This window comes from Vipera ursinii (assembly GCF_947247035.1).
Source record: "Vipera ursinii genome assembly, chromosome: 1".
NCBI classification, from domain to species: domain Eukaryota; kingdom Metazoa; phylum Chordata; class Lepidosauria; order Squamata; family Viperidae; genus Vipera; species Vipera ursinii.
Genome location: NC_139512.1, coordinates 7,851,573 through 7,912,018, shown reverse-complemented (window position 1 = coordinate 7,912,018; position 60,446 = coordinate 7,851,573). Strand labels below are relative to the sequence as shown.

The 60,446-nt window shown below is 43.3% G+C and overlaps 1 protein-coding gene across 3 annotated transcripts; it reads left to right on the top strand.

Moving 5' to 3' along the window:
* The first annotated feature begins 32,663 nt into the window (after positions 1–32,663).
* On the top strand, positions 32,664–60,110 carry FSTL3 (follistatin like 3). 3 transcript variants are annotated; one of them, XM_083371125.1, is made up of 6 exons: positions 32,664–33,140; positions 33,233–33,315; positions 51,476–51,661; positions 56,229–56,444; positions 57,355–57,582; positions 59,721–60,110. In XM_083371125.1, exons 3-6 carry the CDS (start codon positions 51,520–51,522, stop codon positions 59,771–59,773), a joined length of 639 nt encoding a protein of 212 aa, XP_083227251.1. In that variant the 5' UTR covers positions 32,664–33,140; positions 33,233–33,315; positions 51,476–51,519; the 3' UTR covers positions 59,774–60,110. The 3 variants fall into 3 exon arrangements, with proteins under 3 accessions (XP_083227251.1, XP_083227252.1, XP_083227250.1); XM_083371126.1 differs by having other exon boundaries at positions 33,233–33,335; XM_083371124.1 differs by lacking the exon at positions 33,233–33,315.
* The last annotated feature ends 336 nt before the right edge of the window (positions 60,111–60,446 follow it).

Below are 60,446 nucleotides of genomic sequence, written 5' to 3'. Positions count from 1 at the left end.
TAGACCTCCTGACAGCTGAAAAAGGTGGCTTGTGTCTCTTTTTAGGAGAAGAATGCTGCTTTTATATGAATAAGTCAGGAATGGTCAGAGAGGTAGTGAAGGATCTGCAAGACAGAGCATCCAGAATTAGCCAGAGACTCCAGGGAACTGACCAATGGTTCTCATGGTTGCCAGGAACCGCATGGGTTAAGCAAGTGCTGTTCCTATTGCTCTGTGGAGTCACGGGATTAGCCTTCATCCCGTGTGTAATTCCCTTAATGAGGCAATTGGCTGTGAGATCAATGAAAGAGATACGGATTGAAAAGGAACTGATTATGCTCGAGGGATCTTTGGAAAATGGATACACACCTGGGATTCCAAGGGAAAGAAGGGATCCGGATGGTGGAATATATGTGCGATTTGGACCTTGGGGATTAGAGAGAGTGCCTGAGGAGGATGAAGTCTAACTCATGGAATACGTCTTGCTTTCTTTGCTTGTCACTATCTATCTCTGTCTTAATAAGTGCCAGTTCCAAGTGTTGCTCTGCTATACTGTTTACCTGTCCTAATATATATAATGGTTTTGATCTTTGCTTGCTGGGGAAACGGGAATTGCTTGCTGAAACAAAGGAGTATCATGGAAAGTGAGACTCCTTGTCCAAAATGGAAATTGAGTCTCAACAGGGGGGAACGAGGCAGGCCATAAAGGAAAATATAGACAATACCTATGGACACTGTATGTCATAAGTGTGAGGTAGGACACAACAGTGAGGCATAGAGAGTAATGTGTGTATTAGTTAGAAGAAGAACCAGGAAATGGAAAATGTCAGACCACACATTCACCCCTGGAGGACCTTTGAGACAGGTGTCTCAGAGTTCAGTTACAGCTAACCACATATGTCTCGCTTATACTCAACCACAAAGATAGCACAGGAAACTTAGATGCTAGCAAGGGGCCTGTGACCATTGTCAGAAACAATGGTTGCACGATATTTAGCTAGAATTTTGCACTGCAAAGGGGGGCTAGAGATGAGCTAGAAGGGGGCTTAGAATCCATGTAACCAATCAGAGTTAATAATTTACATTTCCGTGTTCTGTGACTTTTGAAAACTATAAATGTACCTGCTTGTTCGCTGGAAAGTTGTTCAGACATTGCCTTTGCTTTCTAATCTGAACCTTTTGCGCGCAAAATAAAACAAACTTCTTTTGATTCCGAGGTCTGAGTCTCTTAATTCTGCAACAGGGGTGCTCTTAGAAAATACAGCAGTTGGATCATTTTCTTCTTTTGTTTCCTTTGCTTGAGTAGTGGGGTTCTGAATACTCTTTTTATTCTTTTCCTTTGTCTCAGGTGCATATCGAGATTCTCTCTGAGGAGGTAGGCCTTTAGGTTTCAGAGGTGGAACATGAGGTGCACCAGGATTCTTCAATTTTTTGTTCTCCAACTTCTGCTGTTTGAAATTTATTTCTGAAGATGGCCGTAGTATTTCTATAAGCCTGATCCAGCAGGCGAAAAGGTCTAGTTGCTCATGTAGTGGAGGATGCAGCTGAAGGTAGTATGTGCGGCCTGTGACTAGTTCAAGTTGCAGCTGCTTCTTTTCCAAGTTGTGAATTGAGATCTTGACCAAGGACAAAGGTAATATCCTTGTAAGTTCTAAATTCTCCATAGTGTGCTGATGGAATATGGATGTGGATCATAGCCTTGATAAGATAGAAAAATGTGGGTTAGACAGAATCACCACCAGATGGATTCGTAGCTGCCTGACCGGCTGTACTCAGCGTGTGGTCCTCAATGGAACCGTATCTACATGGACAGAAGTATGTAGTGGGGTGCCCCAGGGTTCTGTTCTGGGCCCGGTGCTCTTCAACATTTTCATCAACGATTTGAACGAAGGGATAAATAAGGAACTCATCAAATTTGCAGACGACACCATCCAACCATATTTTGCCAAACGCCTCGAGCTTTCTACCCACTTAGGCTGCATCCTCTGGGGATGCAGAGTGATAGTCCCACCATGCCACAGAACCAAGGTACTCCAAACACTGCATGAGGGCCACCCAGGCATCTCTAAAATGAAGGCTTTGGCACGCAGTTATGTTTGGTGGCCATCTTTAGACAAAGACATCGAACAGCATGTAGCCGGTTGCTATCTCTGCCAGCAAACCAGACCCGCCCCACCCCACGCCCCAGTTCACAAATGGGAAATCACAACCAACCCCTGGTCCCGCATCCACCTCGATTTTGCCGGCCCATTCCAGGGTCAAACCTTTTTGATTATTGTAGATAGCTACTCCAAATGGCTGGAGGTTCTCCCGGTTTCAAGCACCACCTCAAGTGCCACCATACAAGCATTAAGGGGAGTCTTTGCAACCCATGGTCTTCCAGACGTAATAATTACTGACAATGGACCTCAATTTACCTCCCGTGACTTCCAGATCTTCACGAGGAGGAACTGTATTAGGCACTCTACATCGGCCCCGTTCCACCCGTCCAGTAATGGCCTCGCAGAGGTCATGGTGAAGACCACCAAAGACTCTCTGCGCAGATTGGTCGTCGGAAACTGGCACCGTCGTCTCGCCCGCTTCCTCCTCGCACACCACACCACCCCCGTGTCCGCCACCGGAAAATCTCCTGCAGAACTCAGATGGGGGCGCCGGCTGGTAACTCGCCTCGACAGACTGCACCCAGACAGGCCAGCGGCAGAAAAAACAAACAACCCGCCACACAAAACATTCACTCAAGGACAAAATGTCTGGGCCCGAAATTATGGGGGAAGGGATAAATGGACCCAGGGGGTAGTTATCAATCAAACCGGCCCCTTGTCTTACACCATAAATGTTGGCGGGGGACTCACACTACGGAGACATGCTGATCAGCTCTGACCCAGGTCACCTCCCAACACCACCGCGCCAGAAACAGCAACGGAAAATCCCGAACCACCCAGCACCATTTACCCAGAAGAGATCCCTACCCCTGCCGATCTCTCACCCATCGCCCCCGAGGAACCCCCTGCGACGGCAGAGATACCTACACCACGCAGGTCCACGCGACAGAAGAGGCCACCAGCATACCTGACGGACTTTGAATGGGCCGGAAGTTCGCCGACAAGTTCCAACACCAGTTAAAATTTAATTCGAGTTACTTGTTCCGTTCAAGGGGGGGGGAAAGGGGTGCAACATATTAAAACTATAATGACAGCTGTCATAGGCCGCTTTACGCGGCCGCACTGACAGCTGTCAAAAATGGCGCACACGCTCCCGCGGCCTACATAAACACGCGGCCGTTTGACAGCTGTCAAACGCCGCGCATGCGCATTAAGGCATGAACTGTCAAACCGCGGCTAGACCACAGCGGCAGCCGCGAGCTGTCAAAACTGGCGCATGCGCTTTAACGGCGGCTAGCTGTCAAAACGCCGGCCGCCCGCCAAAGCCAGCTGACGGGGTTCCCTCCCGGCTAACACGCGTGCACTATCACTGGGGAGATTCTGAACTACCAGCTGATCCATTGGCCACGGTTTTTGGCGGGAAGAATTCCCACAGCTGATTCGCTGTCCTGTTTGACAGCTGCCTATATAAGGCATGTTTTTCCCTGTTCCGTTGTCCGGGCTGACTAAAATAAACCTGTTGAATGAAGACGCGTCTCCCTCATCCTTCCTGCCTATAAACCACCTGGCGACGAAGGTGGGATCGCGGTACTAGCTGGAGCCACGGCCCTGGAGAGTTCCTGTCCGGTCAATCGCTGAAGTCACTAGCTAAGTCACCGACCGGACAAGCAGACCATCCTGGTGCCCTAAATACCGCAGACCCAGTATGGCAAACCTAGGACACGTGAGGGAGTTCGACGTCCGGCACCCCGAAGGATGGGAGTCACATTGGGGCCAGGTTGAGGGGTACCTTGTCGTGAACAAAATCACGGAGGACCGCCACAAAGCCGCCGCGCTCCTATGCCTTAGCGGGCCAGCAGTATATGACATCGCTGTTGGCCTTTGCAGCCTGGACCCGGTCGCCACCATACCGTATGCCGAGCTCACAGACCGCCTCAGCAAACACTTCATGCCAAGGCGGTCAGAGCTGTATTGGCGACTCTATTTCGCCCGATGGAAGCAGCAACCAGGTGAAACCTCCACTGCTTTCATCGCAGCCGTCAGGCACGCCGCCCGCAAGTGCCATTTCCCCGACCTGGAGGACCGAATTCGCGATCAGGTCATCGCCGGTCTCCAGAACGTGCGCCTGCAGAGGAAGCTTGTGGCAAGGCCCACAATGGACCTCGCAGAGCTCACTCTGGAGATAATGGCGTACGAGGACAGCCATCGCGACGAAACCGAGATGTTCGGCGAAAACCCAGGCACCTCCGTCCATCAAGCCAGGGAGCTCGACCAAGGGCCGCCGGAGCCCGAATCCGGGGTCGATGCAATCCTCTCCCGCTTCAACCGGATGGTCGCCGGCCGGGAGAGGAACCGCAACCAAGACCGACAGACAGCCCCCAACACGAAGAAAATGCAGACCAACACCAGGGCGAAGTGCGCAAGCTGTGGCGGAAGCCATGCTAGAGCTACCTGCAGGTTTAGGAACGCGAAGTGCCACGGCTGTGGCAAGACCGGCCACATCCGATCAGCTTGTCGCAGCCTAAACCGGGAGACCCTCCACGACCTTGAGGAGATCCCTGCAGGTAGGACTGCCCATCCCCGCCCTTCCCCGGGGGTTGTTGGGTCCGTATTTTCCCTAACTAAATCACCCGGGAACAACATCCCCAGAGCCAAAGTGAGAGCATGGGTCAAAATCCAGGGGATTCCCTGTGAAATGGAGGTCGACTCAGGATCCTCCGTTTCCATCCTGTCAGGGGACACCCTCCGGAAAATAGCTAGCAAAACAAATCACCACATCCCCATCCAACCCTCCAAGGTTATGCTGGCAGATTTTCAAGGGGCGCAAATAGACTTAAAGGGACAAGCCATCCTGAAAGTCGATTTTAAAAAATTTTCAGGATACTTAACAGCCCAAATAACAAAACAACCCAGAACCAGCCTCATCAGATTAGACTGGTTCGAGGCATTAGGCATTCGCCTCGAAGGAACAAACCGTATTCACACCAATTCCCTAGAAACTGTCTGCAAAAATTTTGCAGATGTTTTTGATGGCTCGCTGGGTAGATACAACGGAGCCCCCATCGACCTCAAGTTCAAGCCGGAGATAGGACCAATTAGAATAAAAGCTAGGAAAGTCCCTTTCGCCCTAAAACAAAAAATAGACAAAGAGCTTGACCGCTTACTCAAATTAGGAGTTCTAGAACCCACTGACAGCGGAACTTGGGAAACCCCCATCGTGATGCCTGTCAAACCTAATGGGGAGGTGAGAATATGCACGGATTATAAAGCGACCCTGAACCACGCACTCAATCCCCATGCATACCCAGTCCTATCAGTAAGGGATGTTCTCTCGGAAATAGGTTCCGGCTCTATTTTTGCCAAATTGGACTTAGCACATGCTTTCCTGCAACTCCCAGTAACCAGGGAAACAGCAGATGCCCAAACCATAGTGATGCACAGGGGGGCATTCAAAGTGAACTGCCTCCAATTTGGCATTTCCGTGGCACCTGGAATATTCCAGGAAGTCATGGAAAGAACCCTCAAAGGCATCCCCGGAGTCTGCCCGTACTTTGATGACGTTCTCATCGCGGGCGACTCCACCCACTCACTAGCAACCAGGCTGCACGAAGTCCTCACAAGATTCAGGGCAGCAGGGCTTAAACTAAAACGGGAAAAATGCTCAATAGGAGTTCCCTCCACAGACTTTCTGGGGTACAGAATAGACAGCAAAGGCATTCACCCCACCAATGCAAAAATTCAAGCAATCAAAGCTGCACCCCCCCAAAAAAATAAAACAGAGCTCCAGGCATTCCTAGGGCTCCTGAACTTTTATCACTCCTTTTTGCCTGGAAAAGCCACCATAGCGGAGCCACTCCATAGGCTTTTAGATAAAGGAGCCCCCTGGCAGTGGACCTCACTACACAATCACAGTTTTAAACAACTAAAACAACTGCTCTCTAGCGATACAACCATATCGCATTACAACGAAGCTAAACCTTTATGCATCGCCTGCGATGCTTCACCTTATGGCATTGGGGCAGTCCTCAGCCATTCCCTCAATGATGGCACGCAAGCTCCAATTGCATATTACTCAAGGACCCTTTCAAAAACCGAGCGCAACTATGCGCAAATAGATAAGGAAGCCCTGGCCATAGTAGCGGGAATTAAAAAATTCCATGACTACCTCTACGGCAGACCCTTTACAATCTATACAGATCACAAACCTCTCCTGGGCATATTCACATGGGACCGCCTAACCCCACAAATTTTGTCCCCGCGAATGCTTCGCTGGACCACATTTCTATCCGCTTACTCCTATAAATTAGTTTACAAGCCAGGAAAAGAAATGTCCCACGCCGACGGCCTCAGCAGGCTCCCACTACCTCAAATAGACCCAGACCCAGCCCCAGCTGGCCAAGTCCTGGCCATACAAGAACTCACAGAATGCCCAGTAACAGCAAAAGACATCGCGCATGCCACAAGCAGGGACCCCACCCTCAGTAGGCTACTTTCATGGGTCACATCAGGTTGGCAATCATTTTGCCCCTGCCCCCCCATCCAACCATATTTTGCCAAACGCCTCGAGCTTTCTACCCACTTAGGCTGCATCCTCTGGGGATGCAGAGTGATAGTCCCACCATGCCACAGAACCAAGGTACTCCAAACACTGCATGAGGGCCACCCAGGCATCTCTAAAATGAAGGCTTTGGCACGCAGTTATGTTTGGTGGCCATCTTTAGACAAAGACATCGAACAGCATGTAGCCGGTTGCTATCTCTGCCAGCAAACCAGACCCGCCCCACCCCACGCCCCAGTTCACAAATGGGAAATCACAACCAACCCCTGGTCCCGCATCCACCTCGATTTTGCCGGCCCATTCCAGGGTCAAACCTTTTTGATTATTGTAGATAGCTACTCCAAATGGCTGGAGGTTCTCCCGGTTTCAAGCACCACCTCAAGTGCCACCATACAAGCATTAAGGGGAGTCTTTGCAACCCATGGTCTTCCAGACGTAATAATTACTGACAATGGACCTCAATTTACCTCCCGTGACTTCCAGATCTTCACGAGGAGGAACTGTATTAGGCACTCTACATCGGCCCCGTTCCACCCGTCCAGTAATGGCCTCGCAGAGGTCATGGTGAAGACCACCAAAGACTCTCTGCGCAGATTGGTCGTCGGAAACTGGCACCGTCGTCTCGCCCGCTTCCTCCTCGCACACCACACCACCCCCGTGTCCGCCACCGGAAAATCTCCTGCAGAACTCAGATGGGGGCGCCGGCTGGTAACTCGCCTCGACAGACTGCACCCAAACAGGCCAGCGGCAGAAAAAACAAACAACCTGCCACACAAAACATTCACTCAAGGACAAAATGTCTGGGCCCGAAATTATGGGGGAAGGGATAAATGGACCCAGGGGGTAGTTATCAATCAAACCGGCCCCTTGTCTTACACCATAAATGTTGGCGGGGGACTCACACTACGGAGACATGCTGATCAGCTCCGACCCAGGTCAACTCCCAACACCACCGCGCCAGAAACAGCAACGGAAAATCCCGAACCACCCAGCACCATTTACCCAGAAGAGATCCCTACCCCTGCCGATCTCTCACCCATCGCCCCCGAGGAACCCCCTGCGACGGCAGAGATACCTACACCACGCAGGTCCACGCGACAGAAGAGGCCACCAGCATACCTGACGGACTTTGAATGGGCCGGAAGTTCGCCGACAAGTTCCAACACCAGTTAAAATTTAATTCGAGTTACTTGTTCCATTCAAGGGGGGGGAAAGGGGTGCAAGATATTAAAACTATAATGACAGCTGTCATAGGCCGCTTTACGCGGCCGCACTGACAGCTGTCAAAAATGGCGCACACGCTCCCGCGGCCTACATAAACACGCGGCCGTTTGACAGCTGTCAAACGCCGCGCATGCGCATTAAGGCATGAACTGTCAAACCGTGGCTAGCCCACAGCAGCAGCCGCGAGCTGTCAAAACTGGTGCATGCGCTTTAACGGCGGCTAGCTGTCAAAACGCCGGCCGCCCGCCAAAGCCAGCTGACGGGGTTCCCCCCCCGGCTAACACGCATGCACTATCACTGGGGAGATTCTGAACTACCAGCTGATCCATTGGCCACGGTTTTTGGCGGGAAGAATTCCCACAGCTGATTCGCTGTCCTGTTTGACAGCTGCCTATATAAGGCATGTTTTTCCCTGTTCCGTTGTCCGGGCTGACTAAAATAAACCTGTTGAATGAAGACGCGTCTCCCTCGTCCTTCCTGCCTATAAACCACTCTTTTTATTCTTTTCCTTTGTCTCAGGTGCATATCGAGATTCTCTCTGAGGAGGTAGGCCTTTAGGTTTCAGAGGTGGAACTTGAGGTGCACCAGGATTCTTCAATTTTTTGTTCTCCAACTTCTGCTGTTTGAAATTTATTTCTGAAGATGGCCGTAGTATTTCTATAAGCCTGATCCAGCAGGCGAAAAGGTCTAGTTGCTCATGTAGTGGAGGATGCAGCTGAAGGTAGTATGTGCGGCCTGTGACTAGTTCAAGTTGCAGCTGCTTCTTTTCCAAGTTGTGAATTGAGATCTTGACCAAGGACAAAGGTAATATCCTTGTAAGTTCTAAATTCTCCATAGTGTGCTGATGGAATATGGATGTGGATCATAGCCTTGATAAGATAGAAAAATGTGGGTTAGACAGAATCACCACCAGATGGATTCGTAGCTGCCTGACCGGCTGTACTCAGCGTGTGGTCCTCAATGGAACCGTATCTACATGGACAGAAGTATGTAGTGGGGTGCCCCAGGGTTCTGTTCTGGGCCCGGTGCTCTTCAACATTTTCATCAACGATTTGAACGAAGGGATAAATAAGGAACTCATCAAATTTGCAGACGACACCAAGCTGGCAGAAATAGCCAACACTCCAGAAGATAGGCTTAAGATACAGGAGGATCTGGACAGACTCGAACACTGGGCGCTATCTAACAAAATGAAATTCAATGGTGAAAAAAGTAAGGTTCTACATTTAGGTAAGAAAAACCAAATGTACAGGTATAGTATAGGGGGTACCTTGCTCAATAGTAGTAACTGTGAGAGGGATCTCGGAGTCCTAGTGGACAATCACTTAAATATGAGCCAGCAGTGTGCTGCAGCTGCCAAAAAAGCCAACACAGTGCTAGGCTGCATTAACAGAGGAATAGAATCAAGATCACATGAAGTATTAATAAAGGTAAAAGTAAAGGTTCCCCCGCAAGTCATGCGTGCTAGTCATTTCCAACTCTAGGGGCCGGTACTCATCTCCATTTCAAAGCCGAAGAGCCAGCGCTTGTTTGAGGACGTCTCCATGGTCATGTGGCCGGTGTGACTAGAAGCCAAAGGCGCATGGAATGCTGTTACCTTCCCACCGTAGTGGTCCCTATTTTTCTACTTGCATTTTTTACATGCTTTCGAACTGCTAGGTTGGCAGAAGCTGGGACAAGTAACAGGTGCTCACCCTGTTACGCAGCACTCAGGATTCGACCCACCAAACTGCCAACCATCTGATCGACAAGCTCAGCGTCTTAACCCACTGAGCCACCACTTTACAATGCCTTGGTAAGGCCACACTTGGAATACTTCATCCAGTATTGGTCACCACGATGTAAAAAAGATGTTGAGACTCTAGAAAGAGTACAGAGAATAGCAACAAAGATGATTAGGGGACTGGAGACTAAAACATATAAGAAACGGCTGCTGGAATTGGGTAAGTCTAGTTTAATGAAGAGAAGGACGAGGGGGGACATGATAGCAGTCTTCCAATATCTCAGGGGCTGCCACAAAGAAGAGGGAGTCAAGCTATTCTCCAAAGCACCTGAAGGCAGGACAAGAAGCAATGGATGGAAACTAATCAAGGAGAGAAGCAATCTAGAACTAAGGAGAAATTTCCTGATATTAGAACAATTAATCAGCAGAACAACCTGCCTCCAGAAGCTGTGAATGCTCCAATGCTGGAAATTTTTAAGAAGAGATTGGACAACCATTTGTCTGAAATGGTATGGGGTTTCCTGCCTGAGCAGAAGGTTGAACTAGAAGACCTCCAAGGTCCCTTCCAACTCTGTTATTCTGTGTTCTGAATGCAACTCTTACTAAACCAAATGAAAGCTAAACTAAACCAATATATGTGTCCACGGATAATGTTGAAGGACTCTGCTAGAGAGACATTCCCTGAGGACCCAGATTGGATCTTACTAAACCTTTGAAACCTGCAGTGTTGGCTCTTGTTGAGTGAAAAATCCAATAAAACAGCTGATCTAAATTAATGAGCAAGACACGATTGGAAGAAAGAAATAACACTGACAATATTTGAGTGGAAACTTAAAGTTGGAGGATACACAACAACAGCAAAGCTAACAGCATACTGGATATCCATAGCATAGGTTTACTTAAATTCAAGCAAGAATGGATTCCATTATTACAATACCTCATGCCGCAAGGTAAATACAAATATTTTCAGTATGGTTGTCAAGGTTCCAACAGACAGAGACAAATAAAGCAGAACTCCGAGGCTCGCAATTCCTCAAAGAACATGTTTATTGATACAAACTATCGGCACACCAAAAGTGAAACCAAGTCTGAAGAGACGCATAACAATTCCCCTATACAACATTAAGAAATCCCATCCCTAAGGCTATGCAAGCAACTATGTTCCCCCATACAGCTTGTTGGTGGGCTTTTCATGAAACGTCCATGAGCAACCGATGACCTTGATTCCCATGAGAGAAAGTCCAAGAGAGAAAGTCTATTTTATCTAGTGTGGGGGTGTCGAACTGCCAGCCCGCAGGCCGGACGCATCATCCAGAAGCCGCGCCCACCCCATTGCCGGCAATGGTGAAAAGGCTCTGATACATTGCGCGACATCACATGACATCGCGAGTTTGACATGTCTGATCTAGTGCAATACCTGGCAATCCCCCTCCCTCCATGCTACGTGTCAAAGCAAGAACATCTGATGTCACCCAAGTAACTTCGGACAGTGAGTACCCCTTCCATTGTACTAGGTACCGCAATTTCCCTTTAAAAATTCTAGAGTCAAGAATACGTTTCACTTCATAGTGAGTCTAACCCACTACTACGAGGGGCCTGGCTGCCTTCTTAGGGGGAGGTCTTAAGGTGGAGTCCCAAAAAGGTTTCAGCAGGCTGCAATGGAAGACCGGGTAAATTGCATCTGTCGGAACCATGACACTATGTGTCAACTAAAAATGAGAAGGGAAAATGGCTGCAGCCATGCTCATTGACAGTTGGCTCCTCTTCAGAAAGAAAGAGGAAACAGAAATCGACTTAGGCATCCCCTCGGGGCTTGTGAGGGTATTTGTTATAAAACTTTTTTTTAATCAACCTATCTGTTAAGTCGTGGGCTCTTGAGAGCAGGAATGATGACATGAGGCTGAGTACAGGATAACTCATACTTTTATTCTTGCTGGAACTGTACTGGAACTTAGCTGCAACTAGCCACAATATATAGTCTAGCCCCTAGGCGGCAGCCAATAGGTTTGAACCCACTCAAGCCGCCTGGGGCTAGCCAATTGCAGGAGAGGAGACAGCAAGTCTGGAATGCTGGAGAGCCGTTAGATGCTCCAGTAACGCACGTGGTGTATCACCACAAGCCCAGTACATAATACTATCCACCTTCACATTTGTACACTTCACCCATGTAGCCTCTGAAAGGGGGTAACCTTTCCATTGGACAAGGTATTGTAATCTTCCCTTGTGCAGCCTAGAATCCAGAATACGTTTGCTCTCATAATGTGCCTCTCCTTCTAGTAGTACTGGATTAGGTCTTATAGTGGATTTTGACACAGGTTTTTAAAAAAGACTGCAATGAAACACAGGGTGAACTTTCCCCAAACAATCCCAGAAGCTTTAACTCCACTGCCACAGGGTTAATGATCCTGACCATGGGGAAAGGACCAAGGAATTTCAGACCCAATTTTTTGCTGGGCAATTTTAATCGTAGATTTTTCGTTGAAAGATAAACTAATTGTCCAACATAAAAAGGGTTTTGAGAGGAACGTCATTTGTCTGCTTGTAAACCTTTGTAGCTTTGGCCAATGCTTTCTTCACACTCACCCAACCCCCCCGGAACGATGTCACCCATTGGTCCAAGCTCTGGGAAGTAGGTGGCTCCTGTGGGAACTCAGGCATGGGCACAAAATCTCTACCCATCACTACTTTGAATGGGGTGAGACCAGTACTACTGTGCACAGTATTATTATAGGCTACCTCTGCAAAAGGTAAAAGGTCAGCCCAATTTGACTGCTGGCAATTTATGTAATATCTGAGATACTGTTCCACCATTGTGCTAGTTTTCTCAGAAGCTCCATTAGTATTCGGATGAAAAGCAGATGAAAGCCCCTGTGGGAGAACCCAATCAGTTTAACAAACTCCCTCCAGAATTTTGCAGTAAACTGCACCCCTCTGTCTCTGATAAAGTGAAAGACTTTTGTCTTTTAGTACAAGTACAAAAAAATGGAAAGAGGGACACATAACTATGATAAGGCAGAGTGTCAGCAGATAGCCCGAATCTGCAAAGATGATGTCAGGAAAGCAAAGACTCAGAATGAACAAAGACTTGCATCTAAAGTGAAAGTTAATTTAAAAAAAAGTTTCTTTCAATGTATAAATAAGAAGAAAAAGGTCAAGGAAACAGTAAGTCCGCTTAAGAGAGAAGATGGCAAGGAAGTAACAGCAGCAGAGAGAAAGCAGAGCTGCTTAACTCATTCTTTGCATCAGTCTTCACGCAAAAAGTAACTGTAGCCCAACCTACCAAAAAACTAACTGTAAAAGACAGACTAGAAATAAAAATTAAAATAAGCAAGAAAATGGTAAGAGAACATCTGTCTGATCTTGATGAATATAAATAACCAGGACCCGATGGATTACATCCCAGAGCTATGAAGGAGCTGGCAGATGTTATCTCAGAACCATTGTACCATAACTTTTAAAAATCCTGGAACACCAGGGAATTACCTGAGGATTGGAAAAAGAGCTGATATGGTTCCCATTTTTTAAAAAGGGAAAAAAGCAGACCCAAGAAACTACAGACCAATCAGCCTGACATCAATACCTGGGAAGATACTGGAAAAAATAACCAAAAAAATAACTTGCTAGCATACAGTAGCTAGTCCTCGACTTACAAGCACAATTGAGCCCAAAATGTATGTTGCTAAGCGAGATATTTGTGAAGTGAATTTTGCCCCATTTTACAACCTTGACCAGAGCTGTGATGGATGTCAGGATCTATTCACCATGTGGTTACAGAAGATTGTTACTTGGAAGATTGGAGTAATACATGCTAAAAATGATGAAATAAATTACAGGCACTCGTTGATTTACAACTATTCATTTACAACTAACATTTAAAAGTTACAGCACTGAAAAAAAGTAACTTAGGACCAGTCCTTGCACTTATGACTGTCACAGCAACCCCATAGACACATGATCAAAATTTGGGCACTTGGCAACTGGTATGCATTCAGATGGTTGCAGCATCCCAGTGTTGAAGGAAAAATCTTCAGGGTCCAGTTCAAGCTGGGAATAAACAAAATGGAGGCTGTTTGAAAAGAAGGTTCTTGTTTATTGTGGAGCAGAACCACAACAGCATGTGGCTCTGGGAAAACTGAGAAAATGGAGCCGGGAGTGGTGGGTTTTATATCTTCCTGGAGTTTTGTGTTTGGAGTTGTTTCTGTCTGAGATTGTTCCTGTGTTTGACCTGAGTCTGAGTGTGCCTTTTGGTATCCTAATGGTGGTGGGTTAGTCCTATTGTGTCCTAAAGGTCATGTCCTGCTCCTCTGGGTGGGGGGATGTAGATTTTAGGAGTCTTTGTCTTTCTAATCACCTCAGCTCCAGCCTTCCTGCCCCAACCTTCCTGAATGGATTAGAAAATCTGCATTTCTAAAAGTTGGTTTTTGCTTGGGTGCAGGGGGGGAGGGAGGGAGACTGTGAGCTGGTTTCTTTGGGCTGTTTTTTCCCCCTCCATTACTGTATTCCTCTGGGGAAATATGACCTTTTAAAATATCCGCTAAATATTTCCTTCTCCAGGAGGGCGGGTGGGTGCTGACTTCCTACACCAGGGTCACGTGATTGCCATTTGCGACCTTCCCAAGCGGCCTCCAGCAAGCAAAGTCCAAGGGGGGAGCCAGATTTCACATAACAACCGCGTGATTCACTTAACAACAGCAGTGATTCCCAAAACAATTGTGGCGAAAAGGGTTGTAAAATTGGATGCGAATCACTTAACAACGGTAATTCTAAAACCAGTTGTGGTCATAAGTGAAGGGTTACTTGTAAACAAAAATAGATAAATATTGGGTCTGGGGAACTAAGCCAAGGGAGAAGGATATTATAAGCTGCATTGAAGATAGTGCAGCCTTGTGGTGCAGAATTAATGAAAACATGTGGGGAGTCAAGGTGCAATTTGAATTATGACTAAATGGGCTAAAACATATGCTAGGAAGTATAAATTACTATCCTCCACTTTATTCTGGCTGCATTTGAAAGAAGGGACATTAATAATAATAATAATAATAATAATAATAATAATAATAATAATAATAATAATAATAATAATAATATAAAGTTGGAAGGGACCTTGGAGGTCATCTAGGCCAACCCCCTGCTCAGGCAGGAAACCTTATACCATTTCAGGCAAATGGCTGTCCAGTCTCATCTTAAAAACTTCCAGTGTTGGAGCATTCACCACTTCTGGAGGCAGGTTGTTCCACTGGTTAGTTGTTCTAACTGTCAGGAAGTTTCTCCTTAGTTCTAGGTTGCTTCTCTCCTTGACTAGTTTCCATCCATTGTTTCTTGTCTTGCCGTCCAGTGCTTTGGAAGATAGATCGACCTATTTCATGCCGTTGGCATGAAAGCTGGCTGGGCCAGCCATTCTCTCATGCTGCTTGGGGAATTCTGGGAGTTGAAGTCCACAAGTATGAAAGTTGCCAAGTTTGAGAAACAGTAAGGGCATGACCGACTTCCTCCTAGTTCTCTGGGTGTTGAAGTCCACACATCTGAGAATTGCTAAGGTTGTGAAACACTCGTTGAGGATATAAATGGCCTCTCTGACTGTTTCATATATCTATGGATAAATACAAAAGGAATGTTTCGGATAACTGAAACCAATTTGTTCTAGTCTAGTGGTTAAGGTGTTAGCCAAGAAACCAGGAGACCATGAGTTCTAGTCCTGCATTAAGCAGGAAAGTCAGCTGGGTGACTTCAGGCCAGTCCCTTTCTCTCTCAGCCCAACTCACAGGGTTGTTGTAGTGGGGAAAAGAAGAGGAGGAAGGAACATTGTGTATGATTGTTGCATGGAGTTACTTGAGTAATATTTGATTTGCATTGAGTAATAAAGGCAGGATAAAGAAAATCTGATAAGTAAATAAGTAGTGGGTTGCTTGGGGCTGTGAATGTGCATATAGTTTAATATATAGAAAATGCCATATTTTAGGCTAGGAAACCAATGATTTGCAGAGTCTGAGATGCAGCAAGCAAAGGTCCAGAATTTCCTTCCTTTCTAGACCCGTTTGATGCCATTAAAACAGGAAATTCACAAAATAGCATCTTCCTGGTATGGAAGCAGATGTAATTTGTTTAGATTTATTTTTGAAGAGAAGCTTTCTATAGATGCGCCATATATATAAACAGAAAGTTAGTGATATCTGACATTTGGCATTTGAAAGATCTTGCAGCATTAGCTTGCTAATCACAACCCCCACCCCCCAAAAAGAGAGATATAAATATTGCTGCCAAAATGCTGGTCTATTTCACAATATGAAGATTGTAGGGAAAATTCGCTTGCCACGCTTGTACAGTAAGTAAAGAAACATGGATAAATCTGGAAGCGAAATGCAGACCCAAAGACATCTCTCTCACTTTTTTTAGTGTGAACTTTATATTAAAATTTATTCTAAAATAATCCTCCAGTTTGATGGAGCAAACAGTTCCTGTTTGCAAACTGAGAAAGTGAGGGGGGAAATACTTCACTCTTGTTCTCTAGGCAATTTCAAACTGAATACCCATCCTCATCACGGCGTAGTTTTTAAAATGCAGTTCTGAATTGTGATCTCTTTTTAAATGCGTCTGTTCGCTGACCTGGCTCAAGTCCAGACTGCTTTCTTTAAACAACACTCTCCTGCAGCAGTCCATGTGTATTCCAAGCTCTGTAAGAGCTTTAATTAAGCTTCAACAAGGGGTCTGGGAAGATAATGCTCGTTTAGCTGCCCCAGACGTAACCTTTGCAGGAGTAGTTCCTTGTATTTTTCCAACAGCGTTCCACCAAGCACGATCTTTATGGTTTCTACATTTTGTAAATCAACTGAGCTCTGGATAGTTCCTTATTTCTCTAAGTTGTGTGTCCTAAAGATAATGAGCGCATCTATTCTTGCTCCACTATTTTACCATCAATCTGACACGTAGCCCATCTTCCCACGCTGGGCTTTAGCAATTTTCAAATCCTGCATTTTCGGATCTGGCTTTAGCTAAGTGGAGAAATCAGAGGAGAACCTGAAGGTTCTGTCAATGTTCCCCACTGATGTGTGTGTGATCCACACAACTGCTCCTAAACAGTGTTATCAAGTTAAAGTTTCTAATGTGACATTATGACACAGGTTGCTGTAACCCTGGGGTACAATATAGAGATAGTCCTCAACTTACGACCAGAATTTCCATTGCTAAGCAAGGTGATTGTTAAGTGAGTCATTCTTGATTTTACAACCTTTGGGGGGCAGTTGTTAAACAGATCGCTGCTGTTGTTAAGTGAATCATGCAGTCATTAAGCAAATCCAGCTTCTCCATTGACTTTGCTTGTCAGAGGCCGTCTGGGAAGGTTTCAAATGGCGATCACATGAATCTGGGATGCTGCAACTGCTGCAGATACATGTCAGTTGCCAAAACCCCAAATTTTGATTTTGTGTCCATGGCGATGCTGTGACAGTTGTAAGTGTGAGGACCGGTGATAAGTCACTCTTTTCCATGCCATCGCAACTACAAACAGACACTAAACTAATGATTGTAACTCGAGGACTCACTGTCAGTAGTTCAAGTCAAGACACCAATGAGATGCTGAGGTGTTTTCCGAAATATGGCATTTGGATATTTTACAAAGATCTATAGTTTAAAAGAACTTGGAATCAGCAAAAAGAGCAATTTTATATCGATGGCAAGAAATTTAAACTCTTGATATTAAAAAGCAGAAAGAAATTTAATGTCCTGACATTAAAAAGTGGGGGTTTTAATCAGTTTTTGCAATGTTTTAGTTTGCAAAAATGCAGTGGAGCAATAGGTTTCTAGATTTAACACTTTAAAGTATTAAACCAGGGGTGTCAAACTGCTGGCCCATGGGCCAGGTGCGTCATGAGGAAGCCGCGCCCACCCCAGGTCCGGCAAGGGGAAAAAAGTTGCGATATGTCACAACACGTCCTGTGACATGGCGAGTTTGACACCCCTGGACTAGACGATGTTTTAGATTAACATTATATGGATCTTTTTTCTTCATTTCCCCTTCTTATGATTTAGTTCATTTTAATCACTATTATCTGTCATTTTGTTATTGTTGTGTTGTTGCTGCTGTCTTACTTTTTCATTCCCCCCCCACTTTTTTTCCTTATAAAATAGTATAGCAAAAAAATCAGTAGATGGCAAAAAAAAACCTTACTAAAGGAGAAAATGATTAGCTATTTGATATCCAAAGCATTAACTTCATCTACTTTGCTTTTACATTTAATTGAAGTGGAAATAAAAGAGAAACAAAACAGGTTTATATCTCAACTCCTTCTCTGAATTGTGCAGTGTTTGGCATTTAATCAAAAACATTTCATTTCAGCTCCAAGGTCACCCAAAACACTGTTTTTCTTCCAGCTCTGCTCCTTTCGCTAATTATTTTATTGTGGTTCGTTGCACAGTCAGCCAGGTGTTCAGATTGGAATTGGCATTTTTACCTACCTATCAAGTCCTTCTGAAGGACATGGGATAAGTAGATGTTGATGCTTGGTGATTTTAAAAGTATCATCACTATTGTTATTATTATTTAGACTCAGGGTGTCCAACCTTGACAACTTTAAGACCTGTGGACTTCAACTCCCAGAATTCCCCAGCTAGCCTGCCTGGCTGGGGAATTCTGGGAGTTGAAGTCCACAAATTTTAAAATTGCCAAGGTTGGAATGATTTAGAGCAGGGGTAGGCAACCTTGGCTCTTTTATGACTTGTGGACTTCAACTCCAAGAATTCCTGAGTCATAAAAGAGCCAAGGTTGCCTACACCTGATTATGATCCTATCATTCCTTCAGGAGGTGGAGCCACCTAGCCCTCCCTCCCTTAATTTTGTTCCAGAAACTACTACAAGTAGCAGTTTCAACTTAAAACCATAATGAAGTCTGCCCATTCAAGTCATAAGTTTTTCTTGTTGTTAGTTGCGAAGTCGTCTCCGACCCATCGCGACCCTATGGACAACGCTCCTCCAGGCCTTCCTGTCCTCAAGTCATAAGTAGTGACAGTCATAAAATAAGTTGTTCACATGATCATCCTGTTTTTATGACCTTTTTGCAGTGGTCGTTAAATGAATATTATGATTGTTAAGCAAACCAATGCTTCTGTTCTGTTCCAGCCTACGACCGGCCCTGTTTGTGTGTCAGGAACAACCCCTTCTTCCTTTAAACAATCAATAGGCTGGGGAAAAAACCAACCCAAATTTATTTACAGTTCAAACAAAAAGGCAACAGAATATTTCCTTCAATAAATGATTCAAAATATCAAACAAGAGTTAACAAACAAGAGTTAAACAGATTAGCAAGAACAGACCAGGATTCTCTTTGAATGTCTCCAAACGGTTGCCTTCAGCAACCAGCACCGCCCACACCTTCCCCTTTTATTATCTGTCCCAAGGTGTGGCTTCTCACTGCCTTCTCCTCCTCTCACTGAGTTGACTCATTGATTTTCTCTGCTCTGCTGGATTGCCTTCTGCTTCTAGCATCTCTGAAAAGATTCAGCTGTGACTCCTCTGAGTCCTACACCTCGTACTACACAGCTGAGCCTCATGAGGAACATGATTGGAGAGACCAGGCTGAGAATCCTGCAGTGCATCAGAGCCTCCTTTCGACACTGAAGGCTCTCCAAACCCCTCTTCCTCCTCTCCTCCTCAGATTCCTCAGACTCAGCTGCTGGGAGCACAGACTGACACTGAATCACAACAGCTTCATTAGGGATGTGTTTTGTTGAAAACCACAAGTGACTTCTGGTTTTCGGCAAAACTGTTGCAAAACACAGTTGCAGAACCATGGGATGCTGCAAACAGCTGCAAATGTGGCTGGTTGCCAAGGGCCAATAGTTGAGTCATGTGACCATGGGGAGGGGGGGACAAACCTCAAATCTGGGTCATAGGTAACCTCAAAGTAAGTTTTTCATAACTTTGAACAGTCACTAAGCAACTGGTCTTAAATCAAGGATCTATCTGTAGTGCACCTCTATTACACCAATGTGCAAATAACAAAAAAAGTTTAAAAATGTAAAAACTGATGTAACCAAAGCTTACATTTTTATTTGCATGGCGTATACCAGGAGGATAGCTGGCATATTGACCAGAGTGGAAGAACAGATAAAATGTTGGAATGCTTATTATTAAATTTCTTAATTATGGAACAGAGGTGATTTTGTAATGGATAACAATTCTCTAGCACAGAAAAACTTTCTTTGTATTCCATCATACTGAGTACAATATAACCATCACTATAAATCACCGTCAGTGTAAATCTCTTTTCTACTCTTAAAATGATTGGCCAAGAAGGGTTTTCCTTTTAAATATAGGTAGTCCTCGACTTACATTTGTTTAGTGACTATTCAAAGTTACAACAGGACTGAAAAATGTTACCTATGACTGGCTTACACGTTTAGGGCCACTGCTGCCACCCCATGGTCACAGTTGCTTGGCAACTGGCTCATATTTATGACAATTGCAGTCTCCTGGGGTCATGTGATCTCCTTTTGCAACCTTATGACAAGGAAAATCAATGGGGAAGCCAGATTCACTTAATAACTGTGTTACTAACTTAACTTCTGCAGTGATTCACTTAGCAATGTAGCAAGAAAGGTCGTAAAATGGAGCAAAACTCATTTAACAACTGTCTTGCTTAGCAATGGAAATGCTGGGCTCAATTGTTGTGGTACGTTGAGGACTAGTTGTATTAGCCCAGACAAAGATGGAGTTCATCCATAAGAATGTTTAGTTTTGGCCTCAGTAATATATACAGTTTTTTTCAAGAAGAAATCTATTCTTCCCATATGAATCAAATGATTATTTTTCGGCAAGTATTTTGGGAACTAATCTGTAAATCCTGGAGCCAGCAAGAAGTATTAAAATATTTACAGGAGGAGGAGGAAAATTCTGCCAAATCCTCATTGCATGCCGTTTTGCCCTTTGCTAATGTTTTATTTTCTCTGACAGATTACAAAAAAATAAAGTTGGCCATGATTAGAAGACATAAAAACACAATCCAGCATTCATTTATTTATTTATTTTTTAAAAAAGAAATAAAGTCTCCTTGATGTCTAGTCTCTCTCTTTAAATTTTTACTGCAGTTGGACGTTAATAGATCCCAACACCCTTAGGCATTTGCAAATGAAATTCTAAGATGGTGCAAGACAAATGTTTTAACCAACATCCTCTTTATGTTTATGTGGACATTCCGTTCAGGCAATTTTCTTGTTTGTGCAAACTGCTTTTTCTGTTTCAAAGTGCCATTTCACCAGTTCCTGAGAATCCCACTTTGAGGAGTCTCTGATTGTTATGGTAATAGTGGAAAAGGGAATTGATTGACTCACTAGTCATAATCTTGCAGGGAAATGAGAAATGTCCACATTTCTGCAGTTTAAATTCTGCCATTGGTGTGCCACCAAAAGCAGTTGAGTTAGCCAAAGGTTGTCAGGGCTTAAGGAAGGCACCTGGAAAGTGGGACACAGCCTCTTCTTGAAGAGTATTATAGTACTTATCTGATGCCTTCATCCTGGCATTGTTGATTCATGCTCAGAGCATCAGCAGGGAAGAGTAAAAACAAAAAAAAATCAAAATAGTGCCTTTATTTGGGCAGTTGCTTGTCATACACACTGTCTGGTGCAAAACTGAAAAATGTTAATTATTGCAAGGTGGCAGAATTCCTAATACAGGTAAGTCCTCGACTTACAACCATTCATTTAATGACCTAAGTAACAACAGCATTACAAAAAAGTTGACTTATGACTGTTTTTCACACCATTGCAACAACAGAAAGTTTGGGCTCAATCGTGGTTGTAAGTCGAAGACTGCCTGTACTGAAATCAAGATACATCTGGGGATGAAAAAACAATGAGACAAGTTCTTGATGGTAGACTGCTAGGGGCAAGCAATCTTCAAGAATTTGGACAACAACTAGGAACTCTTGAAAAGTTTAAAAATTGATTCTGACTTTGAGAAAGTTGCCTGTTCCAAATGAGGTAGGGAGGAAGGAAGGAAGGAAGGAAGGAAGGAAGGAAGGAAGGAAGGAAGGAAGGAAGGAAGGATTGAAAAAAGAGGGAATGAACAATAGAAAATACTGCATTCTAATCCCTGTAACTTCATGGCTTTTCCTTCCACCAAGGAAGGAAGGAAGGAAGGAAGGAAGGAAGGAAGGAAGGAAGGAAGGAAGGAAGATTGCCCACAAGAAGCATTAGTGTTGGCTGAATACCATCATCCTTATCTGGAAGACGGTTTGTGCTTGGAGCCAGAAGGAAACGAAACTGAGAGAGACCTTGAGGAGTGCGCCAAAGGAGCCAGTTACCAAAACAATATGCAACCTGTGGATTGGCCGAGATTCAAACAGACAGTGCGACTCCCGGGGGGAGGAGTAACAAATGTTGCTTTTAATATACTGCTTGCACGGGTTTCCCCCCCAAGACCTCGCTTTGCTTCCTAGCTGTCACTAAATCCCAATAAAAGTTCCTTTTGATACAATGCCAGTTTCAAGAGTCCTGCTTTCTTAGGAGACCTAGTTGAGGCAGGTCCTTACTCGTACTCAAGAAATTGACATGGCTTTCCTCTGTTTCCCCAAGCTCTGCCCAGCCACAAGAGAGAAAGATGAAGGGCCTAATAATAATGTACCCAACCCTATTAAGCTGATGTGATGCATGTAAAAAGGGCCGGGATTTCAAACAAGCGGTCACAATCCTCTTCTTGACATATAGGGAACGGTTGCTGGGTATGTCCAGTTTAATGAAGAGAAGGTCGAGGGGGGACATGATAGCAGTATTCCAATATCTCAGGGGCTGCCCCAAAGAAGAGGGAGTCAAGCTATTCTCCAAAGCACCTGAAAGCAGGACAAGAAGCAACAGATGGAAACTAATCAAGGAGAGAAGCAACCTAGAACTAAGGAGAAACTTCCTGACAGTTAGAACAATTAACCAGTGGAACTACCTGCCTCTAGAAGCTGTGAATGCTCCAACACCGGAAGTTTTTAAGAAGAGACTGGACAGCCATTTGCCTGAAATGGTATAGGGTTTCCTGCCTGAGCAGGGGGTTATTATTATTATTATTATTATTATTATTATTATTATTATTATTATTATTATTATTATTATTATTATTATTATTATTATTATTATTATTGAGCCTTGGTGGAGCAGTGGGCTAATGCCTCCTTAAGTAACACCAGCTGCCTGCAATTAGTGCAGGTTCGCATCCCACCAGGCTTAAGGTTGACTCAGCCTTCCATCCTTCCGAGGTAGGTAAAATGAGGACCCAGATTGTTGGGGGCAATTAAGCTGACTTTGTAATAATGCCGCTTGGGATGTGTGTGTGAAAGCCCTAATAAGCAGGCATATACATAGAATGAAGGCTACTGCTAAGCTTGTAAGCCGCCCTGAGTCTTCGGAGAAGGGCGGGATATAAATGGAATTAAAATAAAAATAAAATAATAATAATAATAATAATAATAATAATAATAATAATAATAATAATAATAATAATAATAATAATAATAATAATAATAATAATAATAATTATATTATCTTTTTTATTTCTACAGATAGCCCTGAACAATATAAATATTATATCAGTATAAAAACCCCTAAATTCTTCTCCAAAAACAGTCCCAAAGGTTCTTCCTGAAGAAAGCCCCGTTTTTAAATTTTCTGGAAAGCTTTCCCTTTTCATTATGCTTCTAATAGGTAAATGAAAAAGGAATAATTTGTCCCATCCTGGCTTATCTGTGTTACATCAGGATGGAGGAGAGACATATTGAAAAGGGGGTTATCAGGTTTATTCCCAATGGATTTGTTCCTGTAATGACATGGAATGATTTGGAAAACTTTGTTTTTGTTTTGATTCACGATTCCAACTGAGTTCCCAGACCTCTGATGGCTCTGATTCTGATGAGGTCCCAAGTTGCATGCCGAAAGCGTCACAAAACCCAAACCTACGCAAAAGCACAAGAATGCAAAGCGATTCTCTCCTTTTATAGTCTACACAATGAAAACTTCTGATGCAGGGATTAGGGGATTTGCACGCCAGTCTTTTCAACCCTGAAGAAAAACCAGTCTGGATTGCAACAAAGGTTCATCTGATCTTTTGGCCTCACCCGGGAAGTCAGAAATATCCAAAGCACTGTGTGGAAACAGGCCCTTCTCTTTGAGGTAATCCTCAATTTACAACCATTCATTTAGGTGACCATTCAAAGTTACAACAACACTGAACAAGGAGACTCATGACCGGTTTTTAACACAATTGTTGCAGCATCCCCACGGTCACACAATCAAAATTCAGACACTTGACAACTGACTCACATTTATAACCGTTGCAGTGGCCCAGGGTCATATGATCACCTTTTGCAACCTTGTGACAAATGAAATCAATATGGAAGCTAACTTAACAAGTGCAGTGATTCACTTAACAATTATGCCAAGAAAGGTTGTAAAATGGGACCACACTCAGTTAACAACTATCTCGCTTAGCGACAGTAATTTTGGGTTCAATTGTGGTCGTAAGTCGAGAACTACCTCTATTTTGTGATAGACTGCTTCAGAGCAGTGGCGGTTCCATTCGGTTGTCAGTAGCTCCTGCCTTAACCACAATTGCTGGGTAATCTTTATGGGTTGGGAGTTTCTGAAGTTAATTAAATATTATAGAGAAAAACATTTCTAACCACCAATTAATTCTTTAAGCAAATAACTGATCTTGCTTCCATCTACCCAAACATCTAAATTACTCTTCCACTTTCAAAGGTGTTTATGCTGCAATTTATCACTGATTTGCTCCCACTGCTAAAGATGCCTCTAGTAGTTTGTATTTGGAAAGTTGTAATTTTGGTAGAACTGGCAGGTATTTCATAAAGTTTCCATTGGAGAGAAGAATAAATTCTTTCAGCCCTGCTGAATATGCTTTTTCAGAGGGGCATATTATTGCAAGGATGTTTTGGTAGAAGATGTAATTTTGGTGCCACCTCTGCAAATTAACCATTAATTCCTCCCCCCAATGTTCTGGACATCTATTAACTGGAGATGAGGCAAAGTTTTTGGACCAGCAGACACGTTTATTATTTTAAGGTTAGGTAGTGGGTTCACTGATAACATGGCTCCTACCGCAGGACTTGCCTTTTCACACAATGGCAGACATTGTTTGGTTGGTCATTGACAAAATTTCTCCCATTGTATGACTTGCTCATTCACAAAATGGCTGCCATTGCAGGATTGGTCATTTACAATATAGCTGCCATTGCAGGACTTGCCCAATCACAAAATGGCTGCCATAGCAAATGGAGTTGGCGGAGATGGCAAAATTCACTGTTTTAATTAAAGAGCAGTTTCTTGACTTTTTGCTTGAAACTGAAAAAAATGAAACATTGATTATAGGGTTTGATGATTACAATGATTTTGTTCTTACAGAAAAGTCTTGAAATGCTGAGAAACATAAAGCAAAAGATTGAGGTTGTAATTATTTCTTTTGGAGTCTACTGCCTTGAAAAAAGCAGAAGTCACTACTTAATTTTTTCTTTCCATCTCTTTGCACGCTTCTGAGTTCTTTTATTAGCTTCCTAACGTTTCTTTCTTTTTCTACTTTTAATCTTATAATAAAATTCTGAGACATCAGAATGGCTACCATTGCAAGATTGGACATTTGCAACAAGGCTGCCATGTGGTTGCACCATTCATAAAACATTCCTCAGAAGACAAGAAAAACAAGGATTCCCGTTCTAGCTACACAAGATTTTCTCTGATTTTTTTCCTACTTTTTACTGGCAATTGGGCCACAGCCATCAACTATTTGTACATTCTAAGAATGCCTATGAAATCAGTGTGGAAGGCTGATGTGGGTTTTTCCACATCCCTTATACATCCTTTGTTAAAAAAAATTAAAAAAATCAGTTGATTTTCCAGGGCAGTATTTCACAATCTCAACAACTTTAAAACATGTGAACTTCCACCCCCAGAATTCCCCAGGCAGCATGCTGGGTGGGGCAAGGTGTTCCAGGGGGAGTGGCTATGACTGAGAAAGCCCCTATCTGGAACATAATTTCCTTATTAAATTGTGTCTGTCAAACAGGGTCTGCAAGAAGATATATTGTGAAATATAAAATAACTTATCTCATCCCAGTCCTGAAGGACTCTAGATCATACTGGCTGGGGAATTCTGGGAGTTGAACTCCATCTATCTTAAAGTTGCCTAGGTTGAGAAACACTGCTTTACAGTTTGGCAGTCCAGATGTGTTAGCCCTAAGGGACTGCCCCAAAGAAGAGGGAGTCAACCTATTCTCCAAAGCACCTGAAAGCAGGACAAGAAGCAACGGATGGAAACTAGTCAAGGAGAGAAGCAACCTAGAACTAAGGAGAAACTTCCTGACAGTTAGAACAATTAATCAGTGGAACAGCCTGCCTCCAGATGTTGTGAATGCTCCAACACTGGAGGTTTTTAAGAAGAGGTTGAACACCCATTTGTCTGAAATGGTATAGGTTGTATTAGAAGACCTCCAAGGTCCCTTCCAACTCTGTTATTCTGTTAACACTATTTCACAAATAAAAAATTATGCTAGAGAAACATCAGTGTTCATCTCTGGAGACAGTTGAGGCTGCTTGTTCTTTTAGCCTTCAAGTAGACAGAAGAGAAATTTCAGTGGGATGGTGCTCTAAACAAGAGGCCTGGAGGACACAGAGACAGCGACGATGAAGGTTTATCTTTATCGTCTCTCTTTATGTCTCTCTTCTCCCGACCCCCAACTCAAAAAAGTCAGATCACAGCATAGCATCAAAGAAAGCGCAGGAGGGCAAGGAAAAATGTGGTCTGCCTCTGGGGATTGGTCAAGGGGAAACTGAAGCTTCATTTCTGCATGGAGAAAGGGGGAGCAACCTTGCTTTTTATTTAGACAAAAGATCATGCCTGTCCTGTTTTTTGCTCCTTCCCTTCCCTTCACCGGGATCATTTTATAAAATCCGCACCTGGGATTTCCAACATTCAATTCCCACTAGACGTAGTCCTTGACTTATGATCACCTCTGGGACCAGCATTGCTGTTACTAAGCAAGGCAGTTGTTAAGTGAGATGCACCTGATTTTACGACTGTTTTTGCCACAATTGTTAAGTAAATCACTGCAGTTGTTAAATGAATCATGCGGTCATGAACAGAATCCAGCTCCCCCTTTGACTTTGTCAGAAGCTGGCTGGGAAGGTCACAAACGGTGATGCCATGACGCTGGGACACTGCAACCATTGTAAATATATGCCTGTTGTCACGCATGTATTTTGATCATGGGACCATGGGGATTTCGGTGACAGTCGTAAGTGTGAGGACCAGTTGTAAGTCTTTTTTTTCCCCTTTCAGTGATGCCGTAAGTTTGAATGGTTGCTAAATGAATGATTGAAAGTTGAGAACTATAAAATTTTTATCACCTGCCCTTTGGGCTTGCTTCTTTTTATTTATTTATTTTTTAGCTACCTTTCAAGGGGCCAGAAAAGAGCTACACATTTCTTCACCTATCGCTTGAGATACTTTGGAGCAAGGGTTCAGAAGACAGGTAGATCTTTGTCCCACGTAGCCTACCTGACAGCTCAGGCTAGGGGAGGAGGGATGCCAATGAAGAGAGAGGGAACAGATGTTACACCTTCTGTTATCCCGGGCGGGTCCTCTACCTCCCCCCATCCCATCCTTTCAGCTATTGTACATTTGGATGTACAGAATTAACAGAATTAAGACCTCGAGTTACACCCATTTGTTTAATGACCATTCGAAGTTGCCATAGCACTGAAAAAAAGTGACTTAGGACCATTTTTCACACTTATGATCTTTGCAGCATCCCCATGGTCAACATTCGGACATTTGATAGCTAGCATGTATTTATGACGGTTTCAGAGTCCCAGAGACACGAGGTCACTTTTTGTAACCTTCTGACAAGCAAAGACAATGGGAAAGCTAGGTTCACCTAACAACTGTGTTACTAACATGATAACGGCAGTAATTCACTTAACAACTGTGGCAAGAGAAGGTCATAAAATGGGACAAAACTCACTTAACAACTAGCTTGCTTGAATCGATGCCTACAGAATCCAGCCTTTGGGTTTCCTTGCAGTCCAAGTCCAGGCAAGTATGAAGAAGGATGTCTGCTGTCTGGAGGAGAGTGGATCAGCCAGCTTGGCCAGCCAACAGGGGATCCTCAACTGCCAGACCGTCTGTTTCATCAGCAAGATGGTGAATGAACATAGAACAGGGGTCTCCAAACTTGGCAACTTTAAGACTTCTGGACTTCAATTCCCAGAATTCCTCAGCCAGCCATAGAATATAGAATCATAGTGATGAGAGCAAGAAAATTGTTTTGAATTTTTGAACTACTCTTTTCAGTAACAAGGAGCACCTTTGATTAAAGTTTCTATTTCTTTGAAGTAGATAAGATAGGGCTGGATCTTGGAGGCCTTCTAGTCCAGAGGTCCCCAACCTTTTGGGCACCAGGGACCATTTCCACGGAAAGAAGTTTTTTCGCAGACCGGAGGGTGTGTGGTTTTGTGTGCTGCCTGCATCTCGCGAATGAGGCTTTGCTTATTTGTGCAGACCGGTTGCTGGCATGCGGCGGCCCAGTACTGGTCCACAGACTGGAGGTTGGGGACCCCTGTTCTAGTCCAACCTTCCTGGTCAAGGCAGGAGTCTTACACCATTCCACTCAAATGTATGTCCAGTCTATTTTTGAAAACCTCTAGTGCAGGGGTCTTCAAACTTGGCCCTTTTATGACTTGTGGACTTCAACTCCCAGAATTCCTCAGCCAGCGTGCCTGGCTGAGGAATTCTGGGAGTTGAAGTCCACCAGTCATAAAAGGGCCAAGTTTGAAAACCCCTGCTCTAGTGTTTTAGCATGCTCAGCTCTGGGAGGCAAGCTGTTCCATTGATTAGTTGCTCTCACTGTCAGAAAATGTCTCCTTACTTCTAGATCAGATCTCTCTTTGATGAGCTTCCACCCATTGCTTCCTGTCCTGCCCTCTGGTATTTTGGAGAAGTCAATCCCCTCTTCTCTGTGACAGCCCCTCAAGTACTGGAATACATCTATCGTATCTCCCCTAATTCTTCTCTTTCATAAGCTGGACATACCTCTACCTAACACTTTCAACTGTTGATCATAAGGTAACCTCTGAGTCTAAATGGGGCACAGCAAATCATTCAAATGCCTTCTTTGTGGGGAAAGCTGAAAATACAGAACAGCTTGCTAAGAAGGGATTTGGGCTGGAAAGGTTTGCATCCTCCTTGATGCCTTCTTGTGTGGTTTAATAATAATAGTAATAACTTGGAAGGGATCTTGGAGGTCATCTAGTCCAACCCCCTGCTCAGGCAGGAAAACCTATACCATTTCAGGCAAATGGCTGTCCAGTCTCTTCTTAAAAACGTTGACTAGTTTCCATCCATTGCTTCTTGTCCTGCTTTCAGGTGCTTTGGAGAAAAGCTTGACTCCCTCTTCTTTGTGGCAGCCCCTGAGATATTGGAACACTGCTATCATGTCACCCTCACCCTTCTCTTCCTTAAACTACACATACCCAATTCCAGCAACTGTTCCCTATATGTTTTAGCCCCCAGTCCCCCAGTGTTCTTCTCTTTACCCTTTCTAGAGTCTCAACATCTTTTTTACATTGTGGTGACCAAAACTGGATGCAGTATTCCAGGTGTGGCCTTACCAAAGCATTGTAAAGTGGTATTAGTACTTCACTTGATCTTGATTCTATCCCTCTGTTAATGCAGCCTAGCACTGTGTTGGCTTTTTTGGCAGCTGCAGCATACGGCTGGCTCATATTGAGATGATTGTCTACTAGGACTCCGAGATCCCTCTCACAGTTACTACTATTGAGCAAGGTGTCACTTATACTATACCTGTGCATTGGATTTTTCCTGCCTAAATGTAGAACCTTACTTTTTTCACCATTGAATTTCATTTTATTTTATTTATTTATTTATTTATTTATTTATTTATTTATTTTAATTCCATTTATATCCCGCCCTTCTCCGAAGACTCAGGGCGGCTTACAAGCTTAGCAGTAGCCTTCATTCTATGTATATGCCTGCTTATTAGGGCTTTCATACACCCCCCCAAGCGGCATTATTACAAAGTCAGCTTAATTGCCCCCAACAATCTGGGTCCTCATTTTACCTACCTCGGAAGGATGGAAGGCTGAGTCAACCTTGAGCCTGGTGGGATGCGAACCTGCACTAATTGCAGGCAGCTGGTGTTACTTAAGGAGGCATTAGCCCACTGCTCCACCAAGGCGCCCAGTGTTTGAGTTTGTCCAGATCGTCCTGTATTTTAAGCCTGTCTTCTGGAGTATTGGCTATTCCTGTCAGCTTGGTGTCGTCTGCAAATCTGATGAGTTCCCCATCTATCCCCTCATCCAAATCGTTAATGAAGATTTTGAAGAGCACTGGGCCCAGAACAGAGCCCTGGCACAAGACCATCTCTTTGTGCAATTGTTCATTCTGGCCTGTCCACAATTATTCATATTTAAGCTTGGTAAATTTAGCAAGATTTATGTATTTATGGCCTACTTTTTTGTGGTTGGTTTTTAGCATGGCAATAGATTATAGTCCGGCAAGGCTGTATACTGTCGTCCTGCCTATTTAACTTATATTAAATAGGCAGTCCCTTGGGAGAAGGGCGGTATAAAAATTTAATTAAATAATAAAAAAATAAATAATATTGCAGAGCACATCATGAGAAAGACAGGGCTAGAGGAATCAAAAGTTGGAATTAAGATTGCCAGGAGAAATATCAACAACCTAAGATATGCAGATGATACCACTCTAATGGCAGAAAGTGAAGAGGAACTAAAGAGCCTCTTGATGCGGGTGAAGAAGGAGAGTGCAAAAGTGGGCTTGAAACTCAACATTAAGAAAACCAAGATCATGGCATCCGGCCCTCTCAATTCCTGGCAACTAGATGGAGAAGAAATGGAGGTAGTGACAGATTTTATTTTCCTGGGCTCCAAGATCACTGCAGATGGGGACTGTAGCCAAGAAATTAAAAGACACTTGTTCCTGGGGAGAAAAGCTATGGCAAATCTAGACAGCATACTAAAAAGCAGAAACATCACCCTGCCAACAAAAGTGCGTATAGTCAAGGCTATGGTCTTCCCAGTTGCAATGTATGGCTGTGAAAGTTGGACCGTAAGAAAGACTGAACGTCAAAGAATTGAGGCCTTTGAACTATGGTGCTGGAGAAGACTCCTGCGAGTCCCTTGGACTGCAAGGCAATCAAATCGATCAGTCCTAGAGATCAACCCTGTCTGCTCTTTAGAAGGCCAGATCCTGAATTTGAAACTCAAATCCTTTGGCCACCTAATGAGAAGGAAGGACTCACTGGAGAAGAGCCTAATGCTGGGAAAGATTGAGTGCAAGAGAAGAAAGGGACGACAGAGAATGAGGTGGCTGGATGGAGTCACTGAAGCAGTAGGCATGAGCTCAAATGGACTCCAGAAGATGGTAGAGGACAGGAAGGCCTGGAGGAATGTTGTCCATGGGGTTGCAATGGGTCGGACACGACTTCGCAACTAACAACAACAGATCATAGGGGAAAATGGGGAAGCTGGTGACTAGTCTAATGGTTCTCTGTGAGGTAAGAGCAAAGTTTTTCATTGATGCAAATGCTTCCTAAGAAAAGGAAGTGGGGGGAATATTCATCACAGGTAGTCCTTAACTTGCGACAGTTCATTTAGAGACCGTTCAAAGTTACAATGGCAAAGTGACTCATGACCGTTTTTCACACTTAACGACTGTTGCAGCATCCCCACGGTCACATGATTCAAATTCAGAGTCAGCTTGGCAACTGATTCATATTTATGACAGTTGCAGTGTCCCAGAGTCACATCATCACCTTTTGCGACCTTCTGACAACCAAAGGCAACGGGGAAGCCAGATTCACTTAGTAACTGTGTTACTAAATTAACAACTGCAGCGATTCACTCAACAACTGTGTCAAGAAAGGTCGTAAAATGAGGCAAAATGTACTTAATGTCTCGCTTAGTAATGGAAATTTTGAGCTCAGTTGTGGTCGTAAGTTAAATGCAGCGCTACCAATAGTCCTCTAATACAGGTACTCCTTGATGTATGGCCCTAATAGACCTTGTCCATCACGGTTGTAAGTCTTGACATGTCTTGATAAAAAAGGTTGGTCACATGACTGACTGGATTTTATTTTATCTTTTTTGTGGTTATCGTTGAGCGAACACTGCAGTCATTAAGTGAACCAATATTTCACTATGGGCACAGGTTTGCTGAAAACCAGTTGTGAGGACCAGTTTTTTGGGGGGAAAAGGTCATAAAATGCAGTCGTGTGACCATGGGATGCTGCAAACAGCCATAAACCCAGCCATGTTGCTAAGTGCCTGAAATCCAGTCACATGACTACTCTTGTAGTCAGAACTCCAAATCCAGGTTGTAACTAACCTTAAGATAAATCCATCGTAATTTGACGACTACCTATACTCCACCTGAACGCCTCCTCCCTAGGCTATCTTAGCCAATCAGGTGAGCAGGACACTTTAGGGAGAATTCAGATTGCGACAGCGGGGGAAACCTCAGTTTAGTTCTAATCTTTATTAGGATCAAAGACCAGGCTAAGAAAACATCAATAAATAGCATTTTGAAAACTTGGATGCCTCTCTTTAAGGAGATGTATGTGTTAAGAGTAGTTTTGCTATCCAAGGATGAGGGGTGTGTCTTTGGAAATGCACAGAGGAAAATTGGGCCATGCGGTGACAACAAGTTGAATCAGGATTTCCAGAAATGATAGCAGGGGAAAGTAATAGTAACAACAGCAACGAAGAAGAAGAGAATAGGGGGGGAAAGGAAGAAAAGAAGAAAATGAAGGAGAAGAAAATTTCTGGTTAGCCGCTTCTTGTACTTCCTTTGTTCGAATGCATGTTTTTCACATTGAAAAACTAAAGTCCCAAATCCATGGCCCTCCAGAAAAGGATGGTTCCAACAATGTTTTGGCTATAACCACATCCAGGCAGGCCTCAGAGAGACATACTCACAATAACCCTCCCCTCGACACATTGCTGGCTGCTGCCCAACGCCGCCTTCTCTGGAGTTATGATTCAGACCGCGCAGACTTACACGCACACACAGACACACACAACACTTTATATAGAGGGTGAAGCTAAGCCTTTGGGGTGGGGGAAGTCATCCTCTCTTAAGGAGCAGGCGACAAGGAAGCCCACTGGATTATTGCAATGTAGATACAGCTCAGACAACTCTTAACTTACTCTGTCTTTTGCAAACACTGAGCTCCCAGTAAGGTTGCGGAGATAGTAGGGAAAATCTTCTCATACATTTTATTATCACTTTCTTCTTCTTCTTCTTCTTCTTCTTCTTCTTCTTCTTCTTCTTCTTCTTCTTCTTCTTCTTCTTCTTCTTCTTCTTCTTCTTCTTCGTTTTCTACTACTACTACTACTACTACTACTACTACTACTACTACTCTTTCTTCTCCTTCTCCTTCTCTGTTTTTTGTTTTGTTTTAGTGTCGCATCATGAAAATCTATCTTGTGCTCACAAGTTTGCTGTACCTGGCATCAGGAGACACTAACACAGGTAAGAACCGTGGGGACTGACATTTCCCTGCTTCTCTTTCCCTCTGAACAAGGATACTGGGGAATTTCCCAAGACTCCCTGTTTTTCCACAGGTCTTCAAATTATCGGCTCTTGAAAGGGATCAGGGAAAAAGAGGACACACGAGCATGCGCAGAGGGCAGAATCCCCATATCAGGTGAAAATCAGAAGAGCTAGGTAATTCCGACTTGTTGTAGAAGAAGGACGGGTTCCCTTAAATATAGCACTAATAAGTGAAAATTGAAGTAAAGCTTCAACCGTGGGGATTAGAAATATATTTTTAATACTGAAGAGTCTGAAGTTGCCTTAAGTTCTGGCATTGTTAGGCTTGAAGAAGACAATTTGTGTATAATGCCTCTTTCTTATTAGGAATGAGCAGGGCTCTGCACTCTGGGGACTTGTAAAATAGCAGAGTGAGGGGGTCACCATCCCGTACACCTTGAACTTTAATTTTAAGAGATGGTGGGGAAGGAAAAATGTTTGTTTTTATTTTATTATTCATATCCCTTTATTATTTTGGGAAAGATTGGGGACAAGAGAAGAAGGGGACGACAGAGAATGAGGTGGCTGGATGGAGTCACTGAAGCAATAGGCGTGAGCTTAAATGGACTCCAGAAGATGGTAGAGGACAGGAAGGCCTGGAGGAACGTTGTCCACGGGGTCGCGGTGGGTCGGACACGACTTCGCAACTAACAACAACAATTATTTTTTTCATAAATAACTCAAGCTGGTTGATAAATAACTCAACCTTCCTCCTGCTTTCCTCACAACAGCAACCCTTTGAGGTGGGTTGGGCTGAGAGAGGGTGATTGTCCCAAGGTCACCCAGACGGCTTTCGTGGCTAAGGTGGGACTTGAGCTCGGCCTCCCACTTTCTAACCCGGTGCCTTAACCACTAGACCGAGAAGCACAGTTCTCGAAGGGGAAGGAGGGATAAAGTGTTAGTCTTGATGTGCAAAATGCACACGTTTCAATCCTTACATTTCCATCTGAAAAAAAAGTTTACGGAGTGGAGTGTGGGAGTCAGCTCCCTAGAACAGTGTTTCTCAACCTTGGCCACTTTAGGATGTGTGTTGAAGCCCTACTGGCTAGGGAATTCTGGGAGTTGAAGTCCACACATCTTAAACTGGTCAAAGTTGAGAAACATCAGAGAACGGCAACACTGAACATGAGGACCCACAGGTCTCTCTTGTTATAAGGGGGAAAAGCCAGGTAGTCTTCAACTTACGACGATTCGTATAATGATCAAAGTTATGGAAAAAGTGACTTATAACCCGTCCTTACGCTTATGACCATCACAGCATCCCTATGGTCATGTGATCGCGATTTGGGCACTTGGCAACTGACACGTATTTACAATGGTTACAGCATCACGGAGTCACGTGGTTGACATTTCTGACCTTCTGACAGGCAAATCCGTGAGTTAGCCAGATTCACTTAACTACCGTGGCAAAAAAAAATAATAGTTTGGTGTGACTCTCTTAACGACCACTTTGCTTAGTGACAAATTTTCCAGTCCTAATTGTGGTCATAAGCTGAGGATTACCTGTAAAGGAAAAAAATTTCCAACGATTTCTTGAAGAAGACCGTATTTGGTTTCCTGGCGTAAAAATGGTTTGCTGTTTCTTCACTAGCTTCAGCCCTGGATAATCTTTGATTTAGTCTGTTTACTTTCCAAGTCCAGCCAGGTGCCGCCCTCTGCTGAGACATTTTGTTTGCAATCTATTCTCTCTTTTTTTTATTAGTTTAGAATACAAAATACAAAAGTACATGGTAAGAAAATAGGGGAGAGAGAAGGAAAGGGAAAGTGTAAGGAAAGGGGGGGGGAAAGAAAGAAAAAGCATTTTTTTTACAGTTATACAATAGTATAAACTAGCCATTTCTGTAGCAACAAACCTATCTAATGGGTAAAACCCAAAATCAAAGTTTCAATTTTTTTTTCCACCTCAAGCACCAAGTCCGGAAGCAATTTCCAAGTAGAAACAAAAGTAAATGTGTTTTCCCACCCCTCTTTAATCAGTCAATTTAGCCATTTCTGCTAACTCGGAGTTTCTTTATTCTTATCCATGAGGGCTAGAATCTTAGGTCTAAGGAAAGGACATCTTAAGGGTAAAGCACTTGTTTCTCTATGTAAAATGCCATGGTTTCAGTTCTAAGTATCTATAGTAGCGTTTGCCAACCCTGGCAATTTTGAGATACGTGGACTTCAATTCCCAAATTTCCCCACTCGGCTTTTCTGTTTCACATACTCCATGTCCTTCAGAGGTATCTTTCTGAATAATCTCAAAATGCACTGTGTGGGGGGGTGTCATATGCTAAGTCAGAAAGTACCAAGCCAATACAGCCCAAAGATAAGAGAATATCAGAGTTGGAAGGGACCGTGAAGGTCTTCTAGAATGTGGATCATTGGAGGCAAGGAAGTGACACCCCATTCTCGGCCCTTTACGGCCTCCATCCAACTGGACAACAGACACCTCCGTGGTGGGTTCTTGGTGAGACGGAGATGGGTGATGACAGCAGCTCAGTGTCAGATTCTCAAGTGAGTAAGAACTTACCCCACTTCCTTCTAGCACCGACGATGTTACCTAGTTGGGTCATGAAACATCTGCAGGCAAACCACCAAGGTCAGAGAGCACCAAGGACCTCTCATTTCAACCCTGAGCTACTTCTGTTGGTCTTCTATTCTCTTCTATTGGTAAATAACAACCAGTGTGACGCGTTGCAAATACTACATGACAAACAGATCAAATTATTCCCTCTCGAGGAGATTATTATTCTCCAGTAAGCCTGCATGCAAAGTCAGCTGGACTGGAGCTCCAATTTGTACCAAATAGCCTGAGAGTGTCTCCAGAATAATGGTTGGGGAATTCTGGGAATTGAAGTCCACACGTCGTAAAGTGGCCAGGGTTGAGAAACACTTCTAAATCCTTTTCTGCGTTTGCACAATGTTGCTCACATGATGGGTTTGCCTAAATGTTTGCATAACTTAATACAACGACTGAGGAACAAATTGATGGTGGCGGCAGCAGAAAGGGCTTCTTTGATGAATGTTTTCAGTAACTAGGAGTTTCTTTGATTGATGTTTTCAATTCTTGAAGGGATAAAGAAAGCTATGTAGACCCTGATAAGAGAACTGGTTCAAACTTGCCAAGGACAAGGATTCTCTTTTATTATACATTGACTTGGAGCCTAGAATAATAGGGTTGGAAGGGATTTTTGAGGTCTTCTAGACTAACCCCCTATTCAAGCCGGAGATCCTATATAATAATAATAATAATAATAATAATAATAATAATAATAATAATAATAATAATAATAATAATAATAATAAAGTTGGAAGGTACCTTGGAGGTCATCTAGTCCAACCCCCTGCTCAGGCAGGAAACCCTATACCATTTCGGACAAATGGCTGTCCAATCTCTTCTTAAAAACTTTCAGTGTTGGAGCATTCACAGCTTCTGGAGGCAGGTTGTTCCACTGGTTGATTGTTCTAACTGTCAGGAAGTTTCTCCTTAGTTCCAGGTTGCTTCTCTCCTTGATTAGTTTCCATCCATTGCTTCTTGTTCTGCCTTTGGGCGCTTTGGAGAATAGCTTGACTCCCTCTTCTTTGTGGCAGCCCCTGAGATATTGGAACAACTGCTATCATGTCCCCCCTCGTCCTTCTCTTCATTAAACTAGACATACCCAATTCCAGCAGCCATTCCTTATATGTTTTAGCCTCCAGTCCCCTAATCATCTTTGTTGCTCTTCTCTGTACTCTTTCCAGAGTCTCAACATCTTTTTTACATCGTGGTGACCAAAACTGGATGCAGTATTCCAAGTGTGGCCTTACCAAGGCATTGTAAAGTGGTATTAGTACTTCACATGATCTTGATTCTATCCCTCTGTTAATGTGGAAGACTACTACCACGTCCCCCCTAGTTCTTCTTTTCATTAAACTAAAAGGTAAAGGTAAAGGTTCCCCCGCACATGCGTGCTAGTCGTTTCCGACTCTAGGGGTTGGTGCTCATCTCTGTTTCAAAGCCGAAGAGCCAGCCCTTGTCCGAGGACGTCTCCGTGGTCATGTGGCCGGCATGACTAGACGCCAAAGGTGCACGGAACGCTGTTACCTTCCCACCGTAGTGGTCCTCATTTTTCTACTTGCATTTTTTTACGTGCTTTCGAACTGCTAGGTTGGCAGAAGCTGGGACGAGTAACAGGCGCTCACTCTGTTACGCGGCACTCAGGATTCGACCCGCCAAACTGCCGACCTTCTGATCGACAAGCTCAGCGTCCTAACCCACTGAGCCACCGCGTCCCTATCTTCATTAAACTAGAGATACCCAATTCCAGCAACTGTTCCTTATATATTTTAGCCTCCAGTCCCCTAATCATCTTTGTTGCTCTTCTCTGTACTCTTTCTAGAGTCTCGACATCTTTTTTGCATTGTGGAGGCCTTCGGAGGCTCCAACTGGTGCAGAATGCAGCCGCGCGAGTTGTGCTGGGAGTCTCCCGATACTCCCATGTTACACCTTTGCTCCGCGAGCTGCATTGGCTGCCGGTTGCCCTCCGGGTGAGATTCAAGGTGTTGGTAACGACTTACAAAGCCCTACATGGCATGGGTCCGGATTACCTACGGCAATACCTGCGGCCGGCGTCAACTTCCTTCCGTCCAGTGCGCTCCCACACAGAGGGCCTCCTCAGGGTGCCTCCGATCAAAGAATGTCGATTGGTGGCCCCCAGGGGGAGGGCGTTCTCTGTGGGTGCGCCAGACCTGTGGAACCGCTTGCCGGTTGAGCTCCGGATGGCCCCCGACCTTCGCTCCTTCCGGCGCAATCTATTTGAGCAATCTGACCTGATTTGATGGGTTAGGGTTGGGGTTTTAATATGACATTTAATTATTGTTTTAAATCTGGGCATCATATTTAATTGTTTTTTAACTTTTGTATTTCGTTTTTATATTTATTGCCCTGTACACTGCCCTGAGTCCTTCGGGAGAAGGGCGGTATAAAAATATAATAAATAAATAACTAAACTTTGAAATATTAATGGGATTGGAGAAAAAAAATTTAGATTTTTCTGGAGGATCTCTTTTCAGAGGCTCTTATGCCAAATCTGTCCACAATCAAGTTAATAGCTACAGCGGTCTGTGATTTATGACCAATTATTTTGTGTCCATTTGAAATTACGACAGCTAACTTGGGGCTACTTACAATCAAGATTCAAAATTCTGACATTGCCCCGCCCAAGGTCATGATCAAACTTTAGGTGCTTGGCAACACAGCCTCATTTATAGTCAATACATGACTGATGAAAGTCAAAAATCAGTATTTACTTTTGGTTTTTGACAAAACTGTCCCCATAGCAAACCACTGGTTTGCTTAACAACTGTGGTGTTTGCTTAATGACCATGGTGGTCGCTTTACGACTGCAGCATTTGCTTAATGACCACCACAGAAAAGGTCATAAAATCAGGTTGATCACATTAATAATAATAATAATAATAATAATAATAATAATAATAATAATAATAATAATAATAATAATAATAAAGTTGGAAGGGACCTTGGAGTTCATCTAGTCCAACCCCCTGCTCAGGCAAGAAAACCCTATACCATTTCAAACAAATGGCTGTCCAGTCTCTTCTTAAAAACTTCCAGTGTTGGAGCATTCACCACTTCTGGAGGCAGGTTGTTCTACTGGTTAATTGTTCTAGGTTGCTTCTCTCCTTGATTAGTTTCCATCCGTTGCTTCTTGTCCTGCCTTCAGGTGCTTTGGAGAATAGCTTGACTCCCTCTTCTTTGGGGCAGCCCCTGAGATATTAGAACACTGCTATCCTGTCACCCCTCGCCCTTCTCTTCGTTAGAGATTTTACATGGACAAATATCTATGGAGATTCTCAGTCATCCAGGTCATGGTTGTCCCCAAGGTGCTTTTTGAATAAGCACCTTTGAGGCAATCATGATGGACAGGCTCCATTATGGTCATAAATCCAGGACTACCTATAGTGTCTGGTCCCACAAGAAGTGCCTGTGAGAACTAATGCTTTTGTTACATCATGATTTTCTCTGCTTAGGAGTGATCTTGGTTTGGATTACCTTACAGGAGGCACATTTTGATGCTATTAAAGGGCAGGAGATTGATGACTTTTTTTTTACTTAATTATACAAGGACTTTCCATAAGGGCCGAGAGAATTGTGAGCCAAAATTTGAAATCCAGCATGGGCTGTGCGGATTTCAACACTGCTTGTTTGCGAGGTTTCAGTGAAAACTTATTCCTCTCACCTCCCTCCCGCCCACAGCCCGCTGAACAAATAATATATTTTGGGGGATAAAAAAAAATCTCCCCGAGACAGCATTCAAACTCCCAAACCAGGTGCAGTCTTCAAAGGAAAAGGCCTGCTTTGAAGTCCAGGTTTTAATCTCTCCACATAACTTTGTCTGTGAGCTTTTTTTGCAAAGAGTTGCGCAAAAACCTGCCTCTTTGAAGGGAAGGTGGCAAATGAGCCGCCAACCCTGGCTTCCAGATGCTTGTTTCGTTTGGGGGCGCGGGGGGAGGAATTATGTTAGTTTTTTTTTTTTCCATGCAACAATTCTAAAATTACAAATACTCTTGGCTCGGAGCCTTGTGTCTCCTGTAGCCAAAGAGTTTTGTTTCAAAGGCGCCCAGGTGTTCAATTTTTTTAATGCAAAGTTTAGAAGCTGAGGTGAATGGCTGAATGATAACACGAAAGACTGGTGGAATATTTGTCCTTTCAGAACAGCGTAAAGAGTGGAAAATATCAAATTTAATGACAGTTCTCCAGCCAAGAGAGAGTTTTGGAGACCACCTCTTGGTACCTCCTGGGATCCAGCTACCTAATTTTACAAGTGTGACATTTCCTTTTTTGCTTAAAAACAAATTAAGGACCACATTAGGGAGGTTAACCTCTAGCTGGTTAACAAGACTATTCTGGATTTTTTCAAGCGCTTGTAGAAAAAAAAGATATCTTTATTGAAAGATAAAGAAGAAACAGAATACTACCAAATCTGGGAGTCATTCTACAAATGGCTAGAGGAAAGAACCAAGGATTAGGAATTGATTATGTATTAGCGCTTTTGAATCCAGATAGCACTCTGGTTGAAAAATTAACATATGTATGTAAGAGAAAAAATAATAAAATCTTTATTTAAAAAAAACAGAGCAAGAATTCCAGTTCCTTCTGGCCAAATTAACATCCCAGCCCTTACTTCCTTTATCTAGCAGGGAAGTTCATAACTTCACTGGATCAAAGGATCAAACAGATATATGTTCACAAGGAATGTTATCTTGGAAAACAGGACAAAAATGTCTGCAGTCCTTAGCTATTTTCTTCTCAAATAAAAGACAAATGAATAATAATAATAATAATAATAATAATAATAATAATAATAATAATAATAATAATAATAATAGTTGGGAGGGACCTTGGAGGTCATCTAGTCCAACCCCCTGCTCAGGCAGGGAACCCTATACCATTTCAGACAAATGGCTGTCCAGTCTCTTCTTAAAAACTTCCAGTGTTGGAGCATTCACAGCTTCTTGAGGCAGGTTGTTCCACTGGTTAAGTGTTCTAACTGTCAGGAAATTAAGTTAGGTCTACCATTATTGGTTAACAATACTATAGTACACAAATGGAACAGCTTTATTTAGAATCAATCTACCTCTGAATATTAGGGGTTGGCAAAACAGGTAGTCCTTGACTTAGGATCACAGTCGGGAGCAGAATTTCTGTTTCTAAGCAAGATGATTGTTAAGTGAGTCATGTCCAATTTTCTCATAGTCAGGAGACATTTTTTCTCATAGTTGTTAAGCGAGTCGCTGCAATTGTTAAGTGAATCATGCAATTGTTAAACAAATCAGCTTCCCTTGCTGACTTCGTTTGTCAGAAGCCGGCCGAGAAGGTCGCAGATGGTGATCACACGATCCCAAGATGCTGGAATCATCATAAATGCTTGTTTGGTTGAATGTCTATGGAGATTCTCAGTCACCCAGGGCATGGTTGCCCCAAAGGTGCTTTTTCACGAGGCAACTGGACTTTCTTGTTTTTCTTTGAAGACGTTTGGCTTCTCATGCAAGAAACTTCTTCAGCTTCTTCACAGCTCTGAAGAAGCTGAAGAAGCTTCTTGGATGAGAAGCCAAACGTCTTCAAAGAAAAACAAGAAAGTCCAGTTGCCTCGTGAAAAAACACCTTTGGAACATGCCTGGTTGCTAAGTGCTCAAATGCGGATCTCAGGACTGCGGAGATGCTGTGATGTTTGTTAAGTGCAAGGCCCGGTGGTAAGTCACCTTTTTGAGTGCCATTGACACTTCAAACAGTCACTAAATGAATGGTTGTAAGTCAAGGACTACCTGTAAGCAGGAGAGATCGATGGAAGAATGGAAAACAAACAGGATGCAAGCATCTTGCTGGAATCTGTCGTTCTCAAATAAACTGTCAGTGTGGCATGCACAGCCCAATCTTATGCTTGCTTGATTCTATAATACAGGGAAATAGCTCACCTTAGAAGACATATCCACATAGCTCTGGTTACTCTGACTGGCAGTCAAGTCTTCTTGGTCTCCTTTCCTTGCCTCATCTCCCACTCCATCCCTTTTCTTTCCATCTGGAAAAATGAGAATAAAAATGCAACTGTTGAGTTTTTGGAGTTCCCTGAATTTGGTTGTTTTCCTGAAACCATTTTGCCACCAGGCTAGGTAGCAACATCAGGATGTGCGGTGATGATGGCAGCACCTAGAAATCAACAGTATAGGACAGGGGTAGACAACCTTGGCTCTTTTATTACTCGTGGACTTCAACTCCCAGAATTCCTGAGCCAGCCATGCTGAGGGAAAAGGGAGAGGTTTCCAAGCTGAGCCATGCTGGCTCAGGAATTCTGGGAGATGAAGTCCACAAGTCATAAAAGAGCCAAGGTTGCCTAACCCCTGGTATAGGAGGACTTCCAGATTAGTTGTCTATAATGGGGGGGGGAATCAGGAAGGGTCTGGTAGCACCTTTCCTGACTAACAAATTTTATTGCCTCAGCTTTTGTGAACAACAGCTCACTTCATCTGATGGATTAAAAATTACACCTTTTAACAACATCAATCAGTTTAAAGAGATCCTTCTGTGCTCCTTCTGATTTTGAGAACCCAGCAGTGAGAAAGCTTCTCTGCTATTGGAAAAAATGTAACCTTCCAGATATAAATCATACAGCCTACGGTATCACTGAAGCCGTGTTTGTCAACCTTGGCAAGTTTAAGACTTGACTTCAGCTCCCAGAATTTCCCAGCCAACATGGCTGGCAAGAGAATTCTGGGAGCTGAAGTCCACACACCTTAAACTTGTCAAGATTGAACAATCCTGTATTGAAGCAGTTAGAGGGTGGGTTCAATGCAGTTTACATGAAGTTAGCATACATATGGTAAATTCAGACTCTCATATGATTCAAACTTGCATTTGTTTTCTGATTCAAGTGTAACCAGACCCTACATGCTTGGCAAGGAATAAGTGTGATGCCCATGGCAAAAAGGAAATTAAATAGGAACATATTTTAAAAATGCTTTTATATGTTTGTATATTTTTTCAACCTTGTTTTAATTGGATTGTTTTTACCAGCTGTGAGCTGCCTAGAGTTGCTTAGATTTATTTATTTATTTATTTTAATTCCATTTATATCCCGCCCTTCTCCGAAGATTCAGGGCGGCTTACAAGCTTAGCAGTAGCCTTCATTCTATGTACAGTATATGCCTGCTTATTAGGGGTAGCCTAATAAGATGAGATGAGATGGGTAGTCATACAAATTGAAATAATTGGCAGCTGTGATTTATGTATGTATATAAATAATATATATATATAATATATATATATGTATGTAGATATTTGGTCATTCGGGTTTTTTCCTCCAATTCTACATGGGAAAAAACCCGAATGACCAAATATCTACATACAAACACCCGCAAAAACCTCAGAAAACATATATATATGTATATAAATATATAAATATACAAGGACACAATAGGTGGATAAAAATGCTAAATTCAGTCTGAACATCTGGCTGACTGTGCAACAAACCATAACACATTTAATTGTATTGCATATGTATATAAAACAATTGTGTATGCATATAATAATTATAATACATTTGTGTATCCCAGTTCCAATGCCAAAGCCATCTGGCTGATTATGCAACCAACAACAATAATTATTATTATAATTGGCACGCTGAATGCCATACCAAAAAATCTTGGATGGCACATAGACAATCTGCACATTGAAATTTTCAACTATCCCATGGCTTGGATCCACATATGTACCATGTTTCCCCGAAAATAAGATCCAACCAGAAAATAAGCCTTAGCGTGATTTTTCAGGATGCTTGTAATATAAGCCCTACGCCAAAAATAAGCCCCAGTTAAGATTTATTTTATTTATTTTTTTATTTTAATTCCATTTATATCCCGCCCTTCTCCGAAGACTCAGGGCGGCTTACAAGCTTAGCAGTAGCCTTCATTCTATGTATATGCCTGCTTATTAGGGCTTTCATACACCCCCCAAGCGGTATTATTACAAAGTCAGCTTAATTGCCCCAACAATCTGGGTCCTCATTTTACCTACCTCGGAAGGATGGAAGGCTGAGTCAACCTTGAGCCTGGTGGGACTCGAACCTGCACTAATTGCAGGCAGCTGGTGTTACTTAAGGAGGCATTAGCCTACTGCTTATGCATTTAGTACATAATAAGACCTAATTGGAAAATAAGTCCTAATGCGTCTTTTGGAGCAAAAATTAATATAAGACCCAGGCTTATTTCTGGGGAAACACGGTACTAGGCTGATATATTATGACATCCTTAGTTGTTGGGAAGAACTTGATGAAGGCCAACACCAACTAAAGAAGTAGCAGCTATGATTTTACATTAGGGTGCATATAATAATCAATAAGTAATCAATCAGTAAGGCCACACCTGGAATACTGCATCCAGTTTTGGTCACCACGATGTAAAAAAGATGTCGAGACGCTAGAAAGAGTACAGAGAAGAGCAACAAAGATGATCAGGGGACTGGAGGCTAAAACAAGGAATGGTTGCTGGAATTGGGTATGTGTAGTTTAATGAAGAGATGGGTGAGGGGGGACATGATAGCAGTGTTCCAATATCTCAGGGGCTGCCACAAAGAAGAGGGAGTCAAGCTATTCTCCAAAGCACCTGAAAGCAGGACAAGAAGCAACAGATGGAAACTAGTCAAGGAGAGAAGCAACCTAGAACTAAGGAGAAACTTCCTGACAGTTAGAACAATTAATCAGTGGAACAACCTGCCTCCACAAGTGGTGAATGCTCCAACACTGGAAGCTTTTAAGAAGAGACTGGACAGCCATTTTTCTGAAATGGTATAGGGTTTCCTGCCTGAGCAAGGGGTTGGACTAGATGACCTCCAAGGTCCCTTCCAACTTATTATTATTATTATTATTATAAATAAAATGCCAAGTGTCAGATGGTAGCAACATTGCAAGGGTACCCTGCTCAGCCACAAAAACTATCTAGCCCTACGTTCAACAACTCTTTTCTCTTTTATAACTAGCCAACCTGCTTCTCTCCTTGAAATACAGGTACGCCTTGACAGATGACCACAATGAAGCCCAAAATTTCTGTTTCTAAGCAAGGACATTTGTGAAGTGAGTTTTGCCTCATTTTATGACCTTGCTTGCCACAGTTGTTAAGGGAAATTACTGCTGTTGTTATGTTAGCAACACGGCGGTTAAGTGAATCTGGCTTCCCCATTGACTTTGCTTATCAGAAAGTCACAAAAGGTGGATCACATGACCCCGCAGCCGTCATAAATATGAGTCAATTGCCAAGTGTTTGAATTTTGATCATATGATCACGGAGATGCAGCAACGGTCGTGTGAAAAACAATTATAAGTCACAATTTTCAGTGCCATTGTAACTTTGAACGGTCACTAAACGAATGGTTGTAAGTTGAGGACCACCTGTATTCAGCCGGCGAGGTTGCTACTTCTTGCTACTTCCTACGGGACTACAAATGATGAAATAATGTGTAAATCAAGTGTGTGTTTGTGCATGTGTGTGTGTGTGTGTTGGTGGTTAAATGGGAGAAGCCAGTACTTTTTTTGTAAAAGAAAAAGGTGCCGGAACTCACACATCTCATACAACCCGGCTTGCCTATCCTACAAGGTTCCATCCAAAAAAGGTGCCGGAACTCCGTTCTGAGCGTTCTATGAGAAAAAAAGCCCTGGGAGAAGCTGTTGCACAACCTGGCAGGCTGTCCATCCATCTGGTTGGTACATTTGGCTCTTGGTCCTAAATCGTGCAAGGCTGCTCTGTGAACGGTTAAGAACTGGCCATGATTGGATTTCAAAGGTTATAGGCAAAGTTGAACGAATCCACCTTTGCTATGGTGGGGACTCCACCATCTTGCCTCCCAGCCAAACCCAGAGTCGACTATTTCTGAGGAAAGCTAAAGAACGTGGGAGAGTCTGGTGCAATGAGACGGAAATTGCAGAGAATTCTCTTGCAACAAATGAGTGATTAGTTCACGAGATTAAGAAACAAACAGCCTTTTGATTTAGCTGCCAGCTGGCTGGCTGTGACTGGGTCGAGTAGCTTTCAGGGAGGGGGGAGGGTGGTGTTGATGGGGGGAGAAATTGTGTTTCCCTCCAGAGTGGAAAGAAAAAACGGATCAAGAGACCCAGACAGACCTCCCACGGTCCCTTCCTTGCTCTTCCCTCACCCAAGCAAACGCACCCACTCCTTTTTCAGTTTGTCAAAGCTTCTCCCTTCTGGAAGCAGAACAAAGCTGGTCTGTCTGGATGCCCTGTCTAAACCAGGATGCTCAGTCCCCAAGGAGACAGGGCTGACCTTGGAATTACTGAGGTTCAACCCAGGAGTTTGTTGAGGCCCTGAGGCCAGACTACACAGTCTGCCGAGGTCAATGAGGCCATCAGGCACAAATCTTTCATTCTCAGTTTTGGGATCTAGCCAGGGTGGGCAATGATGTGCCCAAGTTAAGTTGAGCTGAGTAGAAGCTAAGAGCTGTTCTGGTCTAGTGGTTAAGACACCAGGCTAGAAAGCAGGAGACTGTGAGTTCTAGTCCTGCCTTAGGGACAAAAACTGGCTGGGTGACTTTGGGCCAACGACCAGGATCCAGTGAGTTTTAGTCCCAATGTAGGCATGAAAGCCAACTGGATGACTTTGGTCCAGTTCCTGTCTGAACCTTAACCCACCTCACAGATTGTTGTGGAGAAAATAGCAGGTGGAATATTAGGTATGTTTGCCAACCTTGGGTTATTTATAAAAATAATAGGCAGGATTTTTTTTAAAAAAAGTGACAGATATCTGTGTTTCATCTTGTATCACTGGAGGCTTCCAACTCTGGGTATGTGAGATTAGACAGCTAAAAAAAACTTCTTTCTTTGAAAGCCCAGTTGCGATACGCTGGGTGAGGTAGTTTCGAATGCAAGTCTTGCATGAGCTTTAGGAGAGGCCTTCCCAATTCCCTTCCTTGCAGAACGGAAGTCCTGTTCTAAGATGGCGCCATGTTTCTGCAGATTCTGAGAAATATCCATCTCACAGCCAACACGGAGGTTGATCTCTCCGTTCTCTGAAATGCCAAAAGTGATGCTTTTTCTAATGTGACAACTGTTGCAGTACTTATGGACGTGCTAAGTTACCTTATGCTAAATCAGGCTGTAATGTATTGGGCCTTTTACTTGAACTGTTTCCACGTGTCTTTGAATGTTGTTTGAGATTGTTTAATCAGGGAGTCTGTGTAACGGTCGCAGGCTGCCCAGACATGCAGTCTCCAGGACGACCATTGGTTGGCTCTGGGGTGGAAATAGGTTCTTTCAAACCTATTGGCCGCCACCTAGTGGCCAGCTGTATAAATAGCTGCGTAGAAGCCTTGGTTACTAGTTCTGTTCCTGTTCTACAATAAAGCAATGTTCCTGTTGGAACTCTCTCATCTCACCTCCTGCTTGCAAGAAACTCAGTACACAACACAGGCTATAATCCATCTTTATCTTTGGACTGATAATTTCTTATGTCTTTTGGCTCCAATGTATTTTGAGATGCTTTCATCTGAAAATGCAAAGGATGAAGACATCATTGCAAAACCCTATTTTATAACCCAGAGGAAATTGCTGATATTCCCAATGGGGGAAAACTGCAAGAAACTCAGTTCTCCCTCTCTTTGGTAGAAGGGTAGGTTGGCAATGCAGACCCCAACTTTATATGTGCAATGCCCAATGGACAAATTTAGACAAATGTAGCTTGCTTTCCCAGAAAACAGATTCTACAATTCAGCAGTGGAAATATTCTGGCCCTTGGCAGCTTTGAGCTGGCAGGAGAATTCTGGGAGTTGAAGTCCGCAAATCTTAAAAGTTGCCAAGGTTGAGAAAAATTGCTCTGGAATATTTGCAGAAGGATAAATCCCTTTCGCAGAGTTCTTCGCCGAGCTAATGAGACACATTCTTCAGTTAAATTTCACAAATATCAATCTTTTCATAATTTGTTGTGAAGTCTCTTCATCAAAAGAAGCCTGGGATCAACTGTTGTGTAGTGGGTCCGATGCAAGGAAGAGACGCCAGCCGGAGTACGTGTTCAGTTCTTTATTGGAAGGGGGGTAGCATACTGAGGAATGAAGGTTACCTGGCCTCCTTAAATACCTAGCCAGGTAAGCGGACAGCCAATGGGGTTGGCCCTAGATTTCCCGCCAAAACTAGGTTTCCCGCCAAAACCGTTCAGGCCAACGCCCCCTGGTGGCTGTTGCTATGCAGGTGCCTGCATACATAACACCAACGCTTCTATTCAGAATATGACCCAACAGGGGCTAAACATAGGCTTGGAAAAACAGGTAGTCCTCGATTTATAACTGTAATGGAGCCTGGAATTTCCATCATAAGTCATGACGATCATAAGTCCAGGCAGCCATGTGACCAACCCGATTTCATGTCTTTTTTTTGCAGCTGTCATTAAACAAACATGGCAGTCATTTAAGTGATTGCTATGGTTGATAAGCAAATCCATTTTCCCCAATGGGCATTTTTTGCTGGAAACCGGAAGTAAATGCAGGTTTCCAGCAAAATAAATAAATAAATCATAAATCGTGGTCATGTGACTGCAGGATGCTGCAAACAAATTTAATGCGGGCTGGTTGCTGAGCACCCAAAATGAAATCATGTGACTATGGGTGTGTGTGTGTGTGTGTGTGTGTGTGTGTGTGTGTGTGTGTGAGAGAGAGAGAGAGAAATTAGAATCTGAGTCATAAGTAGCCCTGGGCAGATCCTCTGTTAGTTTCAATGGTCACTAAGTGACCAGTTGTAAGTTGTAGACTACCTGTAGTTACATACCTGCTGGGAGAATGAGGGTCAGAATTGAACTAACCAGAGGAATGGGAAACAGGCTTGGACTGAAAATTGTTAGCTAAGCGATGCCACATTCACAGATTTAGAGCATGCTGTTTCTCTCATATTTTTATGTTAAGAAAATGCAGGTAGTCCTCAACGTACAATACTGCAGCCAATATTGGCTACCATATCACAAAAAAGATATTGATAGTCTGGAAGAAATTCAGAGAAGAGCAACTAAGATGATCAAGTGAAGTACTAATACCACTTTACAATGCCTTGGTAAGGCCACACCTGGAATACTGCATCCAGTTTTGGTCACCACGATGTAAAAAAGATGTCGAGACTCTAGAAAGAGTACAGAGAAGAGCAACAAAGATGATTGGGGGACTGGAGGCTAAAACATACAGGGAACGGTTGCTGGAATTGGGTATGTGTAGTTTAATGAAGAGAAGGGTGAGGGGTGACAGGATAGCATTGTTCCAATATCTCAGGGGCTACCACAAAGAAGAGGGAGTCAAGCTATTCTCCAAAGCACCTGAAAGCAGGACAAGAAGCAACAGATGGAAACTAGTCAAGGAGAGAAGCAACCTAGAACTAAGGAGAAACTTCCTGACAGTTAGAACAATTAATCAGTGGAACAACCTGCCTCCAGAGGTGGTAAATGCTCCAACACTGGAGGTTTTTAAGAAGAGACTAGACAGCCATTTGTCTGAAATGGTATAAGGTTTCCTGCCTGAGCAGGGGGTTGGACTAGATGACCTCCAAGGTCCCTTCCAACTTTATTATTATTATTATTATTATTATTATTATTATTATTATTATTATTATTATTATTATTATTATTATTATTATCATCAAAGGCCTGGAGGCTAAAACATACAAAGAATGGCTACGGGACTTGGGTTTTGCCAGTCTAAAGAAAAGAAGAAATAGGGGAGACAGGATAGCAGTGTTCCAGTATCTAAGGAGCTGCCACAAGGCAGAGGGGGCCAGGTTGTTCACCAAGGCGCCAGAGGGCAGGACGAGAAATAATGGTTGGAAACTGATCAAAGAGAGAAGCAACGTGGAATTAAGGAGAAACTTCCTGAAAGTGAGGACAATCAACTAGTGGAACAGCTTAACCCCAGAAATTGTGGGAACTCCATCACTGGAGACTTTTAAGAAGAGACTAGACATTCACCTGTCTGAGATGGTGTAGGTTCTCCTGCTTGAGCAGGGGGCTGGACTAGAAGACCTCCAAGGTTCCTTCCAGCTCTATTCTATTCTATTCTATTCTAATGACTGTTCGAAATTACAACAGCACTACAAAAAGTGACTTATAACCATTTTTCACACTTATGACCATTGCAGCATCCCCTTGATCACATGATCAAAACTGAGATGTTTGGCAACTGATTCGTATTTATGACCGTTGCAGTGTTATGTGATCCCCTTTTGCGACCTTCTGACAAGCAAGGTCAATGGGGAAGCCTGATTCACTTAACAATGATGTTACTAACTTTAAGTGCAGTGATTTGCTTAATAGGAAGGTCATAAAAAATGAGGCAAAGCTCACTTACCAGATGCCTCACTTAGCAACAGAAATTTTAGGCTCAATTGTGGTCCTAAGTCGAGGACTGCCTGTATATGGTAGGAATCAATTATCCATAGCTGATTGGTTCAGCTTTTTAAAATGCCGCAGTGTTTCTCAACCTTAGCGATTTTTAGGATGTGTGGACTTCAACTCCCACAATTGTAAACTCCCATGTAAAGTTGCCACGGGTGGGTAACATTGGAAATATAAATATAAAAATACTTCTGGATTACAATATTCTGAAGTTCAACAATATAGAAAGCCAATTGGAACCATTCCATCGTTCTCGGTTCTATCTGGAGACTGAATTTTAGCAAGCATTTTTATACCTGTGGATCCTTTTACTGAAAATAAACTAGGATTACCACGTCTGGATGGCAAATACCTGGACTATTCTAATTTGAAGGTGTCATCTAGCTGTCACGGAAATATTTGACATCCAGACCTAATCCCAAAATTGCAGAAATCTTTCTTATTCATAGAAAACTGGTCTCGGGAGTTACAGAAGCAATATTTTACTAGGTCAAAAAGGGATTTCATATAAACAGCACTGCTAGTGGCTTACCCAAATATAAGCAAGAATTTTCAATGCAATCTGTATGTCTCTTGTACACAAATTAAACATATTTTCTGTAGTCATTTTTAGATCCTTTTTGTTTTATGCAGAGGAATTACTTTGCGATGCTTGAAGAACTGTGGAAATTGAAGATTAATTCCATTCTAATTAGCAGATAAATTTAGAAAGTACAAGTTAAGGTAAAGGTAAAGGTTCCCCCGCACATATGTGCTAGTCATTTCCGACTCTAGGGGCCGGTGCTCATCTCCGTTTCAAAGCCGAAGAGCCAGCGCTTGTCCGAGGACGTCTCCGTGGTCATGTGGCCGGCATGACTAGACGCCAAAGGCGCATGGAACGCTGTTACCTTCCCACTGTAGTGGTCCCTATTTTTCTACTTGCATTTTTACATGCTTTCGAACTGCTAGGTTGGCAGAAGCTGGGACGAGTAACAGGTGCTCACTCTGCTATGCGGCACTCGGGATTCGACCCGCCAAACTGCCGACCTTCTGATCGACAAGCTCAGCGTCCTAATGCCAAGCAAACATGTTTATACATTTCCTCGTGATATATCTATATTTAGTTTTGTATAGTTCTCCACATTTCTGCTTTGCTGCAGAGCCTTTTCTCAGTCCCAGTTTATTTGTTTAAAACATTAATATAGCTGCCCATTTTCCAATTTCTTTCTTTTTTCCTTCCTTCCTTCCTTCCTTCCTTCCTTCCTTCCTTCCTTCCTTCTTTATTTCTTTATTTCTTCTCAACTTTTTAATTAATTTGTTTTTTTTTATTTACGGAAAAAACTTTAATAAAACAAGAAAGAATTCTCACTTTTCTCCCTTTCTCCCTAAAGGTGGGATCTGCTGGTTACAGCAAGGACGGGAAGCCAGGTGCACGATGATCCTCCAGATGGGGGTCACTTGGGAAGAGTGTTGTGGCAACGGAAATACAGACACGGCCTGGTCAAACTACTCACACCCGGACAACAAGATCGGCCTTCTTAGGATCTTGGGCCTTGTGACCTGCCACCCCTGCAAAGGTAGAAGGTTTTGTAACTTGTTTAAAGCACTGGATCCTAACCGGTCCTATGAAGCCAAGAGCGATCTTGCCTAAACTAATCAAAGAGAGAAGCAAGCTAGAATTAAGGAGAAATTACTGACAGTTAGAACAATTAATCAGTGGAACAACTTGCCTCCAGATGTTATGGGTGCTCCATTACTGGAGGTGTTCAAGAAGAGACTGGACAACTATTTGTCTGAAATGGTATAGGGTTGCCTGCCTGAGCAGGGGGTTGGACTAGATGACCTGAAAGGTCCCTTCCAATTCGATGATGATGATGATGATGATGATGATGATGATGATGATAAGTCCCAGATTTACCTATTATAATATTATTTTCTTTGCTTCCAGTTCTAGGCTCTTCCTGTAAGTGATGAATATTTTGGTGTAGACGCTTAATGACTGCTCACTTAGCAACCATTTGAAGTTACGACAAATCCTGTACTTACAACCCAATTTTGAAATCCTGACAGTCGCAGACACACATTCCTGCAATCGTGCGATCACATTTGGGATGCTTGGCAACCGCCTCACATTTACGGCCGTTTGCAGCATCCCGCAGTCACGTGACCACAATTTTTGGCATTTTTGCTGGTTTCCAATGTTTACTTTCGGTTTCCAGCAAAAAGACGCCCATTGGGTATAATGGATTTGTTTAACAACCACTGCATTCGCTTAACAACGGTGGCATTCATTTAACAACGGTGGTATACGTTTAATGACTGCCACAAAAACAGTAATAAAACTGGACTCCTGCTTAACAACTGCCATGACTTACAGATATAATTTTGGGCTTAATTACTGTCGTAAGTTATCATATTCCTTCCAGGTTATACAGACAAGTTATAAAACTCATTTCAACCCTGCGCTACTGTACAAATATTCTCTTTTATAGGTTATAAAACAAAAATAAAAGCTGTTTGCTCTGACTTTTGGATAATTAGCAGTATAAGCCACAAGGAAGGGCTATTGGTCCTGAGTCAGTGGCTTGTAAAGAGAGACTGGACGGTCACCTATAGAGGGGCAGATTTCTTGCATCAGCAGAGGGTTGGGCTAGATGATCACCGAGGACCCCTTCTATAAATAGTAGCTACCTCATTGATAATCGTTTCAAGTAGCACATTTGCTATATTTATTACACCACTCACCCACTTTCAATCCTAATCAAGAAGCAGCCAACTTTCTTTATTTTTATTTCTTGCATTTCTATACCACCAGCCAATCCCCCCAACTCTGCTTAGCAGCAATTAGATTCTAAGCTCATTAAACTTTACATTTAACATAATGTTTTGATTTTAATGATTAAACTGTTAACGTGCAGCATTTTTAATATTTTTAACATTCTATTTGTTTTATATTATTATAAAAATTTTTTATAATGTTATAATAAGCTACCCAGAGCCCCTTGACAGTGAGATGGGAAGCAAATAAATTTAATAAATAAATAAAAGTACATAGGATGACCCTTCCCTTAAACATGCAAAGCCACTGAGGCTATTCCCACAGCTCAGGTTAATAAAGATTTATTGGAGAAAATAAATCAAAGCACAATGCAGAACACGATACACAATACAGGTAGTTCTCAATTTTTGACCAAAATTCAGCCCAAAATTTCCATTGCTAAGCGGGGCAGTCAAGAAGTGAGTTTTGCCCCATTTTACGATTCTTTTTTTTTTGCCACAGCTGTTATTCAAATCACTCCGGTTGTTAAGTAAATGGTGTGGTTGTTAAATGAATCTGGCTTCCCCCATTGACTTTGCTTGTTTGAAGCAGGCTGGAAAAGGTTACAAATGGTGATCACGTGACTGCAACCATCATAAATACATGCCAGTTGTCAAGTGCCTGAATTTAATAATAATGACAACAACAACAATAAATTTGGAAGGGACCTTGGAGGTCATCTAGACCAACCCCCTGCTCAGGCAGGAAACCCTCTACCATTTCAGACACTTCCAGTGTTGGAGCATTCACAGCTTCTGGAGGCAGGTTGTTCCACTGGTTAATTGTTCTAACTGTCAGGAAGTTTCTCCTTAGTTCTAGGTTGCTTCTCTCCTTGATTAGTTTCCATCCGTTGCTTCTTATCCTGCCTTCGGGCGCTTTGGAGAATAGCTTGACTCCCTCTTCTTTGGGGCAGCCCCTGAGATATTGGAAGACTGCTATCATGTCCCCCCCTTGTCCTTCTCTTCATTAAACTAGACATGCCCAGTTTCAGCAACCGTTCCTTATATGTTTTGATCACATGTCCATGGAAACGGTACAATGGTCATAAGTGTGAAAAACAGGTCATAAGTCACTTTTCTCAGTGCCATCATTAAACAAATGGTTGTTAAGTCGAGAACTACTTGTAATGTGAACACCATAGTTAAAACTTCCCTAATTTCCCTTCCCTTTCCCGACTATTCTCCATGTCCAAAAGGCTCAGCGTTACGGATAGGGTATGGCATGCCCTTACCCAAAAGGAACTTCATACAGGTAGTCCTTGACTTACAACAGTTTATTTAGCGACTGTTCAAAGTTACAATGGCACTGAAAAAAGTGACGTGACCATTTTTCACACTTACGACCACTGCAGCCTCCCCATGGTCCCTTGATCAAAATTCAGACTCTTTGGCAATTGACTCATGTTTATGACGGTTGCAATGTCCTGCGGTCATGGGATCACCTTTTTTGGGGACGTTCTGACAAGCAAAGTCGATGGGGAAGCCAGATTCACTTAACAACCGTGTTACTAATTTAACAACTATGTTACTAATTTGACACCTGCAAGGATTCACTTGACAACTCTGGCCAGGAAGGTCGTAAAATGGGGCCAAACTCACTTAACAAATGTCTCACTTAAGAAAAATGCTAAGTTTGTAAGCCGCCCTGAATCTTCGGAGAAGGGCGGGATATAAATGGAAATAAAAATAAAAATAAATAAAATAAAATAAAATGTTGGGCTCAGTTGTAGACATAAGTTGAGGATTACCCGTAGAACTTCCACGGAGGGGTGCAGTCTACCCCACCACTTTCCCACCCTCCTCACCTTTCACTCCACTCGTCTCCAGATCAATTGTCCAGCCAAGATAAGAAAAGGCACCGTTGGCCCTCAGAGATTCTCCCTTCAACTTCCTCCCCATAAATATCACACGAAATGTCCTTAAAAAGAGAACAAAATAAAGGGAGGAGGAGGAGAAGGAGAAGGAGAAGGAGAAGAAGAAGAAGAAGAAGAAGAAGAAGAAGAAGAAGAAGAAGAAGAAGAAGAAGAAGAAGAAGAAGAAGAAGAAGAAGAAGAAGAAGAAGAAGACAGCCCTCAACTTGGTTGCCGGCCAACATTCTCCCAGACTTCTAGAAAGGCCCACACACGTTTTGCTCCAGACTTCTGTGCTTCGGGGAAATGAGTTTTGCACACCTCGCCCACCTGCTTTGAACCCCGCCAGACAGTTTTTGCCCCGGGGTCCCCCAGTCACACAATGTACCCGTTTGTCTCCTTCCTCCCCTGTAGCCCAAAGAGGCATATTTCCCTCAAACCACCCTCCCCACACACACACACACTCCCGTTTCCCCAGACAGTTTTTCTTCTGATTTGTTGCTTGTTCTTGTTTTTATGTCACGGAAGCTCGGTGCGAAACAGGGAAGCCCATTGTTTGATAAAAGCTTTCTCTAGGATCCTTTCCAGCCGACGTGACACACACCCACCCCCTTCTTTTAGATCCCTCCGGCAAATACAGTTTCCCCACAATGGCCTGCTCAGGCAGACACATCTCGGCAGTCTGGGGGTTCCTCCTTTGACATGGCTGGTTGTGGCGGATAGTTCGGCCTGCACGTAGATGTGGCGGGGAGCACGCCCTGGGCCTGAGAATAGCCCTGGTGCAGCTACCGAAGGAGACAGAAGTGATCCGGCGGACAAGGGTCAGCCAGCTGATGGCTGGTCAGTAGTGCAATTTGGCAAGTGTGATGGGCTTGACCCTGGACCAGGAGATCCCAGTTGCACTGCGGATGCTTGTGGAAATACCAATTGCAGTTTGTTAAGTAAGTCTTGCCCAAGTTTAGAAAGAAAAAAAATTAGCCTGGTTGTTAAGTGAATCACTGCAACTGTTTCTTCTACCATGTTCCTGTGTTCACCCCGTTTGAGACCTCCCCAGACAGCGTCTGATAAGCAACATTAATGAGAGAAATCAGCTTCTCTTCACAACTGCGTGGTTCACTTAGCAACCGCAGGGGTAAAATTAACAACCGTGGCACAAAAATAAAAATGTTGTAAAATCGGACAGGACTCGCTTAACAACCACCTTGCCTAGTGGCTGAAATTGTGGTCTCCACTGTGTTCATAAGTGAAGGACTACCTGTGCATTCGTATCCGTTCATGCTAAGATTGAGAAAGCATTTTTATAATGCCCTTTAAGATCAAGAGATGGGACTCAATTATTTTGATACACACAGAGCCACACACATTATTTATAAAGAAAGCCACACAAATGATCTGTCCTTCTCCACTTTCCGAGATGCACCCTGATTTATACTACTTCTAACCACGGTTGACCCTTTGTTTTTATTTCTTCACCCAGAATCCTGCGACGGGGTGGACTGTGGAGCAGGCAAGGTTTGCAAAATGAAGCATAGACGCCCGCAGTGTATCTGTGCTCCCGATTGCTCCAACCTTCCCAGAAAGCTTCAAGTATGTGGTTCCAACGGTTTCACCTACCAAGATGAATGTGAGCTTCTCACCGCCAAATGCAAAGGCCTGCCTGACCTGGAGGTCATGTACCAAGGACAATGCAAAAGTGAGTTGGGCTCTTCCTCCATGGGGGCTTCTGATCTCCAGACAGGGATCTCGAATTGTGGAGTCCTTGATGGTCTCTGAGTTTGGTGGTTGCCTGGCAGAGATTCACTTACGAAGTTACCTACCCTGTTTCTCCAAAAGTAAGGCTTACCCCACAAAATAAGCCCTAGCTTGATTTTTGCGGGCGGGCCTAATATAAGCCCTACCCCCAAAATAAGCCCTAGTTTTGGGGTGAGGCACACACCTAAAAATCAAGCTAGGGCAGGGGTAATGGGCGTGGATCTACCCCACGCACCCTGCATCCACTTACCTTGCAGCCTGGCCTCTCGGGCCCACTTCTTCTGCGGCCTCTTCTGCAGCCAGCATTTTGCACTCAGAGGCTTTTCCAAGAAGGCCACTGCAGCCGAGAATCGAGCTATGGATTCAATCCATAGCTTGGTTGTATAAGAGATCTGCAGCTGAGGACTGAGCTATGGATTGAATCCACAGCTCGGTACTCATCTGCAGAGGCCTTCCGAAAGGCTTGACTGCAAAATGCAGGCTGGAATGCAACTGCAGCATGAAGCTGCTCCTTTGGCCCAAGTAGAAGTGGGCCGGCTGGGTGGGGCTGTCGGTGCCAGAGGGGACATCCCCCAAAAGTAAGACCTGGTGCCTCTTTTGCAGGCAAAAAAAAGAGCCAGTCTTATTTTGGGGGAAACACAGGTAGTTGGGTAATAAAAATTGTAGTCCTCAACTTACGACCATAACTGAGCCAAAAATTTCTGATTTATATGGCCACTCATCCCAATACCATGACTCTGGGCATCCTTCTATTGTGTTCCATAAAAATGGAAGAAACCTCCATGTCAAGAGACAGTCTACCACCAAATGCTACCTGCCAAGGTTGATCTCAATGTCTTTTTTTACAACAGAATCTTGCTCCAGTGTTGTCTGCCCCGGAACCCACACCTGTGTGGTGGACCAGACCGGGAGTGCTCACTGTGTGATGTGTCGAGTTGAACCCTGTCCAGACCCCACCAGCCTAGACCACACAATCTGTGGGAACAACAACGTGACCTACCCTTCTACTTGCCACCTACGGCGAGCCACCTGCTACTTTGGTCAATCCATAGGGATCCGGCATTACGGAAGATGTACAGGTAAGTTTGGCTTTGATGGGGGAAACTAGCATGGCATGAGCCAGTGACTCTGCACCAAAGGGCCAGAGATCTTGTAGTTTCAGGGGTACTCACGGAGGAGGGGTCAAAAAGTTCAAGATGGCAACCATGACAGTCTAATAGAAGCCCTGCCCTTTTTTTACGTGAGCTATGACTTTAATTCAGGGGTCTTAAAACTTGGCCCTTTTATGACTTGTGGACTTCAACTGCCAGAATTCCTCAGCCAGGCACACTGGCTGAGGAATTCTGGGAGTTTGAAGTCCACAAGTCATAAAAGGGCCAGGTTTGAAGACCCCTGCTTTAATTGCTTGGTGGTGGCCACCATCTTGAATTTTTAACTCCCCCTCCCAGGAGAAACTCCTGCAGCAGTTAGCAATTGCTTCTGGGTTTGCACCCCCAATGTCAAACATCATGATTGTCCCAAATCTGGACAATCTTATTTTACTCAAAACTGGGAGGGAGAGCATTCTCCCCTTGAATATTAAATTTAGATGGAGCAATTATGGGGAACAAACATGTTTTTTTCCCCAGGCAAGATTTAAGGACAAGGGTCCATTGCTCTCAACAGTAATGGGCCTCCAAAAAAGAAGCATTAGCTGGCCTAGTTTGGGAACAAAATAAACACCCCTCTTTAAAACAAGGGGTTCACTCTGAGGCCTCAAGATGTAATTATACAAAAGCCATCTAAAAGTGTTTGGTTTAATTATAGTGTTTCTCAACCCCCACATTTTTAAGTTGTGTGGACTTCAACTCCCAGAATTCTCCAGCAAGCAATGCAGATTGGGGAATTCTGGGAGTTGAAGTCCAAGTCCAACTAAAGTTGCAGAGGTTGAGAAACACTTTCTCAACCTCTGCAACTTTACTTGGACTTGGACTTCAACTCCCAGAATTCCCGAATCTGCATTGCATTGGTTTAACAGGAAGAAAGGCAAAAGGAATTGGTAGCAATGAACTTAATTTGATTCATTCCCTTCAGGGAAAACCAGGGAAAGGGGTGTAGAAAAATTAAAATGGAATCTGCAATGCAAATGCAAAAATACATTCAAATTGAATAATTATATAGATAAATCAGCTTTCTATTGCATGTTGTTGTTGTTCTTGTTGTTGAATAATAATAATAATAATAATAATAATAATAATAATAATAATAATAATAATAATAATAATAATAATAATAATAATGTTGGAAGGTACCTTGGAAGTCATCTAGTCCAACCCCCTACTCAGGCAGGAAACCCTATACCGTTTCAGACAAATGGCTGTCCAGTCTCTTCTTAAAAACTTCCAGTGTTGGAGCATTCACAGCTTCTGGAGGCAGGTTGTTCCACTGATTAATTGTTCTCACTGTCAGGAAGTTTCTCCTTAATTCCAAGTTGCTTCTCTCCTTGGTTAGTTTCCATCCGTTGCTTCTTGTCCTGCCTTCAGGCGCTTTGGAGGATAGCTTGACTCCCTCTTCTTTGTGGCAGTCCCTGAGATACTGGAAGACTGTTATCCTGTCCCCCCTCGTCCTTCTCTTCATTAAACTAGACATACCCAATTCCAGCAACCGTTCCTTATATGTTTTAGCCTCCAGTCCCCTAAAAGATGAGTGCCATCTCAACTTTTTTGACTTATCTCTGCATTTATTTATTTGTTGATTTGTTGATTTCTATGGCCGCCCAACTCTGCCAAGTGACTCTGAGCAGCTTACAATTCTAAAATTCCAAAGCAATTAAAAACACGTGAAAACTTCCACAAAATAAATAAATAGAAGCCCTTGATTCCATTTTAGCTTTTCCCATTTGCCTCTTGTAGACCAGGTAGAGTCCTTCTCAGAAAAAAAAACAGCAATGTCTGCTTTAAAGAGAAGCCTCTTCACAGTGCAGCTCATTCCAAAGTCAAAAGTGGAAAACCAGATTTGCTAAACATCCTTGAGCTTCACTTTTAACAACAGGAACGATTCACTTAACAACCGCGGCAAAAAAAAATTCTGAAGTTGGATGCGACTCAGTTAACAACTGCCTTGCTTAGCAATGGAAATTCTTGTCCCAACTGTGGCCATAAATCAAGGACAATCTGTAATGATGCCAGTCATAAAAATGAATAAAAGGGATTAATTTGTCCTTTCTTTCCTTCTACAGCTCTGAATAAAAACGCCTTGGACACAGATGATGCTGAAGAAAACTACATCTGAAAATCTATTTTGGGGTGATCTGTCCAGTTCCTAACGTTCAGGGGCATTATCTGTAATAACGTACAGACTGTACATTATATACCTGGTATTTATTAAAACCAAAAGGAAAAAAAATCTTATTTATGTAAATAGAAATAGATGTAACCTAGATGTAGACGCATTTCAATTCTTAAGTAATTGTTTATACCAAAGGTATCAGGAAAGAGTCAAGATGGTGGCAAGGACCAAGCAATCATAGCCCCACCCGTTTAAAAGGGGATGGGGCTTTGATCTCTCAGTCACTGCCACCATTTTGACATTTTTAGTCCTGCTTCTAGCACAGGGGTTCTTCAAACTTGGCCGCTTTAAGATTTGTGGACTTCAATTCCCAGAATTCCTCAGCCAGCTGGCTGAGGAATTCTGGGAGTTGAAGTCCACAAGACTTATAGCGGCCAAGTTTGGAGACCCCTGTTCTAGCGGATGCACCTGGTCCCTCCCAAACCCTTTTCACACAGATTTTCTTCCAAAAATGAGAAAAGTTTTCTTCCGTTGTTCTAAGGAAAATCCATTTTTATCATTCCAAAATGAAATTTGCTTAATTCAAAACCGAGCCAGTTCTCCCTAGAACTGCCTAAAATATTTCATTTGTCCATTTTCTTTACCCTTTTTTTGTCTTTGTGTATATTGCCTTGCT

Excerpts from the sequence above, each read along its gene's own strand:
- FSTL3 (XM_083371124.1), top strand. The coding sequence starts at position 33,080 with ATGAAAATCTATCTTGTGCTCACAAGTTTGCTGTACCTGGCATCAGGA. Across the intron at positions 56,445-57,354 it reads GTACCAAGGACAATGCAAAA|AATCTTGCTCCAGTGTTGTC; the intron begins GTGAGTTGGGCT and ends TTTTTACAACAG. Across the intron at positions 57,583-59,720 it reads GCATTACGGAAGATGTACAG|CTCTGAATAAAAACGCCTTG; the intron begins GTAAGTTTGGCT and ends TTCCTTCTACAG.